Source organism: Physcomitrium patens, chromosome 20 (genome assembly GCF_059467195.1).
Source record: "Physcomitrium patens ecotype Gransden chromosome 20, ASM5946719v1, whole genome shotgun sequence".
Lineage (NCBI taxonomy): Eukaryota > Viridiplantae > Streptophyta > Bryopsida > Funariales > Funariaceae > Physcomitrium > Physcomitrium patens.
Window position 1 is genome coordinate 2,493,120 of NC_143429.1, and position 70,292 is coordinate 2,563,411.

Below are 70,292 nucleotides of genomic sequence, written 5' to 3' on the forward strand. Positions count from 1 at the left end.
GTATCAAAACCAAATCATAAATACATTACTCTTCCAATCAAGGTCACATATAAGTTGATGAAGTTTTGTAGAATAAATTGCAACTAAACTTCAGTTTTCAGTGTATTTTCAGTTTTGCCCCTCTATTTTAATCACTATCTCCAAATGCAGCAATAAATCTCTCTGTAGCAACATTTAGGTTGAACAATATTAGTTTTCTGATAATAGAAAATACCTTGAACAAGCACTTTTCAATAAAAAAAAGTTCCTAATAAATTAACTGAAGTAAATATGTTAAGATAACAAGAAGAATGTAAGTATAAGTAGAGTTGTACTAATTGCACAAAACCTTAGAAATTGGACCTTATTCCATCAAACTTTTTTGGCATGTTAGCCTTTGATTTTTTTTTATAATAGTACTTGAAACATCTATAAATTTTATATATAATATATGTTAAGTACTTTCTTCTTTCAATCAAAGAGTTTTTTGTTACAAAATGGGAATATTTTGTATAGCTTCTTTAAATTATAGAAAATATTACAAGTTTGGATTTAAAATTTAATAAATATTTGATGTAATAGAATTACGTTTTTATTTAATATAATAAAAAATAGCTTTGAATATTTTATATTACCAATAAGTATTCTATGAAGTCTTATTCGAGTCCTGATTCTATTCCTGTAAGCACTTAAGATGATTACTTAGAATAAAATAACATTTTATTTAAAGCCTTATTTTAATAAATTTAAATAATTTATTTTAACTTTTTTGAAATTTACTATAACTGGAATTTCATCTTTTAAATTGTAAAAATTTTATATTATATATTTTAAAATTATTAAATTAATGAATTTAATAATTTATTTCATAAATTAAGTTTAATTTCATAATATTTAATGTACATTTTTTTAATTCTACTATCTAAAAGTGATTTCACATTAAAAATTAGATGTTTGATGTAAGAAAAAAAAAAAAAAAAAAAAAAAAATCATACTTTACTTGTATTGGTTCTATTTGGATCTACACAATAACTTAAGGTTTCTTTTAAATATAAAATATTACTTTGATTTGCAAAAACTATCATAATTCTTAAGCATAACATTGTAATGCTCATGTTCATAAATCAATAATAGATTAGATTGAGAATGGACTCAATAATCAATCTATTGATTATTTTATTATTGAATTCATTCTCAACATAATAGATTGATTATTTTATTATTGAATCCATTCTCAACATAATAGATTGATTATTTTATTATTGAGTCCATTCTCAACATAATAGATTGATTATTTTATTATTGAGTCCATTCTCAACATACAATTGAGTGGAATATTTTTAAAATATTTTTATAATTTCATAATTTTAAATAAAATTCTAGTATTTAATAATAATATGTATTATTTAAAACTTTTTTAGAATAGATGAGAAAAGAATGTAAATCTCTACAATGTTATTTTAAAAAAAATGCGATTGCTTTCTTATTCACTTATTTCTCATCCATTTTAAAAGATTATGTAGGTAGTGATATTAAAGACATTAATCTTTAGAAAAACCTTAAATAAACAATACATTATATTTTACTATGAAGATAGAAAATAACCAAAGAAGAAATATGCGTAAGATAAAAATTAAAAATTAAAATGGCTATTTCTAAATATAAAGAAACTAGAAAGTCTTTAATCAAGACTAGAACATAATAAATATGTTGATAAGATTGAGAATGGACTCAATATTTTTACCATATATATTAGCTACCAAGAAAGCCTTATTAAAGCTTTTTAAGAACCACAAGACTTGTAGAACAAGTTTTAATAGTTAAATGATATATCTAGAAGAATCTAAAGATCTGTATAAATTTAAGAAAAATTATTTTATATTTCTTGAGAAATGTATTATAAACTAAACATATTTTTGACATAATTATATTTACTTCTAAATATTTATTTTATTTGTATATATATTATTACATATGTATTTGTAACAAGTAATGATAAAGATATATTTTTTTCTTCTTTCAGTCATAGAAAATCTCATTTTGAATTAAAATTTAAGTACCATTCAAATTATTATCAAACAAATACTGAAAAAAATTTGGAAAAGTTCTTTAAAATAAAGCAAGCTCATATTGAATACCTTTCTCGTAGCTATACAATTTTCTAACACTTTGACTTGACTTCATCATGTCTAAGAAGCCTTCTTCTTACAAAGATGTATTATAAGTTTTTTTTGTTTCCATATGGATATTTCATTTTGAGTAGCGAAAGCATCTTGGATTAGATTTATATATAATATTAAAATTAGTTTTTAGATACTAGAGCAGCACTTTTTTTTCTATTTTAGTTTTTTTCTTCTACTTCTTGTTGTTTTGGCATATACTTATCTATTTCTTTGCAAATTTATAATCTATATTGTAGTATCTTTTGTATATATATATATATATATATATTTAAATATTTAGCTAATAGGCTTTATGTTAAAAGACACTGTACTTAGTTTGATTGCAATTTAAATTATTAGGTTTATATATTTTTTTTATTTACTTCTTCAAAATAAAACACCCTAGTTGGGATTCTTTATTAGATCTTCTACAGTATAATTTTTTGCTTTCTTATGTATTTTTTCTTTGGAGAGGTTGAGGCTTAAAATTGTTTTTGTATGCTAGCCATTGAGATTAGGATGTTCATACAATTGTTGTTGTGTTGTGGGTTTTTTTTTTTTTTTTTTTTTTTTTTTTCAATTTTTTCAATTTTTTTCATCAATTTATTTTAAATTAAACATAATAAAATTCTTTTGTCTTTCTAGTTGATGTAGAATTTATTCCATATTACTTACATTTTATTATTGCATTTCGGTTTTTCTTTCACTGGTATCTTTTGTATTCTTTATTCGATGCACATTGAGCTCTATTGCTGTTATTTATTTATTTATTTTATTTTATTTTATTTATTGCAATTTTCTTCTTGAGTTATGATGCTAGCTATGAAACCTTATTGGTTCTCATGGTAGTATATCATTTTGTCCAAACATAACTAATTTAATTATAACAATACATAGTATGTTCACTTGAGTTAAAAAAGAAATCAATTGTAGGCTTGGACATTTGGTTGCATTATTCTACATTATGGTTTTTAGAACCAAATATATCAACTAATTTAATGCACTTGTCTCCATTTTTGTATAATTTTAAAATTTATGTCTTATTTTGTTTTTATTTTTATTTTTTTTAATGTAATGCAAATCTAAACTTTTTTTTATTATTTATTTTTATCATAAACCTATCTACAAAATATTTTCTTTGACATATATTTTTTTAGGTATTATTCAAGAATACATCCATTTCAAGTCTAATGAAATCTTAATTATTATAAAGTATGTGTTTTTTTTTAATTATTTTCTTTGAAAAAAAAATCGTTTAAATTTATTTGCTCTTCTCTTGGTTTTAATAGATTATTTCAAAATCTTTTAGGAATTTGTTGATCCAACATAATATCATGTTTGTTATTGGTTACATTTCTATTCTTTTTACTGGTCTTTATTAATAATAAAATGTTTGTATATACCTTGATTTGAATGCTTGGTTGGTCTAAATGAAATACTAAATTGTTACCTTTGTTGTGAAGATTTTCTTCTAATACTTTATTCATTAATCTAAGTTTTTATTTATTATTTTATTTTATTTTATTTTATTTCGTCTTATAGTGTCTTACTTTCAAAATTACGTTGTTACTTTCTTTACTTACAATTTTAATTATAGTTACTAAATAATTCATTAATCTTATTATCTCACAATTACTATCTAAGTTTCTATAAGATTATCTATTTTATGTCCTAAACCTTTTAGCTTGTGGTCAAATCATATATATATATATATATATATATATTAATATAAAATTACTTACTATAACATAATCATTTACTAAAATCAATATATAGTAAATTTAAAGATAACCACAACCTCTCCAAAATAATTATTTTTAACTTATTTGATTAGATAGAATTACTTTTAAATTATTTGATTAGTTATAATTACTTTTAACTTATTTGATTAGTTATAATTACTTTTAACTTCTATCTATTGTTAAATTGTGCCACCACTAAAAAAGTGTGGCTCTTAAACTATGTAATTTTTAACACTAGTGTGAATAATTTCTCTTACATTTATTGTCACTTATAAAGCAATTATTTAGAACACGTTTGATAGACCTAATTTGTTTTTGTTGGTATCTTGAGTGCTTTTCTGTAGCATAAAAAGCTTGTGTCTTACATTGCTTTAGAGTCAAAATTCGGATCTCAAAGCCTAAAACTGAAAATGCTATTAGTTGTTTTATGTAATGATAGAATAAAAGTTTTTTAAAATTTCTCTTTATGTAATGATTTTAAATAAAAACATCTTCTATTAATATTTTATAATATTAATTATTCATCAACTTTTTTGTAATTTATTCAACTATATGGCAAACTATGTAGATAAGGGGATTTTTGTCCAACAAAATACAAAATGGCATGATTTTGCAAGTATATAATTTTTGTCTTATTTGTATGTAAATTTCTAATTATTTCATGCACACTTATTTTTACTAAAAGCTTAAAATAACTACAAGTATAATCAATTAGAAATTTCTAATTTAGGATGTGTTAGATGTAGTCATTTAATTGTTGTAACTCTTTTATCATTTTTATCACATCTTATTTGTGGCTCGAATGTTATCAAAGCTTCATCAAGTGGTTGTATATCAATTTCCTAAACTTATACATTGTACATATCTATTTGGATAATCATGTCATAATCCTTTTTTCTTTTTCTTTCTTTTTCATGCAAGCTAATCATCTCTTACCATCTAGTCTACGTATTCTGTTTAAATAAGAATTTAGAATCTCAATCACAACATTCTGATGCAAGTTTGTCATGTTAATGTAAACCATTTTTTAGATTAACATTGTCAATGGATCAGACCTCGTTGACCTCTATACCTAAATAAACACATGAAAACCTTAAGAATTTTTTAAGACATTCCCAATACATGCAACATAATGTAGTTTTTGAAGAATGCACATTGAATATCTTTTGAATTAATACCAATTTAAGGACAGAACACTGTAGACACGGCTTTCTAAGTACACCTTTTCCTTTCTCGCCCCCAGCTTTACTTTAGCTTTCTATCGAACCTTTTCATCCAAACCAAGCATAATTAGAGAATATTCTAAAATATACTCCGCGTAGAGAATGCGGATTCAGTGAAAGAGAACGGCAGCGCTCCCCAGGGGTGGCATGAGAACCCGGTTTCCTTTCGTTCCCAGAGGTGGTTCCCCACGCTGTTGGCAGACTCAGACACAACGTCAGAGTGACAAGCGTGATGCTTCACGAGGAAAAAGCCTGCCGCTAAATTTAGCGGCCCCTCTTTACCTCCAAGTCAGCAGATCACACACCATCGTCACGCTCGCCACTTGATGGCTTGGGCCCAACTCGGACTCTCTACCCGATGCGAGCGATAATCGACAACCCCATTCCCGCAGATTCTCACATCGAATTGAATAGTTCGTGCTCTGACACAGTTTTTACGGTATCCTTGTGAGATTCTGGAGTTTTGGCTGGCAGTAAGTGGGAGCCGGCCTAGGCAGCGATGGCGTGTTGATGATCACTGGAAGTATTGAGGAACTCGTTTTCTCGGGTGGTGGTGGGGTTTGTGCATCACAAGTAAGTCGATGCGTGATTTGACATGAAATGGCTGTGAATTGAGGGCAAGGTTGTTCGAGGGAGTGAGATGGCGTAGGGTGTGGAGTTGGACAGATTGGCGCTGAATTGAGTTCATCTTGTGTTGTGTTGCGGCTGTGGTTTGTGGTTCATGTAATAATGCAGTAAGCCGAGGTTGTGTTCATGAGGATTTGTTGTAGTTAGAAGGAGGATTGCAGTGGATTTCTAAATTGATTCCTCTTGAATGATGTTGAGCTTGTGTTGGATCAGTGATTGTACCACGATTCGTGTGAAATAGTAAAATCACAGTGGGGATTAGTAGAGCATCAACCGTGACTTGTGGTTTAAGAATAGACGTTTTGGGAGATTTGTGAGATTTTGGCAACCTGTGAGGTTTGGCAGCTATGGCATTCGCTAGAGCAGCTGCTCGGAGATTGCTAGGAGGGAGAGCGAAGTTCACCGCCCGGTCGGCGACCTCGGCTTCCCGAGATCTCACCGGAAGTGCAGTCCATCACCAGGATCTACAACCGCCTGTCCATGGACATTCAAGAAACTCCAGGTCTTTCAATGAATTTCCTGATTGCTACTAACATCGAGGCTATTGCTCCAAGCTCTGTGTTGTTAAATATATTTCTGCAGCATGTTGTACTGAATCTTCTCATCTTTGATAGTCACAATCAAGAGTCACCTTAAAAAATCTGAAGAAATCTCGCTATATTATCATTGTTGTTGTTATCATCATCATTATTACGCACATCTTGAAGCGCTTATCCGTAAATACCTCGACTTGTGAGGGCGGCATTTTAACTACAGCGTGATCGCTTCTCTAGCAATGTATGTAACATGGATTGTACTTGCTTCTTACATTAATTTCTTGTTCGATTCTTTCTGTCTTTCAATCATGCCAACGACGTCGAAACAATTACTTACGTTCCTTCGTACACGCACTGCACTGGTTTTCTTCATGCTTCAATTTTGTTGTGCACACTGTTTAGTGTGGAGTTTGCTTCAACCCTGGCCCACTTGTTAACTTGTCATGTGGCTTCGCTGGCGGGTTTTCATGCTTATGGTAAAGTTGCAGACTGGAGAATGGAGTAGTCAGGCTGGATAAAATGGAGAGGAGTACACCGTCTAGGCACATGTGCACAATGCCGGAGTTGCCTTCGGAGAAATCGTCCACTGTAACGGGAATGATCACAGTCGCTGAACTGAAAGAGCTTGCTCGTACGAAAACCATCGACACCGTCGTAGTTGGGCTAACAGACTGCTATGGCCGTTTAGTCGGGAAGAGGTGTGCTGCACTCACAATTCGCTTTGCTCCTCTATATTTGGCTTCGTTACCTGGTGATGCTTATTGTAATCAGCGAGTGGAGGAGATCTGAGCGGCGTTGAGACAGTTTTAGTGAAAAATAAGATTTATCTTTTGCTTTGCTTGCAGGTACACAGCAGATTTTTTCTTGGAAAGTGCAGTGGATGACGGAACGCATGCTTGCTCTTATCTGCTCGCGACTGATATGGACATGGAGCCAGTTCCAGGGTATAAGTTTGCTAGTTGGGAGGCTGGCTATGGCGACATCCATCTAGTTCCTGACATGAAGACGCTGAGGGTGGCAAGCTGGTGCCTTACGCACTCAAATTTTTATGGTTTAGTTATTTTGTTTTTTCTTTGCATGTGGTTGATAAGCATGTAGACAAAAACCCTCTAATAGTTTCCTGTAATGTTGCTACAAATATCCTCTGGATTTATTGTAATTGTACGAACCGTTATTGAATACGCTTTCGTTCTTGAAATTCACCTGCAGGCTAGAAAAGACCGCCTTGGTGTTATGCGACGTAGTTCAGGACGACCATGAACTAGCTCCTCATGCACCACGCTCCATTCTTCGCAACCAAATAAAGGCTGCACAAGCAGTGGGCAAGTTTACTCCGATGGCTGCTTCAGAGCTCGAGTATTTCCTTTATAAGGACACATATGAAGAATCGAAGGTGCTTTCTTATGTTATGTGCGGTCTCCAGTGAAGATAGATCAATTCCTGATCTGATTTTATTTTCAGAGATTCTTTGGTTTAACATTGTCCTCTTACGAGCAGTTTATGCTTTTCTGTTATCCTTTGTGCAGAATAGGGGCTATCATAACCTTAAGCCAGCTGGTTGGGTGCGGGAGGACTATCATATTTTTCAGGGAACTCGTGGTGAATACTTCCATGGTATGCAAGCCAGACTGAATACCATCCTTGATTCAAATTGTTCAAGTTCCTGCTCGTACATCATGTAACTTGATGATTGAATTGGTCTCCGCATCTCTAACTCTTGCTGGTAAGCGTTAAATAGGCCCAGCCCGACGCCACCTGGAAGCTTCTGGAGTTCCAGTTGAAAATAGGTAACCACCACTTTTATTCCTGTGGATCTTTTAGTAGTGACATCGAATTCTTGTCTTGTATGCCAATTTTCATTCCAAAAATTTCGAGGCACCAAAAAGTGCGGATGGATTATCGTAGCTTGTAGTAAAAAATCATTCTTTAGCATGGCACGCAATTGTAGTTGATACCACCTCCAATGTCAAAAGTTTACAGCTTTTAAAATGTGTATTGTTTCGAAGCAATAGTAATTGCAGTTCGTAAGTATCAGATATTTTTGCTATTCCAACACAGATTCGTGCGACTGATGGTTCTGATGAAGTTCATGAGGATACTACTACAAAACTTCATCAGAACCATACACTGATGGGATTCTGGACTCGCTGTAACTTCATTTTGAAAGAATTCAAAAAAAGGGGGGGGGGGGGGTGTGCGGGAGGCTATGCGGAAAGTGGATTTCTTGATCAGCTCAATTCTTCCTCCTCACATAATACAATCAGTCGATGTGTCGATTCACTCCAGAAGTCTTCTTTGATTCTGTTGAAAGCGCATGAGAACGCTGCAAAACTGGATTGAGTGTTGAATGTGCGACAGCACTCTAATTACGAATACTGCTGAGTGTTCTTTCAATGGTTTTCATTGGTGTTGCGTGTTTACAGTAAAGGAGAGTTTGGACTTGGACAACATGAGCTGAATGTGAAATATGCGGAAGTCCTAGAAATGGCTGATCGGCATAGTGTATACAAGCAGGTCTATACTCTACTCCAGTTCGGAATTCAATTTGAAAGTATGTTTTCGCACAAGTAAATCCATCAATGTGTAGAGCATATTTTCTGTTTATGGAGTTAAGATTGTTACCGTGATGAAGAGCGTTATCATAAATGAACCTAGCTCCTACGTTTCAGAGAGACTTGAACGTAGTGCAATGAGACTAAAAAGTGGCTCGGCTTCCTTTTTTGTATTTGCAGTGTTTGAAGGAGCTTGCAGATTCTATGGGTGTTTCAGTCACATTTATGGCAAAGCCAGATGCCGCACAACCAGGCTCTAGCTGCCACATTCATCTTAGCCTTTGGGAGAATGGACGTAACATTTTTGCTGGAAATCAAACTCTCGGCTCTACAAAATGCAGGTTTGTGATTATATTCCATCAATACGTGTATGGAGCTGATAAATAGTCAAAGGAAAAATATATTTCTCAAAAAATCTTTCTACTCCTGATTTCTTTCTTTCTTTATTAATTTATCCCTCATCATGAAGAAAGCTGTGGTTGACCTGCAGTGATGAATTCCGATGGTTTCTGGGCGGATGGATGCATTACACCCCAGAACTTATGTGCTTCTATGCGCCTAACGTAAATTCATACAAGCGCTATGTTTCAGGAAGCTGGGCTCCTACGCAAATAGCATGGTACATTTTCCACCTATCTATACTAACTATATAATAATGTCCTGGCTGCAAGTTGTCGAACTCTTGTGACTACTGTCTCATCGAGAACCGCAATGGAGTTCAAACTCGTCTTGAATGAACGGGATATTCCATTGACCTGCTGTCGCTTGCATTGATCTAAGGATATACTTGGTCTGTGTAATTCTCTGGAACAGGAGCCGAGATAACCGAACTGCGCCCTTTCGAGTCCTTGGGTCAGGAAAGTCATTGCGTATAGAGTGTCGGTTGCCGGGTGCCGACTGCAACGTGTACCTTGCATTTGCTGCAGCGCTTGCCTCTGGAATGGATGGTATTCGCAACAAGATCGAGCCGCCACCCCAACTAGAGGGCAACGTCTATTTCGCCAAGGATCTCTTGACTATTCCTCAATCACTGGTGCTGATCCCTACTGAAAAGTCTCACTTAATTGCTAAACAAAATTATAAGACCAGGATGTTTAATCTTATATAGTTCCAACATTTTTGATGCCTTACAGCAGATGGCATTCGCTCATGCTTATTCTCTTGAATATCACTGTGGCGTATTTGTGTGCATAGGGAGCGGCGACAGCAGCTTTCAAGGACAGTAAGTTTGCAAAGGAAATGCTGGGGGAAGACGTCCATCACCACTACCACCACTTCTTTGACAATGAGCTTCTCGCTTATCAACAAGCAGTGACAGACTGGGAGAAAGCACGATATTTCGAGCAAATATAGGTGAAAATTCGTTTTCTCATAATTGTTCTTATTTGAGAGGTGCTTTTGAGTTGTTTCTTGTAAGTGATTGAGCAAGTAAAAACGCCTACTCCAGTCTGAGGGGTAAATTATGCATTATCAAGGATCAATGTAAACTTCCCGGCAAATTATGCATTGAGGTTTTGAAGGATCAGTCCAAACTGCCTGATTGGAACAGTTCGGTAATTGTCCCTCAATAGCGTTGTGTGACGCCCAAACATTACGTTTAATAAGGTTTTGGAAGCTCCTCTGCAAAGCAAAGCAATGCAGTGTGCGCTTTGGTATCCAGCCATTTGATCATATGTGGAACGTCTTGAATCTTGAATGTAATCATCAAATGACAGATGTGTGTATATATATATATATATATATATATATTTGTATTTATCTTTTGTAGGGTTATTAAATGATTTAGTAATTTGATTGGAAAATGCTTTCTGATTTGGCTATGTATTTCTATTGTGTTATTTTTGTTTGGAGGAAACAACTAATCATCACTATACTAAATTTAATTGGTAACAATCAATATGACAATAAAGTCAAGTATAAAAGAGAATTTCATTCGTTAGTCAATGCAGGTTTTCACTTTTTTTTTATTAATAATATCACAAAATAACTAAAAAAACATATTTTGAGGTGAAATGTGTTTAATTTTAGTTTACACTGAAAAAAGTTTAATGAAATGAATTAAACTATAACGAGTTTTGTACAAAAATAGAATTACAAACAAAATGGACATTGATATGGCACTTTGATAGTATAGATGAACATCAAATAAAACTAAGAAACTGTAATAATTAATGCAATTAAGAGTGTTTTTTTGTAGGTGAATGTTGCATTTCTAAATTGAGTTGTACTGCTTAAAAATACATAAAAATAATATGATTGGTTGTTCTACCTTGAAATGTTGCTGCTTGAATTAAAGTTTAATTGTTATTTTTTGTACAGTAGGGTCCATTAATAATTCGATTTTTTTTCCTGAAGTTGAATCAAAATGAAAACTACAAACTTTGAGAAGCTCTTGTAGGCCAAAAATTCATCAATTCCCAAGCTGTAAATTGCATTGGAAAGATGATAGTAACTACTTTGATAATATGACAAATTTTTAATACAGAACTACAAAATTAAAATTAAAAATGATAATGTTGTATCTACCATTTGGTGTTGTCACCGCTTGCTGAAATAACTACTTGCATTGTGTCAGGCATACTCCTAATCAAGGTTTGGAGCTACTTTAAAGATATTGTATCTCATGTTGATTGAATAAATTTTTGTCATTTTCTCCTTGTTTTTTGGTATGCAACAATATTGCAAAATATCTTTGATAATCTTCCATAGATTTTCTATGAGATTCAAATCTAGAGAGTTTGTGGGCCAAATTAGTTTTATCAAAGCCTAAACCTGTCTTCATTTCAATTCAAGTGAGCTATAGTAGACTAGAGTTCTAGCTTCTATAAGTTTCAATTGTTTAAGATAATTAAGTATAAAGTAGGACTTTCTTAATGCTCCTTCATAAACAATTGTTATATGATTGCTTGATGTTCTTTTGTCTAGAGGCATAATAATAAGAGAGCATTTATCAAAGACATTAAATGCACCTCAAACCATCATCAAATTATGGCCAAACTTAAAAGTTGGTATTATACAATTCCACATATATCTTTTGTATAATTTTTGCCATACTTTAATTTGCCTTCAATTCTTACTAATTTTGAATGATGACTTGTCTTACCAAATCTTATTGCACTAATCTTCAAAACTCTAACTTTCATGAGTACAAGCAATTGCAAGCCTATCTAACTTATGCTTGTCACTAAGATGGGTTTTAGAAATTGCATTGTACTAAAAAAAACATAACTCACACAAATACAACGAAATTATACTATGATATATATTCAATTGGCTTCCTATTTCTAACAATGGTTATCTTCTATTGTTTCTAATAGAATGTGATAACAATCTAGTACCACAATATCAACTTTTAATGCCTACCACATTGATTTTTTAAAGATTTTAGATAGTCTTGGACCTTTTGGTTTGTCAAGACATTGGAAATAGTCAAACATAGAACATTCAATATAAATCAAATGTCCAAAGACTTTATGCCACCCTTACATATTCCTAAAATATAGGCTTATTTTTCATTACAGTTTTGTATGGCATGGTATCTCTCAAGAATCCAATGTAGATTCAAAAATCAATAAGTTCAATAAAAAAACATAACAAACAAAGGCAACTCCAATGTTCCTATCCAAACCACATGCAAAACAACTTCAAGCCATCATTTCTCTTCTATGCAAGCCAATCTCTATTGCAATAACATTCCTTATTGTAGTTTTGAGCTTTAAGCATTATAAAGTGCAATGAACGTATGCCATCAAAGCATTGAAGTAGTACAAGGAACTCAAGAAGGATAGTTATATGTTTCAACTCATGACACCATATTTTACTAAATCTAATCAAATCTTCCAATTTGTTGCATTTCTTTATGATTGATAGGTGGAGATTAAACACCACTCATGTCTTTACAAATAACAAATTGATTTGGTGGAAAAAAATAAAACAAAATAAAAAACTAAAGTAGCTACAATCAATTGAATGCAATGATTTTTTATACACAAAAGATGGAGTATATCCAAAATTTGAATTATAAATAGACCTTGCTATACAAAATTTATTAATCCAATCAATACTAATGTATCCTATCAAAATTAATATCATTAAATAATTCTAAGTAGAATCATATATGACTCTAAAATAAATTTTAGTTTATAAAACCATTTAAATGACATTGCCTTGTATTATTATACTTATTTATTAATTTCTTTTCTTTCATATAAAAATATTTAGATCAACCTATAGCAAAATATATAAGCAAGTAGAGAATCTAATTAATTGTTCCTATTCTTGATATATAAATAAATAAAAAAAAGCCAAAGACACAAGTTCTAGGTCAAAAAACTAATTTAGAACAAAAATATTCTTCAAGCTTAAATTATCCAATGTAGCTAGGTCCATTGACTATATAGAATTCAAGGTTTGTAAGTATAGAATAAATGCTATCTAATACTACATCTTTACAACTTCACCAAGTTTTTTGGAATGAAGATCAAAAGATGACATTTAATATGGTGAAGCAACTATGACAGTTATATATATATATATATATATATATATGTTTTTAAACTAAGAAGCTATTTTATTAATTTGGTATTTTTTATACCATGTAAAATATATATATATGTATATATATATATATATATATATATATATATTTTTAAAGCTATACCATAATGCAAAGTTGGATTCATTGATATAGTCTCTTCAGCTGTACTTAAAAGACCATTCAATATAATTTGGGTTTCTTGTAAATTATAAGAATGCCAATGTTTAAACAACTTTATATTAGTTTTAAAAGGTCTAGATCAGGTATTGCATTTAATAATATTGTAACATAGAGAATAAAATAAAATAATAATCTATATTGCTCCAAAAATATTATTAATTTTTTATAACATGATACATGATAATAAAAGCAAAGGTGGGTTAGTTTAAGATTTACTTGGATCAGTTAAAGATTTATGTACACCAATCTAATATTTCCCTATTTTAGATGAGATCAACAATAAAAGCCTGATGAAATTGAACAATGATGAACAGAGGAAAACTCATCCAAGTACTTTCATGATGGGGATGAATAGTAAATATGGATGTACATATCTATGTGAACAGAGTTCATCCTATCCCCGATGCGGCACTTGTATGTGTGCGGAAATGGAGCTACACCAACATCCGTAATTAGTGTGTACCACACTATTTGCGAAGTATGGAAACCAAACAATCATTGCGTCGCGTCACTCCTTCGAATCTTTTTCCATTTAAACCCAATTGTTGAATCTTTTGTTCTTCTGAAATCCAATTGTTGGATCTATGGTTGTCTTTTGCGTATCAATATCTACACCAACATCCGAATAGTGTGGATACACACTAATTACGGTTATCGGTGGTGTAGCTCCACAGACACGTTGCGGATTCACTGGAGTCTGTTTTTTTTTTTCTCATGGTTTGTGCAGGTTTATTGACGATCGGACGACTAATTGGAAGTTGAGACTGACCCTCACGGACCACAGCAAGTGGTGGATGCACGCAATTGAAAGGTGGAAAGCATTTCTCACCTTCTAACTCCAGCTGAAAACTGAGTGTGGGATCGATAGAGTTCAGTGGAAGCTTCTTACTGGGTCTCGACAGACAATCCCTGGCAGCAGTTTGTGCTCTTCTGCTGTGACATCAACCGCACCAAATCCCCTCACCAACCTCTTGTGCAGCCATGGGAATGCCTGCCACAGTCTAGTACATTGCAATGCTCCCATGACGTTACGATCTGATCACAACTTTCTCGAGGGTAATAGGGGTTGCCATCTCTTTCTGAGTGCATTTACAGTTGTGATGTGGACAACTTTCTCGTACTCTCGCAGATGGCAGTAGAATTAAAGTAATCGCCGTCTTTCACTAGGTGAGCATCTCTTTCGACGGAGTATTGGGCAATGTGTAGGTTTGAACTGTGGTAGAAGTTTATTTTAGCAGTCAATGCATGCGCTGTGTACTGGTTCAAACAAAATTGTTCATCAGTTCTACAGTGTTGGACTAATGTGCGTCTCCAGGTTTTCCCCTCCATATCTGTGAAGCTCTGTATCATTCATGATTTTTCAGAAAACTATAACACTTCCTGCAAATGTGTTGTAGATGAATAGGATAGGTTGCCAATCACATTTGAGAGACGTGTGACTAAAATCAAAATAGGGGATAACAAATTATAACGAGCATTCTGAAATGGAGCTGTAATTAAAATAAAAATAAAAGTTATTATGTTGACGAGGTGCTTGGGTCTCAAGCATATAATTTTCACCCAGCTAGGAACTACATCCTTCAATAAAAATTTACAAATTGGTTCGCTACAAGGGTAACCTAGTGCGATATATGATAGGGTTAACCACTGAAGCAACAACACGCATCATATACCCTGGAGCTATTATAAATATAACGATAGATCCCAATTAGACAATAAATTCCTCTAATAAAAAAAGAGATGCTGGCCACAATGACCGCCTCCGAATCCTGATTCCGTTATACAAATACTACAAATGTTCTAGTCTACAAAGGTGCTGAAAATCCAGCCCGCATAGTTTGTTCCTTCCGTTTGGCAAGTTTTTTCTCATTCGCAATGGCACGTGCCCTTGCCTCCTGTTGCCGCCTTTTCTCTGCAAAATGCACAAACACCTCCCAAATAAGGTTCTGTTCTCCGAGAAATTTGTTTTAATCCAAAATATTTAAACAATCCAACACAGCCTGATTCTAGATATGCAGACTCATATGGTCAATACCTAATGCGACTCTGCAGAACCTAAGTTTTCTTCATTGTTGTTCATTTTAAGGGCAAGGAGATCTGAGATGTCTCAAAACTCAGGACATCACACTCGTTGCTATATAATACAAAACCATCATGAAACATTTCACCAGATTACTCCCACAACTCACTACACAACTTTTTGCAATCACGTTGTAGTTTTACTGGCTATCATTCTGCTGCTTTCAGTAACACTCACCCAAAGGAACGAGCATAAAAATGACACTTTGAAGAGGCAATACATCATTATTTCCATAGCACAATTTTGCCTTGATTGGAGTAAATAGATGGCCTGCTCTCCAAAACATTGACCAGCTAAATATGACTAACCTCATTAATGTGTTTCTTAATAAAAACACGTAAACATATCTGATTGGCTAGACATGCCAGAATCACGTACTCAAGTCATCGACACGGATAAGTAACCCTTTCGTTAAGTTTTAAAATATTGCCCTAAATTGTTTTTGCACGAACTGATCTTTTCTCCTCCGATTCTTCTTAAAAGTTTCAGTAACGCTCTATATGAGACGACGAGAAACCGACACAAATGTGTGCAACAAAAGTTTGATGCAGATGCACTCGATGGTCCTACAGCATTGGGAAATAGGATTGGAGTAGCTTACCGGTGGCTACCGATTACTGAACAATATTCGATTCATGCGCTGCATCATACTCCTCCTTGGCCAGTAAGGGATGCGAAAGTCGGTATAATCCAAATCGAAGGTCGGCTCTTAAGTGCGCCAGCTTTTCCCCAACTTGCGCACTGGCCATAGTCATCTTCTTCCCAGACCCAACTCCCATATTTGTAGGTGAGGAAGTAGACATCTTATGAGTGTCGACTGCGAAGATTTTCTGCCTAGATATTTAACGATGTCCTACAGTTTGCTAAACCACGAGTAAGAGCTTTAGAATAAAGTTTAAATCCAAGCGAGCAGAACGTCGGATCTCTTTGAAGGCTTTCTTTCCACCTCCAACGCGAACCTTGGGTCTAGCTCTCTTGTCCAAGGCCGACCTCGACAGTTAGAAAGACGCCACTCCTAATACCAACGCCTGGCTTCCCCTTACTTAAATCCGCTAATGTAGAATAGCGCACCTACTGCCACGCCAAACATTAACGACACAATTGCGCTAAACAATTCACAACTTCGATGTACATTCACAGAAGCGAAACCCCTTTAGACAAGGTAGGTCACACAATCTCGCACCAAGCATCGCTCACCTAAATAAGACCATTCGCTGTGTTTCGCATAAAACGAGCCTCAAAAGCATCTGCTTCGTACGCTAATAAGCACACATCACCAAAAACGTGATATTGCTATAAAAGCGCTTCGATTAAATAAGACTATTCACAATCCATAAGCTTGATGAACCATCTGAAAAACCGCGTCACCTCGCTGGACTGTACTAAACTTACGCATTCTTACACATAATCGAGGAGCATCACCACTCCTACCACACCTTTGTTAAGTCATCAAAAATTACGAATACTATCTCGACTTTCAACAGAACACGACTACACGCTCCTTGCTCATCCGCATCCCCTCAAATTAAACAACGGAGTTTAAGAAACGGACACAGGAGTCAATCACAGGCGGAGTAAATCACACAGCAGCTAGCGATGCACTTCCAGGAAACAGGATATACTTAAACCACCTCATGATCTGACGCCGCTCGGGCTTCACGCCTTGAAATCGAAAGCTACACTACCTTGTTTGCAGATCTCGTTACCCTCCAGTCCGTAGCGGAACCACAGTGAACAAACCAGTCAAAATATCACCGGATCTAGGTTGGTCTTCCTCGCGGCGAGAGAGGCAAGCGAGATGCTCTACAAAGAACAGCCAAATTTAAAGCAGGAAATAGAATGACGGCGGCGAACTGGGTTGGGCACCAGCTATCAAAGGCCTCTTGAGAGTTGCTCTAATCGAGTAGTGATAGTCCACACTGACAACTCCACATCAGTGGAAGCATCGCCGAATGCGCGACAGAAGTGAGGTGCGGGAGTGACAACCAAGATTGCTGGTCTTAGGGGATGATCCAATTGCCGACGCACAACTGTCGCCAATGTAAAACAAAAGGATTATTTGTGAGCCTGGCATAGACAATTACAAGAAAGGTCGGTAAGACGATGTTAGAAAACCTGAGATTGAAAAAAGCAATTATTGACCTAGCAGCTTTGTGAAGAGAGCTTTAGTTGGCATTGCTGTGTTGCCGAGTGGTTTATGCTGGAGCACATGTGACGTGGATCCATGCGTCATTGGAGTGACAGAATCTGCAAAAAAGCACCTTGGCTAATGCCGCATGCTGCACCCTTGCCTTGTCGTCGGCAGTAATCTCTACAGATGAATTTTTTCCGAACACTTTGACAAATCCTCACAGAAGAGTTTCGTCTTGCAAGATAATGACTCCACTTTGCTCTACACGGCAATGTTATTAGAGCATTGTGGGTACGTTAGAGGAAAACCGGTTTACCGTGCGAGGAACCCATTTCATATGATGACGCGGTCAACTAGACAAAGAGAAAAGATTTCACCGTATTTCCTCGAGCACGTAACAATTAAAACCTGGTGCTGACTCGTCAAGTCATTGTGGGTCGAAGAGGAATCACCAGTACTCCAAGTTCTGGAAGCAATTGAGATAGTCATTGGAGTCAGATAACGCAGCTACAGATGGGGTTTTACAGCCAATTTCGGTTGTAGGCACACCACACCGTCCATTTATTGACCAGTCAATAGGAAAGAATTTGACCAAAACGCGATTTGTTTTTTGTCGTTTCATGTGTTGAATGCATCCCTTCCTAACGAATGGTACCATTTGAGATCGGGGCAAACTTGCAATTTTTCAACTAGCTGTTGGGTCCACCACCAGCATCGGACACAACTTGTTTCTCCACATAATTCAAGTCGGTTGAAATCGTGTGGACCGCAGCACCCACAGTGAGCTTTTTACGAATTGCATCTCCCCGAGGTTCCAATTAGTCTTTACATCTATCGATTCGACTAGACGACGACACAGCAAAACAAACTACTCAACTTTTGATGCCACTTGTGCGAACTCGGCTCCGCGTTAGTTATTCTCAACAACTCTACCTCCATGGATTGGCTGACTAGTCCACTTTTTTGTTTCAGAAGCGCAGAACTGTGGTTTCAGCCACGATTACGATTACGAGATCTGCAGGCATAAAAACATGTCATTTGTATGGATCAGTGGCATATTTTGAAGCACGGATATGGCACAGCATGGTGGGCTCGCAAGGCAAATCCTCGAAATTGAGAGCACTGGTTCATTGGATTTGAGCAAGGATTTGAGCAAGGGTTTCGTGGGACTCACATGTCAGACAAGACTTAAGTATGGGTAGGATCTGTATAAGTGGCTCATATGCCATTGCACTATTCTGTCTCCCCTTCAAGGCAGGATTGATACAGTACAATGCGGCGAACAGGTGATGAATTGCAGCGCTGACATATCGATTGTCCCAGAAATCGAGGAACACGAAGATGATCTCAAAAGGGAAAAACTAGTGATCATCTGATACATCTTTCACCACTGAATTATCTCGTCAGGAACTAGGTCTAGACTATCACCCTTGCGGTGAGCAGGAAATGAAGATTGTATAGCAATGAAGATTGTCGAAGTGTTTGCAGAAATCATCATCAAATTGTAGAAGTGTCACACAAACTCACTATTGGCGCACAAGAGTCAATCCAACAACTTGAGCCATGAGTTTACACTCAGGCTCACCTGATTAAAGGCAGAGTTTTCACTCAGGCACAATAGTCAAACAGTGTCGCTCTGATACCTCTTGGAGGATAGAACGTTCCCGCTACCAGCTCCGTCGGAGTCACTTAAAACGCTGCCGTGGCTCCACCCGTCACCATTAGAGGACACCTAGTCTTGCAAATGAAGTCTTTTAGCCTTTGTTCCGAAAGTGACAAACTCGAAGGCGCCGGCAACCACATGCCGCGGCAATTTAAGGCATATGGCAACGGAGCAGAAAGGTGTGGCTTGAAGTTGTTAAGCCAAATGGGAGCAAGATACTGTCGGGGCTATGTCCAATGATAAGAAGTTGGCCACTTGCATCTTCATAAATACCGTGAAGGATCACATTCTCAACATCATCAGCCAGTTCTCTAAGAATCCAGACGAACTGTGGATCAATTTCAATATGCAGTTCAAATTGGCTGCAATTAATTTGCAAATGACGTAGAAAGATCAAGTGATTCACCTCCATAGGGCCCCAAGCTGATCATCATCTTTTTGAGGTGGATGGTTTGGTCATGCAGTTGGCAAACATCGGGCTGACCATCAATGACAATGAATTGCTTTGGATTACTATGTGCCATCTTCCTATGAGCTGGTCTTTTTAGAAAAGCTCTTTTGGAGCAATCATTCACAACAAGCCCAATATGACTTTCTTGGAATTCATTAGATACATTTAGGTTGAAGAAGATATTTGTGCACTCAACTTCTTGGAGGAATCTCTTGTTGCATTTCAACAGCCACGATACGCACAACTTGTGAGTGCTAATTCGAAATCAATTGCAGCTCCTGCGATTAATGAGTCTTCTGGTTCCAACTCACGTAGAAAAGGCCGTGGTGGTGGTCGTGGACATGGAAAGAATTAGAAGAAGCTAGGCTAATGCAATTACTATGGTAAAGTGGACATTGGGAGAATGAATGTTTGTATGAGCAAGTTAAAGGAAAAATCAATAACATGCACTTCTCTCAACTGCAGCACATCAATGAAGAGGTCATGTGCATCAAAGGTCCCAATCAAACTTACCGTTTGGAGAGCAATGCTAATGCTGAAGACGACCATGTTGTTATTGAAGGAGGTGGATAAGAAGGCACAGTTGCAATAGCTCTTTCTGTAAATTTACTACAAATGGTTGCTTGATTTCGAGGACAATACCCTTATATCAGGAAGTAGCTTGAACACTAATCAGCTTCAGGCCATTGTAGGTTCGTTTAATATAGTTATAGAAGGAGGCCACATATTGATTGTTGTTGGCAAAGGATGTACTAAAATAGCTGGCAATAAAGTTGGCAATAAAGTTGCAAATGTTCTCTATTTCTCCGCACTTGTAAAAATATGCTTTCTATAGGACAACTTATCAATGTATGTATCCAACTTATAATGTCAAGCAAGTTAGACTGCATGGTCTTTGTGATCCCAACAACAAGCCAAAATGCATTCAAGGGCTATCCAACAATATAAGTTTCTTGCATGACTTCAACAAAGATTTTATTATTTGTAATTTGATAAATTTTCCATATGAAGCCTTAAAGTCATAATTGATACTTTTGAATTTGCCACCACTCGCAACTTTATTATATAAAAAAATGCACTCAAACACATGGCACTACCAATTAGACCCTGTCAATTTTTGGAGACTTCACTCAATGGCTCTTTACAATTCTTTTATTAGTCTTTCAAGTTTGGATTGGTCAAATTCTTTTTGTCATGATTGTATCAAAAGAAAACAACATTGCAATGTTATCCAAAAGCTCTCCAAGTTTCTAATTACAAGATCACTTCAAATGTTGTGTATATATATATATATATGTGTATATTTTATAATAGCTAAGGCATATAAAGGCACCTAGCTTTTGTTAGAATCTTCCAATAAAATGGAATAGCCAAATGCAACAACTAGACATTATCATATTTTGTGAAATTTTCTTGAGAATGCACTAGGCACCTAACTATTGAAGGTAAAATAGAACTTGCAACAAAAAGAGCTTAACAACTCTAATAGAAACCTAAACAAACTCCAATTAAATTATAAAAATACTAATCAAATTTTAATTAAATCTCAAAAGAAGTCTCAAAGAAATTATAAAAAAAACATAAAAAAATCATAAATTAATTTATATATATATATATATATATATATATATATATACATATATACATTAAAAATGAAAATCCTAATCAAATCCTAATATAACATTCAAAAAATCTTTAAAAAATCTTAACCAAATTTTGATGAAATCCTAAACCAATCTTAAATAAATCCTAATCAAATTCAAAAAAATTCTAGTAAAATCCCAAATCTTAAACTTAGACCAAATCCTAATCATAGATCAAATTTTAATGAAATTTTAAATTAATTTTAACCAAATACTAATCAAATACTAAATCTTAGTTAAATTCTAATCAAACTTTAATCAAACTTTAAACAAATTCAAAATCCTAACTAAACTCTAAACAAATCCTAAAAAATCGTAAGAAAATCCTAAAAAAAACTTAATTAACTACTATAATTGTTTTGAAATCTCAATAAATATTAATTAAATTATTGATATTGACTAAAATTTCACTCAGACTTCAATCTACAAGTAATTTACAAGCACACAAAATTTGAGAAGAATCAAACTCACTAATTGAAATAAAAGCTCCCAAAACCTCTTGGATGTCAACCACCTTCCTTCTCCAACTTGAATGTTGATCTTTCAACAAAGATTTCTCCTTACTAAACTATTCAATTGCTTCAAAAATTCGTTAGTGTGTCGATATTTAAGTCTAAATTGCTCTCACTAATTTTTTTATTCAATCAAACTAGTGGATATTGCAAGAGTGCAAAAATCCTCTCTAATCCTAAATTTCAATTATCCAAGACTATAAGCCACAAAAACTCTCACAACCTTCAATCTTACCCATCAAGTGACATCAAATTTCTCACATATATTTACAACAAGCACAATGACAAATTAAAAAAAAAAAAAAAAAAAAAAAAAAAAAAAAAAAAACCACTTGTAAATATGATATAATATTCATAAAATCATCAAATTTGTAAACTTCTTTTTATTTCTTAAAATCCAAATCTATTACATACACCTCTTACTTTGAAAAGCTCTCAAAACCTAGATATATCTTTAAATCACATGAAATCAACTCTTAAAAGTTCTTTCATAAGTTTTCTCTCAAACTCTGCTCTTTTGTTAATCAAAGAATCCCAAAGTCACTATAGGTGCATGGTTTTGTGCCTTGGGGTTTGATTTTGAGCTTGGTTCACAACCATTCTTCTTTGGATATCAATTCTTGGTATTTTGAGGTGATTTTTTTTTCTATAACCAAAATTAATTATATATCTCATTTATTTTGATTTGGCTTATTTATGCCTCTATAAAGTGAGTATAAGTCTCTTCTACATGAAGGCAATATTATCACTTATTAATTTTTACTACCTCCTTATCTATTATCTTTATTTTTAAGATAATTTATTAAAATGTTATTATTTAAGCTCCTCTATAATAAAATATTTCTTCTTTTTTTCCACCTAATAGCCATGTTACTATACAACAACGTTAATTCTATTCAATTAGAAGTTTAGAATTTTAATCAAAGCTTTTACAAATTCTGTGAAAGAGCTATCTAATGTGGCACACTTCATGGTAATTGGCAAAAAAAGCACATGTGCACATCTCAAAGCAGAGACAAAACAAGCTAGGAGAAAAATTATTCAAAGCAATCCTTGTTGGATATGATCTATAGTGAAAGGCGTACAAACTTATATATGTTATTTATCATGGAGCAAGAAAATTGTAATTACTCTAGATGTGATTTTTTACAAAAGACAGTAGAGGAGATAGAAATATCATTGGTACTCTATATCTTGGACAAAATTACTCTATATCTTGGACAAAATTAACTAAAAACAAGTACTAGAAAATATCTATGGAAGAGGAATTAGCTTCACATGCAAAAAAAATACCACTTGGGACTTCATAAAATCACTACATGGAGTAAAACCAATCTCATGTTATTGGATCTTATTGGTGAAACAAGATGGTATAAAATTTGAATTGAAAGTCAAGTTAGTTACAAAGGAATATGAATAGAAGCAAGAAATTGATTTTGATGGTATATATGCACCAATAGCCACATGGTCTACAATCTGACTCTTCATGCCTGTAATTGTAATTCAAGGTTAGGAGATATTTTACATAGATGTAGTTACCGCATTCTTCAACAGAAAGCTGAAGGAACTACTCTACATGTGCAAACCACATGGATTTGAGATACCAAGAAAAGAGCATTTAATATGTACTTAATAAATCTATCCATGGGTTGAAACAAAGTCCTAAAATTTGGAACAAAGAATTTAACAAGGAGCTACAGGCTCATGGCTGGACACGTAGTTTAACTGACAATAACTTGTACTTGTACACTAACGGAACCAGTACAATCATGCTACTTATATCTTTTGACGATCTACATGTAACTAGCAACAATAATTCCAACTTTGCCCTACTTAAGTCATAATTGCTTTCTTGATATTCCATGAAGGATCTAGGTCCTATTTGAGAAGTAGGCGGTTATATATGACGAGCAGACTATCTCTACATCGAAAGGCTGAGAGGATGGTGTTAAAATTTGTGGGGCTGGGCACAATCCGCATTGCTGGGTCAGTGCATGTTTTGTACAAAACTTTTAAGGTCAATTACGAAGATGACTCTGAAATGTAACCTTTATTACAGACGCAAACATTGACTGCACTATGTCCTTGCTTTAAGTAGTTGGTATATTTTCCATCAACATTATCAGACGAAGAATGAAAGGTAGTAAGATTCTGTAAACCGACCGTACTTAGAGTAACCATGATGGATTCTATGGAATTCATTGGGTAAATTGAATTGGGTAGGCGTAGGTCCTCCGAGATTAGGGTTTCCATGTACTTTCGAAGTGCATTATATCTTAGGCTTTGTCCTCTTGAACATTCTTATGGCAGAGGCGAATCTGTTGAGGAAGTAGCTGCCATCATTGGAAACAAGAAAGTATGTTGTTATTATCTTGCTCTCTTGAGATAACATGTGTGCCTGAGTCTGCCCGAAGAAAATTACATCTTTCTCTATCCAGCAGACTTTGGCAGAATGGTTAATCTTCGGAGCCTCATGATGATCTGTGAAACATGAGAGGCTTGAAAAACCTCTCCTCACACCCAACTTAAGCCCCGCTCTCAACTAGAACTCTGAGAAAAAATAATTTACAGCGGGGTCTGGAGTCGGCACCCACTCTCGGATGCTAACTAATTCACCCACCGAGATCCCTGTACGCATCCTCCAGTATGCACATGAAACATGTGGTCCGACGAGCATTGCTTCAAGGATAGAGCAGCGACGCTGAGTCAGGGAGAATGCGAGCGATAGAAGAAACGCATTAGACACTAGACTGAAAAGCATGAAAAATGTCCCAGTAGACAGGTCAACACACGCTCATGGATGGAGCAGGCATTGGTTTGAGGCTGGGGTCTAATGTAATCTTAGCTTCAGCCGACACCCACTCCGTTAAGTGAGACAAAGTGGCAACGCCTCGCAGCCAAAGCATTCACTGTAACAACAAAGGAGCTCGAAGTACCAACTCTAACAGACACACAGAAATGCGTGGATAGCCCTAATGCAGGCAACGGTAGTCACAGATCTGCACTTGAACATGCACAACACGAGAATAACGAACGGCGCAGGGCACCGGGACTCGAAGTACAACAAGACTGCCTTCAGCTGAGGGAGTTGCTTATCTTGTATTACTCGAAATTGCAAATTAGGGTTCCAGGTTGGAAAATTGATCTTCCTCACCAACTCAAGGCTTAATATGTCCTTTGCAATTAACTTAATTAATTGCTTTATTCATTTTCCATTAGACTCACATCTAGTAGCAACAAAACATATTCTTTGCTATCTTGCATGTAGCATGGATATTGGCATCTTTTTTTTGCCAAGGATTCACTTGTACAACTTGCATATTATAGAGATGCAGAATGGAGTGCATGTTGGGAAACAAGAAGATCCACTGGAGCATATATTGTGACTCTTGGTGGAAGACAAATTTCTTGGCCAAGTAAAAGACAATCCACAGTTTTATAGTTAGAGTTTGGTATTCTTTCTGAAGAAGCAGCTATAGTATTTCATCTCAAATAAGTCTTTCAAAAGTTGATGCGTCAAGATCATGGGGATGGAAATTTGCATTGTAATGAAACTAAGATAATCTCAAACTTCGAGATAGCTCACATTCCAAAATTTGAAGATTTGTAGTTATATTGCATTGAAGCTTGCAAAAATCCCATCTTTCATGCTTGTTTAAAACACTTTGAGGGTCAACACCACTTTGTACATGAAAGGATTTTAGCAAAAGATGTAACAATACATTATGAGCCAACAAAAACTCCAATAGCAAATATTCTAATAAAAGCACTACTTAGACTATCTTTAACCAATTGTAATCTTAAGTAATCTATATAGTCATTAAGCTAAATATAAAAAAACTCTTACTTATCTTTTCAAGAGCTTCTTAGTTAAGAATAGATTACGTTGAGCCTAAATATAAATTCATGGCATACATTGTGTATTGTATTGCATTGTGGAATGTACAAGATTTAACACTTATAAATATATAAAAATACAAACTTCTTTCTAAATAGGGACATACACACATATGTATATACACACTTCATTTATACACACACACCAGCTTGTGTTTTTATTCTAATTTTATTTATTATAATAATTTTTTAAATATTGCTTATTGAGTGAATACATTGTAATAGGCTTGATTTGATTATTTTCCTTAGCATCTTCTATTAAATGACCAAACCTTTTGATCTACTTTTGCCATGTATCTATACTCATTTAGTATAATTGACTATTTATGTGGAATGTTATTTTTATATCACTTTATGTTATCTACTGAAAATAACCACACCCGACTGCAAAGATGTTATTCCTCTGAGGAGCCTATACCTACCGGAGATGATATTTGCCAAAGTACCTCAACGGCACGGTATCAAAGGAGTTGTAAGTGAAGAGATAAGGCACTATTATAAGACCATTAAAGTTTATAAGAGATGCAATAAGATAAAGGAGTACTCAAAGATCAAAGAAAACATATAGCAAGTAGTCAAAAAGTAGTACAATACGTAGTAGGTCTTCTGTAGTAGCACCTCAAGTCAAGCTAGTGTTGGACTGGAGGCTATATAATTCTAACTGAGCAGTAAATTATTTTTTATCTTTAACTAATTATCTTGTGTATCAAGTCCAATCTTGCAAGGTCGTGTCCCCTCCTTGCCAATAACCTTGAAAGTCCAAGTAACACTTTACTATGAATATTATTTATCTTCTCCTTGTACTTGTCTAAATAAAAATAACCAATTGTTTTTTTGATTATACAAATTTTTTAATTGATATAAGGCTTTTTTATTTAAACATGGATAATTTTTTCTTTATTTTTTGTTTTTTATTAATATCTAATTTTATCACATTTTTATTTACATTTTATTTGAGCATATTGCATTTATTATAAATTTTGACACAATTATGGTTTGATATTGGATCCATTTAATGTACCATCACTAGTTATATAAATAACATTTAATGTTTGAGTACAAGAATAGAGTTTGAAATAGGAAAATAACATAAATAATTTTAAATAAAATTGGTAAACATATTCCTTCTAAAAAAAATCATAAAATATATATATATATAGTAAAATATCATGTTAGCTAGGTATTTGTAAAAATTTAAGATGTAGCCATGGAAACTTACAAATGAAATAAAGAATTTTGTTAATTTATATTTAAAAAATCTACTAAAATTTTATATTTTATATTTTTTAATTTAAAATAAATAAATATTTAGTTGATAGATTAAATACTAATAATGCAATAACATCAACTTCATTTGTTGTCCTAAGAGGTGAGGCTAACAAAGTTCCTATGTTTGTTCATAGATTAAAAATTGTCCATGAAGCTTTTCTTAGTTGGTAAGATGAATATCCAAAGCCTAATAAATAGGTTGTGTAAACAAGTATAATATCTTCTATAGTTTAAAAAAACTAAGTCAAAATAGAATGTTTATTTGGTGTGTTTGGATATCATTGTTGTAGTCTTATAATAATGTAGTTACATACTCCAAAAGGAATAAATGTCATAGATTAAACTATTTTTTATTTTTTATTTATCTTTCATCTATTAAGCATATTTTGATTTAAAAAATAAAATAAAATAAAATAAAATAAAATAAAAAAGAAAGATAATTAAAATCCTCTATATACTTATATGTTTACTTTTATAAGTTTTGTTTTCTTCATTGCACTTCATTAATACTTTATTAAATATTATTATATAATATAATTTATAATTATTGGACTCCAAAACTTAAATTTCATATACCTTAACCTCTTAAAATATTCAGATTATATATTTTTCATATCAATTAAATTTTAAAGATTCAAACTAATAATCAAATCAGATTTAATATATATATAATAAAATAAACAACAACAACAACAACAACAACAACTTTTTGAAATTATTATTTAAAACATATATCCTACTTTACAAGATTTATTTTAAAATTTAAAATCTATTATATCAAATGGTTAAAGTATCTATATGAAATTCTATGGATTATACAATCATATTATAAAATATGATTTTTGTACAATCTTAATAAATATATATATATATATATATATATCTATTCTAATGGTGTCTAATAATGCCTTAGCATCATAAAAAAAAACTATATTGCACTTTATGTCCCTTTAATGATATTAGTTTGTGCTCCAATTTATGGAGTATAAAAAAAATAAGAATGATTTATTGTTTGGTAGACATAGTCTAATCATGCAAATTGTTTTGTAACATAAGCTCATCAACAATCAGTGATGTTTGTTGGACAAATTACAATAGATTCAATGATAATTTATTCTATTATTTGATTGGAAACATAAGCTAATAACAACTTATTTGATCTCCACCTAATTCTACCAAACATCCATTAACTTCTCATCTTTGCTTTTCTATCACAATTATTTTTTAAAAATATTTTTCATCTAGTTCTATTATCTATCTCTATTGTCTATTTTCTCTTATTTTTACTTATAATTTCTAAAGTTTATTAATTTAATAAATTAACTTGGTTGATCAAACTTAATCAACCAAATTATAATTTGAAGGAATTGCAAGGTGATAGTGTGTACAAACTTAAATGTTTAGTTAACAACAACAAGACATTAAGATTTAGCTTATTATAAAATTAACTATAAATTTTAAACTATATACATATTCTTGTAGACTTGATTTTTCTTAATCTCTTTTTGTTACTTTGCTATAAAAATATTTTTATTTTTTATCTATTATTTTTTACTTATTCATAAGATTTCTTACAATAAACACATTTTATAATTTAAGAATAGAATCCTAGCTTTGTTACCATATCCACATAATTTTCTACATTAGAAGTTCCAACTATAAATACTCTCTAATTTAATGTTACATGTATTATAAGAAAAACTAAACTAAATCTATAAGAGGGAGTAGGAAAAATAAAATAAAATAAAGTAAGAAGAAGAAAATGAAGAAAAAGCAAAAGAAATTATAATTATAATTATAATAATAAGAAAGAGAATGACAATTAAAGATGGTGGTGGTACTAGCTTGTAAGATTGTGTACTTAGTGGTAGCTTAGAAGGTTTAAGAACACTTCAACCATACTGGTTTTAATTGTTCAACCTAAATTTGTTACTTGGATGGGTGCAAAGTTCAAGGTGTATGCAAATTACAAAGTGGGTACAAGGTAGATACAAATTACAAGGATTAATGTTATGTTTTATAAATATAAGTAAATGTTGTTGACTTTTTTCTTGCAACTGCAGAATCCTCTTAGGAAAGGATGTTGAAATTCACAATATTGAATATGTCACAAATAAACAACCAATAATGTATTATCACTTCTAATCTATCTACTTGTAGAATAAAAACGAATATAAATATAATGCACCCCATAGATGTGTTGGATATTCATCATGTCCTTTTGTGAATAATAAGAAAAGCATGTGTTTAGTTAAACATGGTGATTTGGTCCACAATCATCCTAAATTATTCAATAATGGTTGGTTAGACCTAAGAATTTGCAAACTTGTTCCAAAGAGTTGGCTATCCAAATTCAATTGTAAAATCTTAACAGAATTTGCTTGACAGAATTCGCATTGGGTATACCTCATCATTGAGTCAATAATAATAATACTTAGTGATTTACACAGTTCCATAGAATAGAGTTTGCTAATCCACACCAACAACCGAGGCGCACGGCGCCGACTCGTCGGCACACGCAGATCGATTCCGCAGATGCTTGCCGACCTAGCAGCATTGCACGAGTCGATTGAGCAACGGAGTGGGACGCTATAGCCACCGCAAGTAGACCCACGACGGTGGGTTCGATCAGAAAAGCTGAAGATTGGACCAGTTGCTGCGGACAATGGTGGGTTTTTTGTTCGAGGTGTGCGTGGATTCGCTTCACGGGGCCTTGGAAGCGCAGAGAGGAGGCGCAGGCCGAATCGAGCTCTGCAGCAATCTGGATGTGGGTGGGTTAACGCCGAGCTACGGATTGATGAAGCTCGTGAGGAAGCGAATTCAGGTTCCCGTCCATGTACTCATTCGGCCGCGAGCTGGGGACTTCGTGTACTCGGAACTGGAGGTGGAGATCATGGTTGCCGACATCGGGGCGGTGGGGGAATTAGGGTTACAAGGAGTAGCGATCGGGGTGCTGACCGAGACGCACGAGATCGACATGAAAGTGATGCGTGTCCTGCTGGACGAGTGCCGTCGCTACAATCTCTCGGTCACCTTCCACCGCGCCTTCGATTGCGTGCGCGCACCCTTGGAAGCGATCAAGATGGTGCAGTATCTGGGGGACGTGTCGCGCGTTTTGACGTCGGGGCAGCAGCCGACGGCGGTGGAGGGGCTGCTTCTTCTGGGCGCGTTGATGCAGGAGGCAGGGTCGAACGTTCTAATTCTGCCCGGTGCTGGGATCACGGAGGAGAATGCGGCGCACATCGCCAGTGAGCTGGGCGCAATTGAGTTGCATGGTAGCGTGCGCAAGGAGCTGGCCGTTTGTGCATCGACCAACCTCCTTCCGGGTGACAAAAATCGTGTGATTTGGACAGTGGACGTAAAGAAGCTTCACACCATTTACCACCGGTGTAGAACTTCTCTGAAAGTGGATGACCTATGTACTCGCGATCCTCCCGAGGAGGACAATTGTTAATATAGTGTTAATATAATGCAATTGTTAATACAGTTTTTGCTCAAACTGGGTTTTCCCAACTACCCAGGTCCGAATCCGCTTTGAATTAGGTTGATTTCTGGCTGGAGACGTTTTTTAACCAACTCGTGCTTTGGTTCACTCATTCGTTTTGCATGATGAACCACTGCCTTGCAATTGGCTGTGAGTCTATGATCTTCTGACGGACAGGTCAGCATTCAACGAGAACACTTAATTGGAGTGCATTCTTTTCATGCACTCATCGTTGTCCAAATCCGGTTGATTTTTACAGAACAGATGATTTCTTAGATGATACTGCGCGGGATCATGTAGAGGCAACACACAGACGTAGAAATCATCAACTCTTGGACAAGACCCAGGAGCATTCCTTGCCGCGACAAATTTGTTCTTAGTGCCCAATAACGAACTATTCGATGTTAACTGTGGAGTGTCTCTTTTTAGGGACGAAGGTGTGCAACTTGTATACAAATTGGCATCCGGAATGGGAGCCACCTAGCTGCAAGTTCAACAGTAGAAAACAAAAATCGATTACCAGTGTAGTCTGTCCGCTATTCTTCTAAACCACCAAGTATCAACAAATGTCTTCTTTCTCTTCACGTCAAAAGGTAATTCTAGAGATGGCAACGCTGTTCTCTACTCTCTCCTGTACACTTACTTTCCGGTAGTGTGCAGTTTTCATTGCACTCTGCTTGCCTTGAATCTCGTAACAGATGACCTTGGAAGTCATGGCAGGTGGCGCTCAGAGGCCGTCTGTTTTGCGAGGAGAGAGCACTCTTAGGCCGTGGATTAGCATCTCGTCTCGAAGACAAGCTCGTGTTGGTCTCCCCCTGCGAGCACCACTCCTGGGCGCCACCGCTCCTTCGCCGTGGAAGACGCAGATTGTCTGCCCTGCTGTGGGCTTGCCACAGGTTTTCAAACGTATCCGCCAGCTGCGATTTGTCGTCATCTGCCAACGCCACCGACAACTTCAGTTCCTCTGATTCAGCAAAAGAATTAACGAGGTCAATTCAACGTAGACTTGAACAAATACTCAGTAGTCGCGATAAATGTAGGCCTTCCAAATCTTTTCGTAACAGTAGAATTCAAGAGTTACGTACAACCATTTCCTTTGTGGACTGAGAAGGGTCTGGGATTCGTCAGCTTTCTACAATTCTCAGTTTCGTTACAAAGGTTATTATTCCAGTTGGAGCTCTGTCCCTGCAGCAAAAAATCAATCAATGCTACCTTCAGCTGTCTTCGCAATCTCCTCGTTGACTTGAAATTTATGACACAAACTCAATTCATCGAATGATTTAAGTTTTCGGCAGATGTAAAGGTTTGTCTAATTGACTCTTTCAATTGAATTTAAGGAACCTGCAGGTCTTACGGGATCCCTGACATCAAACAAAGATGGATCATCTCCACCAGCGCCAGTCCACACCGGCCTTGCGGATACCGGCCTCGACATTTTCACAGAATTTGCAAGCTTGGACTTCTCTGCAGGTTTACAGAGACGAAGTGGCACATGAGTTCCTGCATGTTCACCCCAATTACTCGCTCAGAGAAAATGATGGTGATTATTTAACTCACGAGAACGTGCAGACGGTATTCATACTTATTATCGTATTTTCTAAGCTAGCAATGGAGACGACGGTAAAAAGAACAATACCCACTTGCATTGCCATGCATAGATCCAGCTATTGCGCCCGGAACCAGCCTGTTAGTGAGAGAAATAGGAATTAGTCCAGTCCCAGCAGGCTTCGCAGGATTTACTGCTGTACAGCCTTTCTGGTGGTGCAAATAGGGTTTGGGAAGGAACCGCCGCTGGCAGTGATGACACTGCTGCAAAGTTTGCTCAAATGCTTCTAATGCCCTGCATTTGCATTTTCGAGCCTCATGTCAAAGATGTATCAGAGTTCATTATTTCATATATAAGAGCAAAAGGTTTCAACCCAATGTTCATTCGGTTGACGGAATATTAACTTCGTAGACTCCTGATGTGGTGTTCCTCAAGGAAGAGAAACATCGTCCCCAAGTCCAACCACCTCGCCTGAATTGTTGTTAAGACCCCAAATGCCGTCACGCAACTCTGACCTTGTTCGGCAAAATTGTTGAGAAATCCTGTCTAGTTACCTTGAAGCTCTTAGGAAAGTTGTAATATGTAGTGGTTGGAGTACGATAGAGAAAATACTCGCTGTTGAAGACATCGAAAGCTTGGGCATCACCATTGCTGATGGCTTTCTCGAGATTAGGTTGAGGTGGCAAAGGGCGCCGATGATTCTTGGGCTTGTTCTCCTCTTCCAGTAGCCACTTCTTTTGGCATTGTGGAATGTGGATTGGCAAACTGCGATGCGTCATACACGTTAGGGTTTGCTTTCTAAACGTTTTTGTAGAATTCTTTAGCTTTACATCAAATGCGTGAGAATGATGACCTCTTGGTGCCATATTCGCGGCCACAAAGGTAGCACATGAACATGCGTGGCCTATTACCAGGCCTGGAAGTCGCCCCTGACTCCATATCTTCCGATTTCTGCTCTCGCACTCGTCTCAACTACGAAGAAACTCAGAAAAATGTCCTACGCCTCAATCGGGGCCTCTCAGTCCAATCACTTGCACATGCTCAGAGAAAAATGAAAAACATCTCAGCTACTGCGTTCATTCCACAGCAGTTGACATTCCAAGACGCATCTGCATGAATCTCGACCAACGAAACAAGTCACGACGACTTTTAAAACTCCATCACATAGACAATTGCGAAATCGACGTTTAATCCAAGAATAACGCACTAATCTGGCTCCAAAGGGAAGCATGTCCATATACCCAATCAAACCATTAAATGTAATTCGCCTCTGAATGAACGCTTGTGGTGAGATTGTGACCGGGGCCTGAGGAATAAAAACAACCTGAACAAAATTCCATTACAGACATACATCTACCACTTCAATAGAACCACATTCTGTTCCTGCGTCAGTGCTACTCAACCATCTAGTACAAATAAGTGTTAAGAAGAGGGTTGCAAGAAGGCCATCATATACTTCAAGAATTACGTCATATTCCAAACTCCACGCGCCTTCCACGACTCAGTTAAACAAAACTGCACAGGAAATCAGGGTCTTTACTACTGAGGTACGAAACGACACTTTCATCCCTTCTTCTCGGGACGTCCACTAACTACGAACTGTCAACACTAAAAACAAATGAGGTTTACCTATTCAAATTCATATCCAAACTTCCTTCAACCATGCATCGGTCTTCACAAGGCTACGGAGTGCGTTACCCCCATAACTAGGAGTATTAATGTGGACAAGTAGGGCCGCTTCAGTGCCTGATTAACATCAATCTATTCGAGTCACAGGACACAAGAGAAATGGCAACGACAGAAACTTTCCAAGAGGGAAATAAAGCACGCATTATTTTGACACATACAAGATACGATGATTCTCAGATAATAAAATAATGGACCGTCATTCACTTTCTCAAAAAGCTCATCCCAGAATAGACAATGAAGGAACCACACAAGTGCACGTCCCACACGAAGTACTGCACTGTAGGACTCTATTTTCGATCTAGGATGAAGCGGGCGCCTTCTTGGGAGCGGCCTGGGTTCCTGTACCGTTTGGCGGAGGTTAGAACACGTGGCATATTTGGCATTCAAATGAGAACCCGCCCTGAGGCAGAACTCAATAGCAAATGAGAACATATAAAGCCACTGAAGTTGCAAAGATGTGAAGAACATGAAGTAACCAAAGAAGTTGCAAAGATGTGAAGAAAGCATCCCCAGCAAAAACTATCATTCATGTCGAGAATTATTTTTCAATATCTGATGATGAGAAACAAGACATCGGGTAAAACGCAGCAAGTACGAGAGCATTACTGATTCAGGGGTAGTAAAGAAAATGAGTGCGTTGAAGAGTACGTACCCTCTCTGAAATTGTTAGAGAACCTGCGGGGAAGATGGCGAAGGTGACGCATGCGTCCCGTTCCAGTTGTCTTTCTCCTAATAGCCTTCACGCTCCAGTTATCTGAAGCATCTTTGGAGTCAGATGTGTGTAATATACGAGAAAATACCATTGTATGACCAGTGCTAAGGAAGATGTCGGCTCAACATGAGACCCTCCATCCTCTGACCGTTATGTTATAAGAATCGGTTGCATCTTGAGAGTAAAAAATCGAGAATCCATCTAAATCCCTATAACTTTCATCGATATTTCAAACACACTAAATTGCGGAGAAGAATATGGGTTCTAAGTTATATTGATGTCGCATTACAGAACTTTTCCAGCGGACCAGAGGGCTAGCAGTTAAATACTATTGGGCCACAGATTCGCTGCACCGATTTCTCGTACATCTTGAGACGACGTATTCCGAGATGATTTCTGGTAACAAAAATGTGAGTAACTTGAAACAAAAAAATACGACAAATAGAGTGGTTCACATACAGCTTCGGACTCTTGCAGCGGGGTAGGCACATGCTGAGCACCGGCTCTTCTGAATGTGAAAGCTCCGACGCCCACATCGCCGACAAAGTGTGTGCGATTTGTTTCGGCGCTTACCGAAACTACCCGTTCCCTTCGTCTGCACGTTCACACAAACGACCGAACTCAATTTTCTCTTCCCAACGCATCTTCATAGAAACCAGTCTCAGCGCACCACCTTTTCTTTTACACAATCAGCTCACACCTCAAAGAAATTTTATACTCCAGTCTATAGGATTCCTCACCGTACACGATCCTACACACACTGCCCCACGCCTGTGAACCAAAGTGCAAAACTCAATCACACCTCGATATCCACAACCAAGATCTGGTGGCGTGACTTCCATGCGAGAATCTAAACGAGAATCTGATCCTAGAATCAATGCTCTCTGATCGCGAAAATAAACATCCCTCAACAACATACCAATGCGTGAACTATGTAACATGTCTACCCTAAGGAGGATGACGACGACAACAACAACTCACCCATTAGGGTTTCATGGGAAAATCGCAATTCACAACGGGACCAGGTGCGAGAAGCAACAAACGAAAGAACACAAATGCCGCAATACAACAAGAATGCCAGAAAGCAAGGAAACGCACCATGTTGGAAGGCGGCTGTGAGAACAATGCGAGAGCTACTTTGGGAAAGGACGTCAGAATGTGAAGGTCTAGGGTTTATGCCCTCCGACGTTGACAACAAACTGGTTCCCGATGAGGTACCCGATGTGGTTCCCGATGCGGTTCTCAATGAACCCACCTCTAGAGTATGAAAGCTCGCCGAAATCCAAGGACATTTATCATCCTGAACTATGAATGCCGATATTCATTAATCCAGAAACCCTGATTTCTTTTTAAATGATATCTTAACTCGACGATTTGTAATACGTGTACAAGAAAGATAATCATGATATCATTATTTTTAAAAGTTTTGAACGTACCTGTTTTAACACATAAGATTTGTAACATTAGCAACATGTTTCAAATATAAATGTAATCTCAAGGTGAAATAGATTTAAACAACCTTTAATAACAACAAAGAATAGCATTCAAATTTCGAATATATTTCTCAATAACTACATGTATGTATTTATATACATGTATCTATGACATATGCATATACATATGTGTACATACATATACATGTCATAGATACATTTTTGGTATTGCTGTTTTTAAAGACATTCAATTACATAATAATAATCATCATCGTCATCATTATAATAACCACTGAAGGAATGAGTGTGTTTGAATTGATTAAACGTGAAATTAATCATTTCAAATAATAAGTTATAGATTTGACAAGGAAAATGATTAATATGAATATGAAGTTGATGTTACTGTTTAAGCATTATCAAAATCCTTTAGTCAGGGCAGGACTAATATTTCAAATTCTCAGAACTGCATCATTGGGTAATAATTATTATTTTTTTCTTTCTCACTGTGAAAAATAACTTGTCAAATACATTCCCTATAAAAAAGTCGTTAGTGCAGGCACATCCCCTAACTGAAATGCTAGTCGCTTGTTTGTTCCTTAAACATTGCATGCGAGTTTCAATAAGCGTTAGATCCAGATTTCCCACTTGATCGACGAATGAAACAATTACTCGTTAGAATACGAGAGACATCCAAGTTGGACGGGCGGGGATTTTGGGACGTCGACCTGGACTGACCCGGCCCGGCCCTTCGAATGTTGACAATCTGGAACCCTAATTCGCAATTTCGAGAAATATAAGAGAAGCAACTCCCGTAGTCGAAGACAGTATCGTTGCACTTCGAGTCCCGATGCGCGGCGCCGTTTATTATTCTCGTGTTGTGCATGTTCTAGTGCAGATCTGTGACTTCCATTCCCTGCATTAGGGCTATCCACGCATTTCTTTGTGTCTGTTAGAATTGGTACTTCGAGCTCCTTTGTTGTTACAGTGAGTGCTTTGGCTGCGAGGCGTTGCCACTTTGTCTCATTTAACGGAGTGGGTGTCGGCTGAAGCTAAGATTACATTAGACCCCAGCCTCAAACCAATGCCTGCTCCATCCATGAGCGTGTGTTGACCTGTCTACTGGGACATTTTTCATGCTTTTCAGTCTAGTGTCTAATGCGTTTCTTCTATCGCTCGCATTCTCCCTGACTCAGCGTCGCTGCTCTATCCTTGAAGCAATGCTCGTCGGACCACATGTTTCATGTGCATACTGGAGGATGCGTACAGGGATCTCGGTGGGTGAATTAGTTAGCATCCGAGAGTGGGTGCCGACTCCAGACCCCGCTGTAAATTATTTTTTCTCAGAGTTCTAGTTGAGAGTGGGGCTTAAGTTGGGTGTGAGGAGAGGTTTTTCAAGCCTCTCATGTTTCACAGATCATCATGAGGCTCCGAAGATTAACCATTCTGCCAAAGTCTGCTGGATAGAGAAAGATGTAATTTTCTTCGGGCAGACTCAGGCACACATGTTATCTCAAGAGAGCAAGATAATAACAACATACTTTCTTGTTTCCAATGATGGCAGCTACTTCCTCAACAGATTCGCCTCTGCCATAAGAATGTTCAAGAGGACAAAGCCTAAGATATAATGCACTTCGAAAGTACATGGAAACCCTAATCTCGGAGGACCTACGCCTACCCAATTCAATTTACCCAATGAATTCCATAGAATCCATCATGGTTACTCTAAGTACGGTCGGTTTACAGAATCTTACTACCTTTCATTCTTCGTCTGATAATGTTGATGGAAAATATACCAACTACTTAAAGCAAGGACATAGTGCAGTCAATGTTTGCGTCTGTAATAAAGGTTACATTTCAGAGTCATCTTCGTAATTGACCTTAAAAGTTTTGTACAAAACATGCACTGACCCAGCAATGCGGATTGTGCCCAGCCCCACAAATTTTAACACCATCCTCTCAGCCTTTCGATGTAGAGATAGTCAGCTCGTCACATATAACCGCCTACTTCTCAATTATTCCAGACTTGTACACGAACCCCCTATCCTTGATCCGTGTATACATTCACGATGCTATCATTTCGACAGAATTGTCTGTCGGGGTGTCCGCGCCAATTTGTACGTGAAGATCATCGGTATTTCTTCATAACGTTATTCATTCATTTTCATGCTCTACAGTGGTAACGTGATGCTAACATGTGTTCCGAAGCTCTTTGTATACTGTATATTCAATATCTCAACTTATTTTAGTACAGTACGTCTGTGTAAAATAATCAGGCAGATGTAGGTACAGACAGTTGGATTCTTCGCCATTGGTTAGAGCTTCGAGGGCGTGAATCGACGGGCGTTGAAAGTATCCGAGGCATCCACAACCAGGGCTGGCCGCCACCCAGCTTCAAAAGATGCTGTGCCCATAGTTCCCACGTTTCGCATCTATCTCTTGGCGTACGGCAGGAAAGAACGTTATGGAAACTATCTAATATCCTGATCACACGAACTCCGTATACTGCTCACATACCTATGACCTACAGTGTTGATTGACCTCATTTTGCCATGACGATTTGACTAGTTCTGGGTTGAGCTCCGGGATGCGACTTCGTGAATAGTTCGTTGAGTCGCTGGGGGTGGTAATAGCTTTTGCTGCTTTACCCATAGGATCTTCGGGTGGGCCACGACGATCAACGCGGGTCTCTCCATTCGGAGAGCTGCCTTTTCCATTTCCACACCTCTTGCTCTCACTTCACATGTGCAGTTCTCCCCCGTTTTTCAACTGCTTAGAATTTTTAGTGTTCCGGCAAACGATTTCCCATCCTCTGGTTCTTTCACGAGGCAGCTCTCAGACAGAGGGAGCTTGAGTGCAGCTTTGCGTCCTTGAGTTTCATGCGAAGGTGAGCGTGCAGCATATCTGTCGGTACGTGCTTGTTTGAACCATGTCCTACGCCACGCCCTCAAGCCCATAGACTCTATTGTCTGTATGAAAGTTGTCCATAGCAGAAGCATTTCTAGCTTACTCATTGAGCTCTAAGCTTCGCAGAGCATTCTTGCTTCCAGGTGGGTATTCCGAGGTCTAGAATTGGAGATTTGTGGACAGACGTCTTGAGCCCTTCAGGATGGGGTGGAATCGTCCGGAACACCGACACGAGGAAATACACCACAGGCATCACCGCACCAGAAGACTTTGCGTCGGACTGTGCACGATCCTGGTGGTCCTCATCGTCCTCCTCGGCGTCGCGACGCTCATCACCTATTTAGTCCTGCGTCCACGCACCACGCACTACGACATCGTCTCCGCCAGAGTTCCTGCCCTGGCCGTTAGCGGCACCACATCCAGTCCCACTTCCACGTCAACTGTCACTGCAGAATTCACCTACGGGGTGCAAGCACGCAACCCCAACGGCAAGGTCGTCATGGAGTATCAGAAATTCAACGTTCTCACCACGTACCTCGGCACAGACATCGGCCACAGCAGCGTCCCCGGGTTCATCCTCGGCGAAAAGGGCTCATACGTATTCCAAGTGACCACCTCTTCTGCCTACACAAATGGTCAGGTTAATAACATCGTCGGCAACACATTGAAGGCCGACATCGCGAGCGGCTCCGTCAACGTGCAAGTTAAGATTGACATTAGGGCGCGAGCGCATATCGGTGGTTACACTTCCTTTTGGATGTGGCTCCACACTCTTTGCCAGGTGACTGTCATTCCTCCGTCAGGAAGCAACCCCGGAGTATTTGTGCGGTCGAAATGCTCGGATTAGTGTTTCTCATAGATCTTAATTTCTTGCCGTGCAATACCAATTTGGAGATCAGCTTTAGAGAATCAAACTGCCGAATCATGTACAGCATCCCTCTCTATTGCTCTTCGTTCACCTCGCGTCAGTAGACACCATAGCTGTGAAAATTCTGTACAGTTGCTGAAACGTCCATCAACACATTTTATGAAGGTTTGCAGTGTTGTAACGATCGGATTCCAGAGCCAGATGACGTCGTCGTCGTTTTGGGAAGGATTCTGCTACTGGGCTGGCTGTCGATCGAGTTAAATGCTAGTTGATTAAGCCAAAATAGAAGTTGTTATTGGTGGAACTTAGGATCAAACCGTGGGTTGTCCATCGTGGCCTGCGCAATGTGATTGTGTCTGCAATCTTGTAAAAACGCTCGACACCCAACAGTGTGAAAAATCTTATTTGTACACCTACCACATTCTCGTATCGGTTCCTGCGATGAGCAAAAGCGTGGACCCTTTCAAAAGCATCACTAGAAAAAGTGACGACGAAACGGAAAGTGCAAAATAAATTCTAATCTGCTGCTGGAGTTGTGAACCCTAACAAACGGAATCAATCAGTCAATCATAATAATAATAAAAATATACTTGTGAGTTGGCGTGGATGCCGCAAAGGGCGCCGCAGTGATGTGGTTCAACGACATTATTTCTTCTCGGGAGGAGGAAATTCATTCGCGGTCCCACTCTCTCCGAATCCCCGGAAGCATTGGTTCGTCTCGAGGATGTGTATATTTCCATGTTCCTTATGTTTCGTTAGCTTCTCCTTCTTCAAATTGTCATGTCCAAACTGTGAATCCTGAGCTGTGCCGCTCAAACCCTAATCGATGGCAAATGACTAGAGCATGTGGTAGATTTTTTACTTTGTTGTGGAACTTCTTTGGTGGTGAACTCACTCGGGTCCTTGCTTTGCTTCTACGAAAAGAAATTGTTTTGTTAAGTTTGGAATTGAATAGTTTACATTGTATTTGGAATATTATCAAGATAATATATTGATCAATTTAGAAAAAAATTATAGTATTGAACACAATCAATTAATGTTTATTATTTGCAATGAAAAATTGACGTCAGTCCATTAGTATGTATAAAGTAAAGAAATTCAATGATGTTTTGTTTGCAAATATCACTTTGCAAAGTGATATTGGTAGTAGACAGATGTTTGAAGACTAGAAATTATTATTAAATGATTCTCTAAAATATATAACAGACTCTTATTATTATTATTATTATCTTACTTATATATATATATATATATATATGTGTGTGTGTGTGTGTGTGTTTGTTATATAAAACAGTTGATGGGGTCAAATACACTGAATTAACTGAGGAGATGGCCTTTCTATACTCACAATACTGAGCAATGTATTACACAGTTGCCACTCCCTGAACAACACTCATAATCATGGTCATATGGTAGTGCAAATCATATGGTTGTGCAAGCACCATAATCAACACCAACAGCATAATCATCAACTCATTGCATGATTGTGCTTTGAGCTTGCATTATTATCATGCATTTCAATGTTATCTTTTGATACAATCAACGTTAATCATCCTTGTGAACAGTTTTTGTTCACTTTTTTGATAAAAACAATGAGGCATGCAGCTTATCAGAAGGCCATTTTGTCTCCCCAGTTTATTCCCTGTATTTGTCCCTCCCTGTGCTGTTTTAGATATCAAATATTTTTTTCAAAGTTATTTATAGAACATTTTAATCCCACCCATATGTCCACATACTAAAAACATCCACAAAGTGATGTGGACAGAAAGGATATGCTTACATGGCATGTACAGTGATGGCGGTTCACCAGCTACAACAATATAGATTTGATCCGTTGGGCGACTCTCCTGAGTTCCCGCCAAGGGAACGCGCCTTCGAAGAGGGCGGGTCTTCCTCCTCCGCTCTCCAATTCTTACTTCGTCATTCTTCGCATTTTTCTCGATCCCAATTCCCGTGATTAGGGTTTCCTGGAGCTTAATCTTCGAGCTACACCGTGTGGTAATCATGTCCAGGAGGTGCCAGGTTTAGTTTCTGAGAGCTGAAGAGACTTAACTTCCTTTGAGTTGAGTTAGTTGCAGGTCAACTTCGATCAGTGTGGAGTTCACGTTGCTTTTGAGAGTTTTATTATATTAGAACGGGCAGATGAAAAGTGAGTTGGTATTGAGTCGTGAATTGGACCACGAAAAGTACTGGACATTTCGAAGTGATATTGTAATTGGTCGTTTTGATTTTGGTTACGCCAGAATTCTGACCTACACTTGGGGTTTCTGACCGCGTATTCGTGGGATGGAAATGTGATTATCCATGTGCACTCGCACAATGGAGTCGATGATGGTGCGTTTCCTGCAAGGGATTTGATCACTCGATAACTGGTTTAAGGCATACGGAGTGCTGTAGAAGTGGCTCAAATTTTGCAGCGAGATGGAATAATTATTTCAGTTGATTCAGAGTGTCGTTTGGCAAGTGGACACGCAGAGTTTTCTCTACGAATTAAAAGGCAGGAGTATATTAGGACTGCGGAAGTTCTTGCCACCTTGTTGGGGAGGTCCATTACAGCCTTGTGCGTTTGATCGGTGTAACTATGGTGGATGTCTTCGCACTCAACGATGACGATGTTGGAACGGGGTCATGCTCGCAAAGACAACGCGACCTCTCAGAAGCACAAAAGGCTCGCATGCTTCAGCAGAAGGAGTTGGCGCTGGCTCGGTTGCAAGCTAGGAAGCTCCAACAAGCGCAGGTACCCTCTCGTAGTGGCATCCACACGTCTTTGCCAGAACAGGCCAGTCCTAATCTGCTGCACGGAAATCCTGATCCATGTCGACTTCCCAGTCAGGAATGCAACAACTATTCCACAAGCCTTGGACCGCAGTTTCAAAATGGAGTGAAATTTCAGGTCGAAGGTCGAGGTAGTCATTATAGCCCTATGTTGTATTTGAAACATTGCCAGGATGGTAACACTGAAGGACCTTTCAAAATGAATAACCATCGTAGAGATGCGGATTTTTCTCCAGGTCCACAGCAGATTCCACGCCCATTAAACTCGACAGAGAGCTTGAGGCATATCCCAAAGGAGATGGAAGGAGACTGGATATCTGTTCGGAAGAGACCAGCTCCTGGTTGCAGCTTCGGCAGGCGGATTTCTCCCTATTTCAATCAGTCCAATCCTTCAACTGAGCCTGAGGTCTATCCAATATTCAAAAGCCACAAGACTTCTCCGAATGTGTCACGTTCCAGCCAACAGTCACTTGGTGTGTACATCCTTGATTGTCCCAAGGATTACGGAATCTTTTGTTTTAAAACAGACTTTTGTCTGTTACGACTTGTCGTGATTATCGTTCCTACTTCTTCTTGGATAGAAGACTGTGAAACTTCTATTTCCTTAATCTTGTGTTCTCCCAAGATGTACACATTTGCTCCCCCCCCCCTCCCTCTTTTCAATTTAATTTAATTTTTAAAAAACTGGATTTTAATTTTAGTATGTCATTTATTGTGCAGGCAACAGTCAGTCGAACGTCAAGAGGTTTCACTGGCAGCAACAAGAACCGTCAGTGAGGTTACTGAAGCCAGGTAATCTGAAGAGTCCTTTTCCTAGCCTTCAATAAGTTCCAAATAGTTTTGTATGAACCACTGTCAGAAAACGAAGCAACGTGCAAAGTACTACTAAAATATAGAAACCCACCTTAAAAGTCAAATCACAGTTTAGGTGTCAAATGCATCTAAGCACGACTTGATCTCTGGACTATGTTTTGAATGGCTTCTAGAAAAATCACAGAATGCTTTGAATACGGCATCACAAAAGGGTAAGGTGGTTCCCTCGAAACAGCAGATGGAAGTTTTAAAGGCCATTACCCAGCAGAAGTCCGTCTTTATTACTGGATCTGCTGGGACGGGGAAATCTTTCATTATAGAGGATGCACTACGCGTGTTACGTCAAATGTATGGAGAGGATGCTGTCTTTGTGACTGCATCCACTGGATTAGCAGCTTGTGCTCTAGGAGGAATAACACTTCATTCGTTTGCCGGGGTTGGCATTGGATCCGACACTGAGACTAAAGAGCAACTCTTAACCAAGGTTAGCACTTTTGATTCCCGCGGCATACCTTCTCTCGGATAAATCCATAACTCACTTATTCACAAGTATTCGTGGTCTTCATCATTGCACTGTGATTTTATTTGTTCTGAAGCTCTTTGATACGAAGTTTTGGAATTTGTGCTCAAAGGTCCGGAAGAGAAGAGACGTCAAGGCTCGGTGGACAAAAGCACAGGCTCTTGTTATTGATGAAATCAGTATGATCGATGGGGAGTTCTTTGACAACCTTGAATATATTGCTAGTAAAATTAAGGGAGGGTCTGAACCGTGGGGAGGGCTTCAGTTGATTGTCACCGGTGACTTCTATCAATTGGAACCTGTCAAGCCTAGCAATCCTCTGAAATACTTCGCGTTTCAGGCCGAGTGTTGGAATAGAAGTTTTGACATACAGGTGGAGTTAACCCACGTTTTTCGACAGTTGGACATGGAGTTCGTGAATATGCTGAATGAGATACGTCGGGGAGTATGTTCCCCTTCAACTCTTCATCGCTTAAGGCAGTGCCAAGGTCCTCCAGACCGTGCTGATAATGGAATTGAAATGACGAGGTTGTATCCTCATCAAATGGATGTCCGCCGTGAAAATGATCAGAATCTGAGATGCTTAGGAGGAGATATGATTATATACAGGGCTAAAGATGATGCTTCGACAAGCTTCGCACAAAGGCAATTGGACAACGTGCGAGCAGCTGCTGTACAACCTCTGTGTGTGGGGGCTCAGGTACCCATCATTTTTCGATCATACACATGCTCATTTTGGCCAAGTTGAGCGGGTGATCCAAGGATGACTGTTAACGTATAAGTCAATAGCAACTGCAAAGGATACTATATTTCAATGAATTCCTTCCCTTTCAAGCAGCTGCATGTGTCATTTCGCTCCGCTCATGCAGGTAATGCTCTTGAAGAACCTTGAGACCGCGGCTGGGCTTGTAAATGGGTCGAGAGGTGTAGTGGTTCGATTTTCTGCACCAGACGATCCTGCATCGGAGGAGTACGTACACTTGGCCAAATTCATCAACCCCACTAACCAGTGGCCAATTGTCCGCTTCGCTTGTGATGGCCTTGAGAGATTAGTGGGCCCTGTAAGCTGGAGTGTCTCAGATGGCAACAAAGAGGTTGCCAAGAGAATCCAGGTAAGCAGTTTTAACTTCCAGGAGTATTCTCGAATGTTACTGATTTGAAACAACGTTATTCACCTGTACCTGATGGTCACCTTCACATCTTCATTGGTTAGTGTTCCTAACTAGTTAAGCTCGGAATTTGAATTCAGATTCGCACGAAATTATCTTACCTATGGTTCCAATATGACTGCTTTCAGATTCCCTTAATGCTGGCTTGGGCGCTCAGTGTACACAAGTGCCAAGGGATGACGTTAGACTATGTGGAGACCGATCTCTGCAAGGCTTTTGGTCATGGTATGGTATATGTGGCTCTTTCACGGGTTAAGTCTCTGCAGGGCCTTCGCCTCATTGGTTTCGATCCATCCAGGATTTTGACCCGCCCTGTGGTATCCAAATTTTACGAAGGTCTGAACAAGTAATTAGTAGTGGACCTCGACGACGACGATGATTTTACATAATGGAATTTTGTACATTACCTTAGTCTGCCTGCAGGTAGTAGAGTTTTTTTTTCGCGAAGGTTCTGCTTTCACTCAACGACAGTGAAGTTAACCCCGTGTGGCTCATGCCCAAGGAGTAATGAACAGATCAAAACTTGTTGATAGTGTATGTGTTGACTTTGTCCCTTGCGGGATAGACCACCCTTTGAGTCTCGCACAGTAATGTTTACTGATCCATAATTTTTTCTTTACTTAAAGTACATTAGGATTTCAATTATCTTCACAATTTTTTTGTTATGTTGGAGTTTAAGGGGTTCTCAATGAAGGAACGTTAAATGAACTCAAATGTCTTCAGTAGGTGAACATTCGGCTTTTTGCCACATAATAAATATATGCGGGACTAGGGCTCATGACACATCGTCAGGAGTTAGCTGATCTATTCGGAAAATAGACAGAATGCAAAGATAAAGAAAGAGGTCGCTGCAATGTGTGCTTGGGCATGAATGAATTTGCAGTCTAAAAAGTCCTTAAATACTAAGAAAATGTTCGGAAGTCATTCAACGGGTACAAAAGTGACCACTTGGGAGTCCAGCCAAAGATGCTAAACAATTGTCGCTAGTGCAGAAAATTCTACAACGTCTCGAAGTTGATACTAGCGGAATCATATGAAGATGCTGTACCCATCTTCAATTTGCTTCATATTCGTCTAGGTCATGGATGAAGTGAATAACTAATAACACGCTTCACAGAAGACATCAGCCACTGCTTCCTCCCAAATACTGCTAGGAAAGAGCCTGTTAAAATAAGCCCCTGATGGTATGAAAAGAATTAAGTTCTATCAAAATTAAAATTAAAATATCTGCATCTTACAATTCATCTCTCAAGCCCTCTGTTTCGGAGGGTTCTTTAGAATTCGAGATGGTATCCGCAACTTCTTGTCGCAAAGCCTCTAAATCTCTAGCAAAATCCGCTTGGTCCACGTCTTGATGCAACTCATGCAACTGGCTTTTCAATTTTTTCAAGGTATTCTCTACTCCGCAAACATTAACTAATGTTTTTCGAATTCTATTACTAACATTGCTCAGGCTCCTGATTGCCATCAACGCCTGCGCATCAAAAGCGGTTGCGTCATGAGTATTGAGTATTGCTAGGTGTCTCCATCTCGATCAACTGATCCAAAAGGTGTCATAAATATTGAAGAAATACTAGCGGGCAAATGCATTATGGTCCCCCAGATGTTTGCAAAGCATGAATTCCTCTCAATTCGAAGAATTACACAACTTGAAAGCAAGGGTTGAGAGCTGAGCTGACCTTCTCTTGAGTATCCATATCTGTAGCTTCCATCAGATTCACAACAGAATTCAGGAGTCTTTCACTAAATAGATTCACAGAATCAGGGACAGGCGGCGATTCTTCCATTGTGGCATCAAGCTGCTCATCACGCAGTGAATGACTCTGCTCAGCCAAATCAGCCACCAAAAACAATGACTTCCTGCGCAACCGAATGTCTACGGCCGATCCTCCCAATAGTCTCTGCAGTCACGAAAGGTACACGTCATATAGACCCAAATGCCTACGACCAAACAAGTGTTAAAAGATCTATCAGGTAAGCAAACAACCAACCAAACGTTATCAAAAGCCCTATCACTAGAAAATTAAAGAGTAACTTAAATTTTCACCTCCAACAACCCAGCACCGCCATTCATGTAAAACTCCTGCTGCCCAAGAGGAAAATTGCGTATCATAGCTGATACAGCATACAATGCTTTCACAGACTCTTCCGGAGAGCTCGATTCCACCATCTCCATCAACCTTGGCAGCCCTCTGTACTCCAGAACCTGGAACATTGAAAACAACATGTTAAGTTGACTATACATATACACGTCAACTTTGTCTCGCATCTCTACTCCCAATGATCTTTTTGAGACGAAGCCACAAGATGCGCAAACCAAGAGCACATAAGTTCACCTGCTTTTGTACGACCAAATTGTTTTGGCAAGCCTTTCCAAGTATCCAAGCTGCGGTTGTCCGAAGCTCCTCCGCTGCTTGGTCCAACTCCGCTATGACAAGTATTAAACCACCAAGCTTGTCCAAATCTGAAACATCTTCAGCCAAGGAATCCATTCATTGACTCTTTTCATTTACGTAAAACCTTACATTTCCATAGAGCCAACTGCTAGTACCATAAACGCGATTACTCCAACGTGAGGTTTTTCTACCACAACGTCGGTCAAACTCACCCCGGGCATTGTCGATAGGCTCAACTAGGATGAGCAACTCTTGAAGTGCTCGCTGCCGATCTTCGATAGACAGTGTCGAATTGAGAAGGTCTGCGATTGCAATTTTCATTAGCTCCGCATCAGAAGGTACGCGCAATCTGTCCATCATTTCCTGAACGTACAAACGCACTGCTTAAATACTAAAACCCTCTAAAAAATGACAAGAGCACTCAGTAAAGAATTCTACCATCTTTCCAAACCTGGGTCAATGCCATGGTATGAGAAAAAACAGCGGCCAAGACCAAACCCCAAAAAAGCATGACTGCAATCAAGATGACAAGATATAGTTGAGCAAATGTAATTCCTAAAAAATGTGCGGTGAACGGCGTAAGGATAATGTAGAGACCTTGATATCATCACGCCGTCTTTCCAATTCCTCTGAAGACAATTTTCTTGCATCTTTAGCCGCCACCTTCAGCTTCTCTGGATCAGAATGACCTATAACCGAATAACCAATAACATCAGCTCCCAAATCAGTACATGCTTATAAATAGCAACAGTGGGCCATTTTGCTACGGAGACATGCAAATTCTACTCAGGAAGAAATATCAAATAATAAAAAATATACAATACACAAACTAGAAGAAAATCATAGTCCATCGAGGACTTCATCAAGAACTTGCAGCTACCAATCAAACAAAGAAAGGCGAGCTATCGACATCGCTTCTCTAAACAAAAAAAGTTGTTAGGACTGCAACTGCAAACTTCATGAACAACGTCAATGCAAAGATTTCATAAAGGTAGAATTGACTGGAAGGGGTTTTAATGCATACCAATGGCCCATTGAAGCATGGACTCCATGGAATTAAATCCCTCGCCAGCGTCTGGCTGCTCGACAAGAGTAACTTTCTCGTCTGGTTGTTCAAGCTCATCCATGTCCATGGTAGTTGCCCACGTTATCCCCTCCGATGTCAAGTTGACAGATTCCAGCTCAGCCCCAACGGAGAGCTCAGCCATAGCCACAATCAACGACAGAAGGCACACAACTCCCAGTTTCCATCTTGACCAACTCATATCCCCTCGCGCATTCCTCTCAAGTCTTTCCATATTCAAGCGTCTACCGATCGTCTAACTCACTACTAGTACCTCAAAAACCCTTAAACCTCACAATTCGGCAATCTAGTGGAGGCGATTACCTTGTATCCAAACCTAAAAGAGCCCCCAAAACACCAAAAGGAACCTAAAAAGCCTCACCACAATCTGCTGCACAATGCAGCACCTCCACCAAACAAATAGGGTTCTCAAGAGCAAAAACAACTAAACCACCCGACAACCCAAACTCACATATCCGACATCAATTTACCAATTGGAAAGCAAGAAAATCCTTTGAGAATGAAAAAAATCTAGTGACCATCACGACGTGCCTCTCCAACTACATCTTCTTCAATCCTCCCTCACCCGATCCAGTTTCATAAAACGCCTGCAAATTCAGCAAAACTACAGCACTATCACACAAAACTACCCCAAGGTTTAAAAAAAAAAAAAGAAAAAAAAAGAAAAAAAGGAAAAAAAAAACGTCGGAAGAAACAGTATTCGCAGCGCATCTGGTATTCTACGAGAATGCAACACTGGGTTTGAGTATCGTCGCGAAATCGCTGAAGAAATGAACACAAATTGAACCTTCCGGAAGCTCTGAAGACCAGGGGTGCATGTGCAGAAACAGGAGGCTCTGAGGACCGGGGGTTTTGGCGGCCCATCCGTTGATTCGAGGGGTGCCACGTAGGTAGACGCGGTAATGAGTCAATTAGTCCGACGTGGAAGACTGTGATTGGAGGTTAACGGTGCTAGTTTCGTCAGAGGTGTGGGTAAGCTTTTTTATAAGTGTGAACAGAGCTATTTTTCGTGATGGATGATTCTACACTGCTTCGGAGGATTTTTGGCAAATTTTGCATTTCTATTAAAAGTAATGTCGAACTTTTTGTTTAATCTAATAAACATTCTCGATAGAACACTTTATTCTTGTTCCATGAATATGATGCCTCTAATGAAATAGTGCAACAAATCTGCATGTGCACATGTATATATATACATATATATACACACTAAATGAAGTGGGCATTCAAATAATCTCAAGAATAAAGTTAAGTTTTGTGAAACCACAGGAAATGTTTTTATTTTAAAAAATATTTTTCATCAATACATTAGTTTCAACAATTGATCCATTAAGTATGTTTGTATGTATGAATATATGTATTACTTTTCAATTTTAAATAAATATATTAAAATTACAAGATTGAACTTAATTATGTGCTTCTGGAACAAAATAGTTTATAAGTTATCCATTATATAATGCATACAAATATAAATAGAAGTGATTTTACATGTTTTAGATTTTATTTAAAATATAAATGATTGGTAAATATAAATACCCATTTTAACATCTAATTTGACAACTAATATTTTAAAGTTATTTTGATTAAAAAATAGCATTTATAACAAAAAGGATTTTAATAGTACTTTAAATATTATTATAAATTATTATTATTATTGTATTATTAAATTTATCATTATTTTATTATTATTTTAAAATATAGTACTTCTAAATTATTGTAATTTTATATTATGTTATATATATATATACTAGTATTATATATATAATTAAGGCTCTTGTTTTGCTTTGTGAATAACATAGTCAAGCAATGGGATTCTAAATGTGTCTAAAAAGATGGAACTTATTTGTTACAAAAATTGTTCTTATTTAAAACAACATCATAACAATAAAACTGAAACAAAAGAATATCAAGTGTCTTACCTAGGATGAATATTATACAATGCATTTAAAACCTATAGAATATGGCTCTTAATAGAAGATTTGGACATTAAAACTCTTCGTACTTTAAAACACTTAAATGAAGCAAAATGTGACTAATAATTATAGTGATTGTCTTTTGATGAACTAATAGGTCGATGAACATATACAAAGATGGATGTATCTTTAATTAGATGCACACATCCAAACATTTTTTTTTTTTTTTTTTTTTTTTTTTTTTTTTTTAAATATATAAGGTATTTAGTTACATACTGTTAAATGTTTAATTTCTTTACATATCAATATTTAAATATATTTAAGTATATTTAACATTTTAGTGTAATTTTTTTTAAAAATTTTATTACAAAAAAGTAATAAAAATAAATAATTCTAGCTGGTATTTAACTTGATAAACTATAAAAATTTGTGAAATTATTTGTGTATAAGTGAAAAAAAAAAAAAGTAAAGAATAGTGAGTATTTAAGATGCTCCATGAAACTAATAGAAGGCAAACCACAAAATAAGTAAAAAAAATAAGAGTAGATTAGAATGTAAGATGATAAGTGCTAAAAATGAAGGAATAGATGTTAATGAAGTTTTATAGAGGTAGATGTGAAGTAGGAAGAAGATTATTTTAGGAGAGAACACCCTTGTGAGACATAAAGCAAATAAAAATAAAAATATTAGACATGCCAAGTAAAAATATAAAAGTTATATCTATTTAAGAAGGCTAAAAGAAACAAAGAAATAAAGAATAAAGAATAAAAAAACTTAATGGCATTAAATACTATTAACTTAAAAATAAAATAAAATTTGATTAACTTGCTTTAGTAAGGATTGAGTCTTCTTGTATAATAATAATACTAATGATAAATAAATAAATAAATAAACTTGAACAAATTCTAACAATTTGGATGTAATAAAGGAATTGTAAGATATGATTCATAGTCAAAAAACATAATTGAATAGTTGATACTTCTATTTTTTATTTAATCTAATAAAGTAATTTAGAGGAATTAAATTATCTTTATTTAAGTTAATATTATTTTATAATGTCATCTTTACCTGTTTAATTATAGAGGTTTAAAACTTATTAGAGTAATACAAACTTAATATAAATGAGTAAACTCATAAAAAACATTAAACTATAATAAAAAAATATTAATTATAATATAATTATTTGATTTTATCATTTTATTTTGAATCAACATGAAAAGATACTGATTAAGATGACACAAAGATGATAAGAATATATTCAATATTTATATCATTCCAAATAGAAAAAATTAATATTTCTAATCCTAAAGAAGTTTAATAATAATAGATCCAAATATTAAAAATTTATTAATTTTGAAAAAAAATTATTCTTGAAGTATATATTTTTAGATTATTAATCTAAATATTTTGAATTAACTTTGTTAAAATCTTACTTACTGGCTTTTATCTACCATATTTAAAATATTAAGAATATATATTAAATAAATTTGATACATTTCTAATAGGATTTTTAATAGGATATTGAAAACAAAATGTAGTTTGTTAATTAATAAATAAAATCTAAATTTCATTACAAGAGCTTGGTCTATATCTGACTATACATTATAGTTTTGAAAAATAGAAATTGATGCTAAGTTGCATAATATCATCTTAAAATATTTGAGTTAAACAATAGAATTTTTTATTGAATTTTAAAATTATTTTTTTGTAGTTTTGATCATAAAATATTATTTTATGGTATCTATAATTACTATACTATTTTTTAAAAAAATTACTAATAATATATAATTTGATATAGAAGATTATTGATATTGAAATTGGTGTAGTATAATTCCAAAATATTACAAAAAAATCAGAACTTAATACCAATTTGAATGATTATGCTAATATTATAGAAAAACATAGAATATTTTTTTTAAAATAAAATGTTAAAAAATGTTAAAAAATAATTTTTAAAATAATGTATTTTTACATAAAAAATTGTATTGGGATTCTTATACAATATTAACTTGTGAAGATCTTATACTATGCTTTTATCCATATTTTTTTCTTTTAAATATATTTTTTCTAAGAACTTTAATTTTTAAAAAGTTTATTTATTTTTTCATTAATTTCATAACTCTTAGTTTGTTGATTTATTTATTTTTTATTATTTTAAAATACTTCAAGTACAAAAATTAAAGTAGATATATTTAAAAGTTATTAATGGTTTAATTTTGTATCATAAATATTTTAAAAATAAAATCCTCCTCTAAAAGTGTTTAATTTAAAATAAATGTTCATATTACTTAAGTAAATAGAAGTATGTAGAAGTAAGTAAAATACATTAAGTAAATAATATCTTTGTTAAAAAACTTAGAAGAAGTTTTTTAGAAAAAGATTGAATATTTAGACTTCTATAAATATACTATGTAGTCAGTCAATTTTATTCTATAAATTTTTAAATTTTAGTAAGTAATATTCACAACAATCTAAAACTTAGTACTTAAACTATAAGTATTGTGGTCATTAGCAAACTTTGACAAGGTCCTGTTAGTACTTAGAATATATAGAGGCAAGAGTGAGGATATCTTCACTTTTATTTATTCATTTTTTATATTTTAGTATTGATTTAAGACTCTTTAGTTTCCTTATATTTGAAAATAGTCATTCAAGTTCATTTCTATCTTATAAATATCTTCTCATTTATTAATTTTCTTTCATTCATTTGATACATGAGTATAAAAACTTTTGAAGTTATTTTTAGGTTCATATCCTTGACATAAGCATGGTCATGATAGCTTGATAGTATTTAACATGATAAAATAACAAAGTAGTTATATAATCATATTTTTATCATGGAAAGAAGATCAAAACCTTACAATAGATTGGACATCTAATAGTTGTTTTTTGTTATTATATTAAGAAAAAATTATAACAAAAATTAAGTTTTAAATATAAAAAAGAAAAATCTTTGTTTATTGGATATCACATAAGATTCAAAAAGAGAAGATTTTTTTAAAAAATAAGAATATTCATATAAAATTTTAAAAAATAATATTTTTATTTTTATTTTTGTACGGCACGTAATCCTTATTTAACTAGAATTATGGATTAATATAAGAAAAATAATACAATATTAATAAAAAATAAAATAAATGCTTTAATCAAGTGTTAATTTTATGATTAAATATTTAATCACCACAAAGAAATTTAATCATTATTTAAGACAATTTACACCTATCATATAAAAATAATTCCATTATTATAAAAATTAAAACGTCCAATTTGCTAAGAAATTTTATTTGATATTTAAAAATTTCTTTTAAATATGATTTTATTTTTTGAAAAGAGAAAAGAATTTATCTTTATTAATATAAATAGGTTATTATATTTATATAAAATTTTACCACCAATAATCATTAATCTTTTATTTTAATATAAATTTTTTTTGATATCTTCTACACTTATAAATACTTCATTTAATATATTATATTGAATAAAAAATATTTAATTTTTTAAAATTTTAATTATGTATTATTTAATTAATATTAAGTTTTAATGAAAAAATATAAGTACATAAATAACATATTTTTTTATAAAGAATAAAAATTCAAAGGTGTAATACATATGCTAAGATAAAAATGTATGTATTTTACTCAATTCAAGTGGGATTTTACGAAGATATCATTTTAATAAAATATTTATAATTTTATTTTAAATAAAAATATTAAAACTTAGAATATTCCAAAATTGTATCCAGTTTTTATTATTATTATTATTTTTATAATTTTAAGAATTTTATAAAATATATGTTAAAGTTTTTTTATTCATCATATATTTGTAAAAATAATTAAAAAATATACAATTTATTAAAGATGCAAAAGATTTAGTTTAAGTTAAAAAAACATATATAGAAATTCCTATATGATATTGATTTTTTATTATTTAATTTAATTTAATTTAAAATAAATCATATTTCAACAAATATCAGATGAAAATTGAAAATTCTATTCTATTAATTTTTTTTGCAAACACACATTTAATATCACACATTAATTATAAGATTAACAAAAAAGAATTTTTTGGTATTATAGATTAGTATTTTAACTAAAAAGAGCTGCTAATTCATTTATATATATATATATATATATATATATATATATATATATATATATATATATATATATAGATTTTGTGATTACATATCTTAAATTATTATTAAACCTATTATAATATGTTTTGTTGCAATATGTATTTAACAATAGATACATATCTAGGAAATAATAAAATCTATTCAATGTCTTTTTAGATGTTCTACTCTTCTATCAAAAGATGATAATGCCTTATATAAGTCACAATAAACTATCATTTAGAAATTAAAAGAATTACATCTTTAAATCACACAATCAACAATTCTTATTTTCTTTATTTTTATTAATAAAATTTATTCAAATATATTAATCAACCTTCTTAATTTTTTATATTGCCAATGATATGTATATTTAGATTTTACCTAAATCCTAAACATGTAAAAAACTTATTTTGCAAGTTAGACACGTGTCTTATAAGTTAGATGCATATTAGAGGTCCTATCAAATGTTGCCTTCTAGCTCTTAGTTATATGGTATATATAGAGGTAAGAGTGAAGTTTTTTTTCACCTTTATCAATGTCTCTTTTATTCTTAGTCTTATCTCAAGACTTTCTAGTCTTCTTGTTTTTGGCTATAGCAATTCTAGTTTTAATATTATATTATTTTAAAATAAATATCTACTATTTTGAGCAATTTAAGTATGTATTTTTGTTTTAGATGGTTGTGATTCATGTTCTTAATAATTTTACAGGAATGCTACTTCATTTTTCTTATTTTGTTTTAGAAATGACATATTTATTCTACTTTGTTTATTTTATTTTAAAAGTTGTAGATAACCTACCTTTAAACTTATATTTTTTATTTTCTAACATTGATTTTTTTGCAAGAGAATAAACTATCTTATTTTATAATTTTTTTTCTTAAATATTAAAGATTACAGATTATTTTCATCTAATTCAATTGATAGATTTATTAAAATTATATGTTTATAGATAGAAGAAAAAAAATTATAGATACAATATTTGATGGAAGTTAAAATAGATTTGTAACTATTATAAATCTTCATAAATTTATCAATATTCTTAAGATAGAAATCTCATATATTATCAATACCAACTATAGAAGTACTATTTCTATATTTATTAAAGTATTCAACAATTAATTTAATATTTCTACCAAGATGTTGTGCAATTGAAGAAACAAGTAGATCAATTTTATAAATGAATCCAAGAAGTCTTGCAATTATAAGTTTAAAAAATAATCATTATATTGAAGAGTTTTAATAGAATAAGATCAAAATTTTGAAGGATTCTAAAACAAGTCAAGTCCTACATAAGATTATATCTTTTACAATACCTTGATAGATTTACTCAAGTTGGATTTATAGGCATATTATTACTTAAAAGTGTTCTCTATTGGTTTGCATCTATAATGAAAAATGGTTCTCAACTCTTCTATGATCTAAATTCATTCTTAGAAGTATTTATCGCCACGTATAAAGAAAATAATTAAGAATGGATAAGAAAGATCAAATTCTTATTGTTATAATAAGAATCACATTCAGCTACCATATATTTTGCTAAATTCTAAAATCTTACTTACAACATGGATTGAAATGAAAAAGTTTCTATCAATTAATTTTGATATAGATTAGAAGATAATATAAAAGATTTATTATTAATAATACCAAAAAATAACTCATTAAAATAATTTATTGCTTATGTAATTGCATATAATAATTAACTATTGAAAGACATGAGGAACAAAGATTTGATTGGAGAGGAACAAGTTAAGACATAACAATAATTTTATAATTATTAAAATCTTATGTATAAAAGCTAAAAGCCATGCAAATTGATATAGAATATTTGAAATCTCTCATTGAATAAGAAAAGATTCAACATTTTTAAGAAGGATTATGATTAATTATGGAGAATCCAAGCACACTACCTAATATTGTCCAAAGAAACAATAGAACTACAAAATAAAGAGCATAATTGCCAAAAAGATCAATGTGTTGAAAAATGAGTTTGTCTAGCTACAACATGGACCATACCATTGGAATCTTATACATTACTTATTAAATATTTTAATTTCTTTCAAAATCATTAATATTACTTTATTATGGATGTTTTTTTAGAAGCAAAAAAACACAAAATCTTTGCTTTATTAGATTCAAGAGCCTCAGCTTGTTTATAAATATATATTTTATCGAATTACAAAAAATATCTTAAATCAAGAAAACTAAGTCCATGTATATAAAAGTCACAAATGATTATTTGTTATATTTTTAAGATATTATTTATAAAACTATTCTTTTAGATTTAATAAGTAATAGATATAGTAACTTAATAATATTTATTTTTATTAAATCTTTATCCAATCTAGTTATTTTAGATTTATTGTGATTATAGAAGTATAATCTTAAAATAAATTAGATTTTATGTAATATTTTTTTATAGCATAATTTAGAGTTATATTATTCAAGGAAAAAATCATAAATTTAAATATCTATTGGTAGATACAAGAGCTTTTATGCATATTGTAAAAGAAATATTATTTTTTTCTATTTATGCCATATCTATTTTTGATGCTAAAAAGATTGTAAGTGTTATTCAAAGCCAATATCAAAATTATCAAGATGTTTTTGAAAAGAAAATTGCAGATATTCTTCTAGAGTATTGTCTTTATGATTATTCAATTGATCTTCAAGAAGGAGCTCAATTGATATGTCGAATCAATCTATAGCTTATGACAAAATAAGTTGATTATATTTAAAGGATATATTGACAAGAACTTGGTTAAAAACTTCATACTTCATTTGAAATTTTCAACAAAAGCTTTTATATTATTTGTGAAGAAAAAATATGGAGCCTTACAAATGTGTGTAGATTATCAATGGTTCAATAAGATTACCAAGAAAAATAAGTATCTTCTATCTTTGATATTTGGACTTCTTGATTAATTAAATTAGACAAAGATCTATATAAAAATAAATATATAAGGATCATACAACTTATTATATATGAGAAAAAGAAATAAATAGAAGACCGCATTTTGAACCAATTATGGATATTTTAAATGTAATATCATATCTTTTGGAATCATAAATAATCTAATTATTTTTAAAATTTAATAATTTAAAAAAATCTAAATGATATTATTATTTGTTATCTAAAAGTATTTTAATCTATTTTAAGAATACAAAAAAATATGAAATTTTTATTTATTATGTATTATAAAAATTTAGAGATACATGACTTTACTTCAAGATAGAAATGTGTATGTTTTATACAATTTAAGTTAATTTTTTATAGTATACCATTTCAAATAATGGCTTTGTAATAGATCTTAAAAAAATAGATTATTATAGATTGAAAGATTCTAAGAATAATAAAAGATGTATAGTATTTTTTGAAATATATAGATTTGTTGATAAATCTCCATCAAGAATTAGTTTTTTTATTACAATTGTACTTACGTATTTTATTTATAAAAATAAATAAAATTTAAATAAAGAAAAAAAAATAAGATATGAAGCTTTGAAAATAATTTTTATTTTCAGCTAATTTTTTATTGCATTGAATTTTTCAAGGTAATATTTTAAAGAAAAGATGGATTGGATTTTGCTTTAGATACAATATTGTCTTAAATGGGTGAAGATGACAAACTTTACCTTGTAGCTTTATATTCAAGGAAATTTCAACAATAATGATTAATTACAAGATCAATGATAGAAAAAACTTCTTGTAATTATAGATTTATTTTAAGAATGATGCTATTATCTTAAAAGAATTTTTAATCCAATCACTATATATATAAATTACAAGGATTTTAATTATTTTGTAGCAATTTGTTTTTTCAATTATTGCTAAGCCCATTGAAGCATGTCTTTGTCAAGATTTAAATTCAAGATTACTTATCAATCAAAAAAATAATAAGATTTTTCAAACATCTTTTATAAATGTTCTTGTCTTGCACCAAAAGATTAAGATCTCACTTCTGATCAATAATAAATTATTCTTTTAAAACTAAAAAAATTCATCTTTGAGCTTTAAAATCAAAATTGTTTGTTTTTTTAAAATTTCTTTTATAAGTGCAATTAAGTTATATGCTCAAATATTCTTGTTCATGATATTAAAAATAATCCTTTTAAATTTTATGATTTTTTCTAAGTTTGAATTCAAGAACAATTTTTTTTTAAAAGACACCTATATGATTAAATAAATTACAATCATGTGTTCTTCAAGCTTATCATGATTTTTCAAATATAGGATATTTTAGATACAATAAGACTTAGGACCTAATATTAAAAGATTTTTGGTCGCTTCAAATATTCAAAGCAATAAAAGCCTTTATATAATCATATGATGTTTGTTCAAAATCAAAGAATATTATTATGAACCTTATAAACTTTTTAATATGATAATCAAAGAATATTATATAAAATGAAGGAATTCAATTTGTATCAAGGTTTCAAAGAATTATTGTTGAAGATATTCAAGATAGACATAAATTAGCTTTGACTTTTTTTTTCTTAAATAAATAAATAAAAAATAAAAAAATAAAATTTTAGAGTAGTATTTGAGATATACTATTAATTACCATCAAGATAATTAGATAATTTTTTTGCTTTTGATAAAATTTGCATGAAATTACATAATATATTTTTTTATTCAACAAACACCTATCTATGCTAATTATTATTATTATCTACCACTTGATACTTTTACTCATACAAAAGTTGATAATCTTGTGGCAAAAAATTTGGCAAAGCATCAATTAGAGCTACATATAATAATAAAGGTATAATTAAAAGAAACTCAAGAACAACAAAAGATCAATATAGATGCATATTATAAAAAATAATCTCAATTCCATGTAAACAATAAGATTTAGTTACATTGTTATAATATTAAAATTATTTATTTTTTTGAAAAAATTGAATTACTATAATCTTTAATCATTTTTTGTTTGCAAACAAATCAATTTGGTTGTTTATTGGTTATGCCTATTGAAGTCTATAAAGATCTATCTTGCATTTTATATATCTTTGATTGAGCAATATAACATAGCGAGTATCTTACGAAGAAGATAAATGCCACATTCTCTTATAAAAATAAATAATAATCAAATATTTGAGGTAGAAGAAGTCTTAGACTCAAGGTAGTGCCAAAATATGTTAGAATATCTTATACATTGGTATAGATATGATATTAGTGAATGCATATAGAAATTAGATAAGAATCTAGTAAATATAGTCAATTTTTTTGTAAATGTAATCAAGTATCTTATAAATGTAACAAAAAAGGTTAATGATTTTTATTAACAATATCCATCAAAACCAAAATAAAGAAATTTAAGTATTTTTTTTTAAATAAATAAAATTTAGCAAAAATTACATTCTTACTTTATTTGTAGTTTTTATATTTTTAAAGTAATAAAAATATGGAGAATTAATAAATAAGAGATTCAATTCAAGAAATATCATTTTTTGAGTTACCAGATGATGTATTGAGATTATTATACCTTTCAAGATAATGTAATAGAAATGAAGACCTTTAAGAACAACATATTCTTAAATAGATAGTGATATAGAACGTATTTGATATCATGCCTTTAGAAGAGGCTCTTGATTTTTGGTAATATTATTGAAGATATGAATTACTTTTAATAGTATTTCAAATATTTTATTTAAAAAAATTTATAAAGTCTTTATTAATAATCAAAGATTAATGTAGAGTTTTTGCTCTAATATGATGACATTATTGATGGTTGAAAGAATCTTTCAACTACCTTGAAAAGAAACAAAGATTAGATTATGAAGAAAACATAATTTATTACATCTTTAACTTTTTAATATGTAACCACTTCTCTTAATGGAATTCACTTCTAAAAGAAAGAATAACATCTTTCACATATATAATTATTTAGATAAGAAGTAATAGATAGAAAATAAATGTAGATAGATTTGATAATATCTTATATAAATGCTTATTAAAAACTTCATAGGTATAGATTAGATTTTATATGTATTTGTAGTTAATTAATAGATTAGAAACTAAGACAACAAGTTGACCAAATAGCACTCATATAAGAAATTTGTCTTGTAAATTAGACATGTGTTGGAGGTTCTATAAAATGTATTAAAGTAAGTAAGTATTACTTTAAGTAAGTTGCTAATGGTCATAGGACAGCAAAAAGGTGAAAGAAAGTAACTAGGGTGGTGGCTAGAATTTAAGTGGCGGCTAGGTTAAGAAAGAACTTAAGATTTAGATGGATGAAGTAAAAATAGATGTAATATTAAGAAGATAGAAGTTGTCTTGTTGGTTAGCAACTATTACCTATAAATAAAGAGTGTTGGAAGTAGGAGGTATCTTACTCCACACTTCTCTTTTATCTAACTTTGTTGATTTCTACTTACTTGTGTCTTGCTTATTGTGTTTATTCAATAGGTTCTGGGCCCACACACACTTGATTGTGCTTCTCAAGTAAGTTGAAGTTATTTGTTGGTTGTTGCTTTTGTGTGGAATAGATCTGATGGTGTTTACTGATATTAGGATTTGTGTGATCTAATCTTGTATTTTGACTTGTGGATATTTTGATTTGGACCTTATAGATTCCTAAAATTTATTTGAAGGTTTTTAATTCCTAGGATTGAGTGATTAAGACCTTATACAAAGACCTTGATAATGTCTTTGGTATTATAGAAGTTTTAGTGAAAAAGTGAGTTTTATGAGTTAGAAAATTTAATGGCGAGGTTGATTGGAGTCCACATACTTGTTAAAAGCTTTGAAATTTGAGTTAGGAGTATTTGGAGTGAAGAAAAATTCATTTGTTTACAAGAGGGTATTCTAAGATTTTGCTAGTGCAAAATTCTTTTGGTGTTTTTAAGCACATAGAGACTTTTTTTTTTGATAGTTTTTGATAGACTTGTTCTAAGACATGGCTTCTAGTAAGGGTGAAGATTTGAAAGTGATTGAGAAGTTTAAAGGTGACAATTTCTACCATTGAAAGGTAAAAATGGAACTTTTGTTGGCATCTTTGGATCTTTGAGACATTGTAGATCAAAGTGAAGAGCCTCTAAGTTTGCATGCTCATGCTAAAGAGAAGAAGGACTTTATAAGACGTGAAAATAAGGCTTTTGGTATGATTGCTATTAGTTTAGATGAAGCCAATTTTTCTCATATCATCTCTTGCAAAGGACCAGCAAAAGCATGGAAGACCCTTTGCAACATATATGAGAGTAAGAACTTGTCCAATATTATCTTCATAAGGAGGAAATTATTCACTTGTAAGATGGAAGAAAGTGATGATCTCATGGCTCATATCAATAAGATAAAGGTCCTTATTAATCAACTTGTAATTGTTGACAAGCCTTTAGAAAAGAGTGATATTATCAAGACCTTGTTTATGAGCCTTTCCGAGTCTTACAACTACCTCATTGTGGCATTGGAGTCCATCTAATTAAAAAAGCTCACAATAGATTATGTGATGGCAAGACTTGCTCATGAAGTAACCAAGAGGAAAGAAAAAGAGCCTCAAAGTGAGGATTCAGCTCTCTTTTCAAGACAAGATAAGGAGAGTTATTCTAATCAATGTGGCAATGCAAGAATTTACTTCATTTGTAGAAAACCATGTCATTTTGCTAGAAATTACTACAAGGCTAAGAAAAGAAATAAAAAAGTATAAACAATACTCGTGATAAATATAGAGGTGATGATTATGCATTCATGGCAAGTGAAGGTACTTCCATTGTTGCCATGTCTAAGTAGATTGTTGATTTGGATATCACCAAGCACATGACTCCATACAAGTCTTTATTTGAGACTTATGAAGAAATTTTAGCAACAAATATATTCATGGGAGACAACGATATAGTAGAAGCTATTCGAACAGGTTCTATTATACTAGAGATTGTTGTGAAAGGCCAAACTAAGAGGATTAAATTGAAGGACGTCTACAATGTGCCAAAGATGAAGAAAAACCTCGTCTTGTTAAGTAAACTTGTTTCATATGGTTGTAAAGTGTAATTTGATAAGAATGGATATTTTGTGAAGACATTACAAGGGGATAATGTTGCAAAGGGCTTTAGAGATGGCAAACTCTACTTCATCAAGTATAAAAAGGTGAATGGAGTTGAAGCAGTGGCATTTACTGAATTTCTTCAAGATCAAGACAAGTTTGGCATTTAGCATCGATGCATTGGTCATTTGAATGTCAAGAGCATGAAGGAGCTCTAATCCATAGTAAGTGGCTTAAATCTTGATCATATAAGCTAAAATATTATGACACTTGCTTGTGAAGGTTGTATTCAAGGCAAACAATAAAGGACTATATTTCCAAGTAGACTTATAATATGTGCAATGAAGTCGTTGGAGATAGTCCATTTTGATGTTTATCAACCTATAAAGATACTATCAATAGGAGGTGTAAGATACTTTGTCACATTCATTGATGATTTTTTAAGGAAGGTGTGGATTTTCATCCTCAAAGCAAAGAATGAATGTTTCACAAGATTTAAGGAGTTTAAGGCTCTTGTAGAAAAGCAATGTGAGTACAAAATCAAGATATTGTGTATAGACAATGGAGGTGAGTATATGTCAAAGCAATTTAATGATTTCTTAAAGATGCATAGTATTGCAAGGCAAACCTCCACTCTTTATACTCTTCAACAAAATGAAGTTGCTGAAAGAGAAAATTGCACCATTATAGAGATGGCAAAGAGTATGGTTCATGCACAAAATTTTGGATTTGAGTATTAGATGGAAGCCATGGTAACAACAATGTATACAAGGAATAGGTGCCGTACAAGTGCATTTACATCAAAAACTCCCAAAGAAGCTTGGAGTGGGAAGAAACCTTCTGTTTCATACATGAGGACTTTTGCATGCATAGTATATGCAAAGACACAAGATTTTATGAAATCAAAATTTGATGCAAAAGGTACAAAATGTATGTTTATTAGATATTGAGAAGGTACAAAGGTTGATAGGCTCATATGTTTGGAAGCCAAAAAGATCATCAAAAGTTGTGATGTTGAATTTTTGGAACACAAGAGTGCTTGTGAACACTTGGAGATATGTCTAAGTGGGAGTAATAGTATATTTATGGACACATCTCCAAATTCAGCAAAGAAGGAAGAAGATGAAGACAATGATGGTTGTAAAGGTGGAAATGAAGATGAAGTGGAAAACAAGGTAGAAAACAAGGCTTTTAAAAATGCTAAGACTAGCAATAAAGAGCATGAAGATGTTGATGATGATGGTGATGAGGATTATCAATCTTTGTGTGAAAAAAGACTATCTATAAAAGAAAAGAAGGTTGGAGGAAATCATAGAATACAACAAGTTGAGTCTTCTTCAAATGAAAGGAGATATTCTTTGAGAGATAGAAAATAACGTGGCAAATGGTAGAAGAATCACATCTTTTCTCAAGTAGATGAAGAACATGCCAATATTACATTTTTTGCTGATCTTTTGAGTTTATGTGATGCAATAAAGTCCATAGATGCTTTGAAGTAGAAGAAAGCCATGGAAGAAGAGTATCAATCACTCATGGATAATGAAACATGGGAATTGAGTTAACTTCCACCAAATCAAGCTTGAATTGGTTGTAAGTGGGTATTTAGAACAAAGAAGGATGTAATGGATAATGTTATGAGGTATAAGATAAGATTGATTGCCAAAGACTACTCACAAGTTATTGGTATTGATTTTAATGAGACATTTGCTCCCATGGCCAAATTCACTACCATTAGAACTATTGTGGCAATTGGGACAATAAAAGAATTGGAGATGCAAATGATAGAAGATCAACAATGGGATTTGTATTTTTTGTTAGAGTGGGAGTAATTTCATGGAATTGCAAGAGACAACCAAAAATTACAAGGTCAACAATGGAGGCAAAGTACATGGCAGCAAGTTATGGTATAGTGGAGGCAATATGGCTAAGATAAGTTTTAAAAGACATTAGACTTGTACAATTGGAAGCAATTCCAATGAAGTGTGACAATCAAGGATGCCTTGTTTTTGTAAGGAATCCAAAGCATCACTCAAAAACCAAGTACATTGACATTCAACATCACTTCATAAGAGAGAAGATCGAAATGGAAGTGACTAACATGAAGTATTGTGTAATAGAAGACATGCTTGTAGATTTGCTCACAAAAGCACTAGTGAAGGATAGGCATTAGAAGTTAATAAAGGTACTAGGATTAATAGCCTTTGATTAATATCAAAGTGAGGGTGTTATAATAAGTAAGCATTATCTTAAGTAAGTTGCTAACGGTCAAAGGGCAACAAAAGGGTGAAAGAAAGTAACTAAGGTGGTGGCTAAGGTTTAGGTAGCAACTAGGTTAAGAAAGAACCAAGGATTTAGTTGGATGAAGTAGAAATGGATATAATATCAAAAGGATGGAAGTCATCTCATTGGTTAGCAACCACCATCTATAAGTAAAGGATGTTGGAAGTGGAAGGTATCTCATTCCATACTTCTCTTGTGTCTAACCTTGTTGATTTCTACTTACTTGTGTCTTTCTTATTGTGTTTATTCAATGAAATGTTCCCATATAGTTTTTAGTTAAAAAATATATTATCACAAATATACCTATAGTTATCTAAATAATACAAATAGATAGGAGTAGGTAAACATAGATTAATTTGATAGTATCTTATAGAGAAGCTTTTGTCAAAGGCATGAATTTAAAAAAATTAAAAGATCAATATGCCATTGTCTCACTTGAAAAGACTAGAGAATCACTGAAAGATGGTACAATATTAAACTAGAATGGCTATTGTCAAAGTCCAAAAGAATGTAGATTATTGAAACTTAAATAGAAACAAAAAAGGCATTGACAAGAATGAAGAAGGCTTCACTCTTGTATCTATAAATACTATCTAAAAGCTACGTGGTAATGTTGAATAGGACCTTTAATATATATTGACTTTGCAAGATATATATCTTAACTTGTAAGGTAATTTTTTTATATGTATGTCACATAATCAACTTGTTCCATAAGCTACTAATATGTTGTTGTATTATATGAAGTCTTGCTTGAGAATGCACTAAGCACTTGGTTGTAGAAAGTAGAATGAAAATTACAATAATAAAATCTTAATTCTAATAGAATATTAAATAACTCTAATTAAACCTTTAATAATATTAATCAAATTTTGATCAAATTCATAAGAAACTTTAAAGAAATTACAAAATAAATAATAAGAAATCTTAAAATAATTCAAAAGAAATCTACAATAAACCTTAAAACAATCCTTAAGAAAACCTAAAAAAAATTAGAATAATTACAAATATATCTTAAATAAATCTCAATGAAGTCCTAATTTAATCCTAATTAAAATTCTAATGGATTCCAATCAAATCCTAAGCCAAATCCTAAATCTTAAATCAAATCCTGAATAAATCTTAAATCAAATCCTGAATAAATCTTAAATCCTAAATCAAATCCTAAAAAAATCCTAAATTTTAAACCAAATCCTAAACAATTCTTAAATCCTAAATTCTAAATTCTAAACCAAATCCTAAATAATTCTTAAATCCTAAATCCTAAATCAAATCCTAAATAAATCCTAAATCCTAAATCAAACCTTAAACTAAATTCTAAACAAACCTTAAATCCTAAACAAAACTCTAGTCAAATCTTTAATCTTAAACCAAACCCTTAACAAAACTCTATTCAAATCCTTAATCTTAAACCAAATCCTAAATAAATCCTAAATCCTAAACCAAATCCTCAAGAAAATTAGAATCCTAATATCTATTGATTAAATTTTTGATCTTGCTTGAAAATTTACACACCTCTCAAATTTTTAGTTAAAAAACATTATAATAAATTTTAAGATAATTTCACTTAAAAAATAGAAGAAGAATCCTAAAATCTACTTAGGTATTAGTTGGCGTCCTATTTCAAATTGAAAGTTGAACCTCTAGAGCTAATATCTCCTTTTTAAATTATTTAATTATTTTCAAATTTCACATATATGTAGCAAATCAAGTCTACTAACTTCATATATAAATTTCATTCTAATCCAACTAGTAGATTGCTAAAGATCTTAAAAATCCTAATTGTCCCATAAAGTCCAATTTTTGAGACCTCAACCTATTTGAAATTTAATAACCTTCAATCCAATCATTTAATCAAGTTAAAACTTATAGTATATACTTCATACAACTATTCTCATAAGTCCTCAAAATTTGAATTATAGATCTAGATAACTAGTCCTCTTTGGATATCAAATTTTTTCTTTTTTGAGATATATTTTATTAAAATTAACTCCTTATTTTTTCCTACATATATTTATTTTCTTCATTTTTTTTAATCTATCTTGGTTTCCTTTATTTATGGCCTTTAAAAGTAGGTAGAAGCTTTCTTTGTAAAAAAGTAGCATTTTCATCTTTAATTTTACTTTCTTTTAGAAAATTGTCTATTTTCTAAGATAATTTGTTATAATGTTTGAAGTAAGATCTTCTATAATATAATAATTTTTTCATCATTTTTACCTATTAATTGTTTTACATCGTGACAACGTTGTCATATTGTAATACGACCATATGGTGAAAGATAATAATATAGATCTTATTATAGAAGAGCCCAATTAAAAAAAAAGTAAAAAAATATGGATAAAAGATAGAAAGGTAATAAAACTTTTAGTATTTGTATTGCTCTTTTAAAAAAAATAGCTTCTACTTACTTTGTAGGGCCAAAAATAAAGAAAAATAAGGTAGATTGGAAAAATAAATGATATAGATATCTTTAGGAGAAAGTTAGTAAATTCTAGCAAAAATTATCTAAGAAAAATAGATATTGATACCCGAGGAGGACTCGTTATCAACCTAAGTCAAAATCAAACCCTGAGGCAGAAAACTGAGTACCTATGGCAACTCAAGGGTTCTTTTGCAAATCAAAGAATAAGGTTTGATAGCAAATTAAATAAGATTTCTATAAGCATTGATTTTGGGCGATTTAGAATCTTTATGACTTTGTAAGAGCTTTACAAAGTCAAGATTATTTTTGGATTATAATTTTTGTGATTTTTAGTTTTTAAGAAGTGTGCAAAATTTGAGTTAAGATCAACGGTTCATTCATTAGTTATTGAGGTTTAATTCTATTATAGAAATTACTAGGATTTGGTTAGGATTTGATTTAGGGTTAGGATTTGATTAGGTTTTGATTTAGGATTAAGATTTGGTTAGGATTTGATTTAGGGTTAAGGTTTGGTTAAGGTTTGATTTAAGATTAGAGTTTGGTTAGGATTTGGTTTAGGATTTAGGATTAAGATTAGGATTTGGTTAGGATTTAGGATTTGATTAGGGTTTGATTTAGGATTAGAATTTGATTTAGGATTTAGGATTTGGTTAGGATTTGATTTAAGATTAAGATTTGGTTTAAGATTTAGGGTTTAATTAGGATTTGATCACGATTTGATTTAGGATTTCGGATTTTATTTGAGTTTGTTTAAGATTTAAGATTTAGTTAGTTTTTGGCCTAAAGTTTGAATGAAGTAAGATTTCAACTAGGATTAAATTAAGATTGAATTGAGATGTATTTGAGATATGTTTGTAATCATTCTAATATTTCTTTAAGATTTCTTATTGTTTTTTTGAAATTCTTCTCGGATTTCTCTAAATTTGATTAAAGCTTGTTTGGCATTGTTAGTATTCTATTAGAATTAGGATTTTGTTGTTGCAATTTCTATTTTACCTTCCATAGCCAAGTGCCCGGAGCATTCTCAAGCAAAACTTCACATATTACAATGACGTGTAATATGTACTTAACTTGTTGATTAAATTTATAACCTATCAATGAATTAGAAATATATGTAGAATCAAAATCATGTGTATAAAGCTTTTAAATCCACTAATTAAAAAAGCATTGATTAAAGCTTATAATGAAAGAGTAAAAGAACGGCCTTGAATTCTACCTTATGTTTAATGGGCTAATTAAACAACACATGCTTCAGTGATAGAATATCTACCAGTGGAACTTGTGGGGCCAAATTTCACCACTTGATGAAACCTATGCCACACAAGTCCAAGAAGTGGAATTGGAAAGCTTCCAATTGTATAATTGTTAGATTAATTTAAATCTTTATATTAAAAATTCAATTAGTTTTAGGCCTTCCAAGCAATGGTTACCAACATTATATTAATATATTAAATGAAAATTACTATGTAAATATAGTAAAAATAATTAACTAAGTTATTACTATTAATTGACCATAAGAATAAAAACTTAAGTTTGAATTAAAAATTAAGTTAAAAGTTAAGTTAAAAAAATTAAAGTTAAAAATTAAGATTAAAAGGTTAAATTAAAAGTTAAAATTAAAAGTTTAAGTTAAAAAAAAGTTAAGTTAAAAGTTAAGATTAAAGATAAAGTGAAAAGTTAAAATTAAAAGTTTAGTTTAAAAGTTAAAGTTAAAAGTTAAAGTGAGAATATTAAAGGTTAAAAGTTAAAATTTATTAGCCAAAAAGTGAAATGTGGAGATTACAAGTCACTTTGAAGATGATAGTAAAAATAAAGTAAGAGAGGTAAAAGTGAAGGTACCTTGACAACACGTAGGGATTGAAGGCAGTGACCCCCTTCTACTCCAAAATTTGCCAAAATTTGAAATTGTCTTTAATTTGAATGATTCTTAGCTTGCTGCAAGGCTAACTTGAAGATGATTTTGATCCAATAATCTTCGTTGCAATCTAATGATCCAGTCGTGAGAATTCCTCCTTTGAAGTTGAGTGATCCAATCTGCCACGGTGGCCAACCCTCTTCACTTAAAAATTCACTAAAACTTCAGATTGTCTTGAAATTCAACAAATCTTATGCCTTTCAAAGATTAGCTTATAAAGCTTGATGCTCCCAAAATTTCAAATAAAGCCAATCATCAATCACTGAGAAATGCCTTTCCAAACTCGATTGATTCAAACTGCAAAGGCAGTCGACTCCCTCAAACTCAAAAATTCACCAAAATTTCTTTATTACTCCAAATCAAGCGAAACTTATCTTGTCGGAAAGCTAACAACAAAAGCTACAATTATTCAGAATCTTACATTGAAACAAAAGAAACTTGAGTGACTGATTGAAGAAAATCGGAAGCCCTTGAAACCCTTGGGATATTTGAAAGGCCGAGGAGATATCTACCTCAATTAAACATATTTTAAAACTTAATGACAATCCTTCATAATGCAAAATCCATATCTTGTTTTCTTCAGTCCACTTGGTGCCACTATTGCATTAAAAAGACTCCCATTAAGTAGAAGAACCACCATGCTGCTTAAATTTGTCGAATTTGGAGGAAAATCCAAAATTATCATTGCTAACTTCCCTAAATCTTTTAGAGAATTATAATTCCAACTCCTAAATCATGTGAATGATTATAGATGCACTCATAGGCTTTTATTCAACCCTTATAGTAATGACTAACAACCTCTTAATTATTAAACTAACTAAATTGCTATTCTAATTTTTTAACTCTTATCACCTTAGTCCTAATTAACCTAATTCAAGGAATTAGGCTATGATTTATACCATCAAGGGTTGTAATCCTAAAAATTCTATAAAGCTAAATTCCACTTATATAAATCCTAATCTAACATGTTTAATTATCATAAAATAGGAAAATAACAAAAATTTAAATTTTAGAGTATAATTGAGAGCTCACAGAACTCGTGATAGGTCAAAACTTATTATGAAAATTGAAGAATATGTATTAACTCGGA

General features: G+C 33.8%; 7 protein-coding genes and 2 long non-coding RNA genes across 33 annotated transcripts; 4 read left to right on the forward strand and 5 right to left on the reverse strand.

Moving 5' to 3' along the window:
• Nucleotides 1-5,410: 5,410 nt before the first annotated feature.
• Nucleotides 5,411-10,492, forward strand: LOC112273619 (uncharacterized). Of its 2 annotated transcripts, none has more exons than XM_024502583.3 (12): nucleotides 5,411-5,679; nucleotides 6,079-6,235; nucleotides 6,758-6,967; nucleotides 7,115-7,294; nucleotides 7,479-7,662; nucleotides 7,796-7,883; nucleotides 8,008-8,056; nucleotides 8,693-8,783; nucleotides 9,002-9,162; nucleotides 9,312-9,440; nucleotides 9,635-9,854; nucleotides 10,016-10,492. In XM_024502583.3, exons 2-12 carry the CDS (start codon nucleotides 6,081-6,083, stop codon nucleotides 10,172-10,174), a joined length of 1,626 nt encoding a protein of 541 aa, XP_024358351.1. In that variant the 5' UTR covers nucleotides 5,411-5,679; nucleotides 6,079-6,080; the 3' UTR covers nucleotides 10,175-10,492. The 2 variants fall into 2 exon arrangements, with proteins under 2 accessions (XP_024358351.1, XP_024358349.1); XM_024502581.3 differs by having other exon boundaries at nucleotides 5,431-5,679; nucleotides 6,752-6,967.
• Nucleotides 10,493-15,015: 4,523 nt separating this feature from the next.
• Nucleotides 15,016-19,085, reverse strand: LOC112272994 (uncharacterized). 2 transcript variants are annotated; one of them, XR_002966850.3, is made up of 4 exons: nucleotides 18,924-19,085; nucleotides 17,880-18,764; nucleotides 16,220-17,685; nucleotides 15,016-15,450 (listed from the first exon to the last, which is right to left on the reverse strand). It is a non-coding gene; the product is annotated as an uncharacterized LOC112272994 (long non-coding RNA). The 2 variants fall into 2 exon arrangements; XR_016498953.1 differs by lacking the exons at nucleotides 17,880-18,764; nucleotides 18,924-19,085 and having other exon boundaries at nucleotides 16,220-17,865.
• Nucleotides 19,086-29,849: 10,764 nt separating this feature from the next.
• Nucleotides 29,850-30,638, forward strand: LOC112273458 (uncharacterized). Its single transcript, XM_024502280.3, has one exon. The coding sequence runs from the start codon at nucleotides 29,850-29,852 to the stop codon at nucleotides 30,636-30,638; it is 789 nt and encodes a 262-aa protein (XP_024358048.1).
• A 399-nt stretch (nucleotides 30,639-31,037) lies between these two features.
• LOC112273457 (uncharacterized) lies at nucleotides 31,038-33,984 on the reverse strand. 15 transcript variants are annotated; one of them, XM_073529457.1, is made up of 8 exons: nucleotides 33,844-33,984; nucleotides 33,671-33,729; nucleotides 33,068-33,244; nucleotides 32,827-32,979; nucleotides 32,309-32,508; nucleotides 32,023-32,168; nucleotides 31,757-31,853; nucleotides 31,038-31,632 (listed from the first exon to the last, which is right to left on the reverse strand). In XM_073529457.1, the coding sequence occupies exons 3-8, from the start codon at nucleotides 33,151-33,153 to the stop codon at nucleotides 31,268-31,270; spliced, it is 1,047 nt and encodes a 348-aa protein (XP_073385558.1). In that variant the 5' UTR covers nucleotides 33,154-33,244; nucleotides 33,671-33,729; nucleotides 33,844-33,984; the 3' UTR covers nucleotides 31,038-31,267. The 15 variants fall into 15 exon arrangements, with proteins under 15 accessions (XP_073385558.1, XP_073385559.1, XP_073385557.1 ...); XM_073529458.1 differs by having other exon boundaries at nucleotides 33,068-33,323; XM_073529456.1 differs by having other exon boundaries at nucleotides 33,456-33,729.
• A 97-nt stretch (nucleotides 33,985-34,081) lies between these two features.
• Nucleotides 34,082-35,750, reverse strand: LOC112273459 (large ribosomal subunit protein eL37z). The gene is made up of 4 exons (XM_024502281.3): nucleotides 35,714-35,750; nucleotides 35,075-35,210; nucleotides 34,556-34,657; nucleotides 34,082-34,242 (listed from the first exon to the last, which is right to left on the reverse strand). The coding sequence occupies exons 1-4, from the start codon at nucleotides 35,714-35,716 to the stop codon at nucleotides 34,202-34,204; spliced, it is 282 nt and encodes a 93-aa protein (XP_024358049.1). The 5' UTR covers nucleotides 35,717-35,750; the 3' UTR covers nucleotides 34,082-34,201.
• A 1,700-nt stretch (nucleotides 35,751-37,450) lies between these two features.
• Nucleotides 37,451-41,558, reverse strand: LOC149987252 (uncharacterized). Of its 3 annotated transcripts, XR_016498935.1 has the most exons (3): nucleotides 41,169-41,514; nucleotides 40,411-40,734; nucleotides 37,451-40,256 (listed from the first exon to the last, which is right to left on the reverse strand). It is a non-coding gene; the product is annotated as an uncharacterized LOC149987252 (long non-coding RNA). The 3 variants fall into 3 exon arrangements; XR_016498934.1 differs by having other exon boundaries at nucleotides 37,451-40,734; nucleotides 41,132-41,558; XR_016498933.1 differs by having other exon boundaries at nucleotides 37,451-40,734; nucleotides 41,169-41,542.
• LOC112272961 (uncharacterized protein At1g08160) lies at nucleotides 38,802-40,236 on the forward strand. 4 transcript variants are annotated; one of them, XM_024501192.3, is made up of 2 exons: nucleotides 38,802-38,955; nucleotides 39,079-40,236. In XM_024501192.3, the coding sequence occupies exon 2, from the start codon at nucleotides 39,155-39,157 to the stop codon at nucleotides 39,797-39,799; it is 645 nt and encodes a 214-aa protein (XP_024356960.1). In that variant the 5' UTR covers nucleotides 38,802-38,955; nucleotides 39,079-39,154; the 3' UTR covers nucleotides 39,800-40,236. The 4 variants fall into 4 exon arrangements, with proteins under 4 accessions (XP_024356960.1, XP_024356958.1, XP_024356961.1 ...); XM_024501190.3 differs by having other exon boundaries at nucleotides 39,096-40,236; XM_024501193.3 differs by having other exon boundaries at nucleotides 38,802-38,932.
• A 65-nt stretch (nucleotides 41,559-41,623) lies between the features above and the next one.
• LOC112273436 (ATP-dependent DNA helicase PIF1) lies at nucleotides 41,624-45,742 on the forward strand. 3 transcript variants are annotated; one of them, XM_024502220.3, is made up of 7 exons: nucleotides 41,624-42,726; nucleotides 42,832-43,068; nucleotides 43,316-43,387; nucleotides 43,582-43,892; nucleotides 44,041-44,628; nucleotides 44,798-45,040; nucleotides 45,226-45,742. In XM_024502220.3, the coding sequence occupies exons 1-7, from the start codon at nucleotides 42,402-42,404 to the stop codon at nucleotides 45,445-45,447; spliced, it is 1,998 nt and encodes a 665-aa protein (XP_024357988.1). In that variant the 5' UTR covers nucleotides 41,624-42,401; the 3' UTR covers nucleotides 45,448-45,742. The 3 variants fall into 3 exon arrangements, with proteins under 3 accessions (XP_024357988.1, XP_024357991.1, XP_024357990.1); XM_024502223.3 differs by having other exon boundaries at nucleotides 42,418-42,557; XM_024502222.3 differs by having other exon boundaries at nucleotides 42,495-42,726; nucleotides 42,812-43,068.
• Nucleotides 45,743-46,279: 537 nt separating this feature from the next.
• LOC112273437 (hsp70 nucleotide exchange factor FES1) lies at nucleotides 46,280-49,402 on the reverse strand. Of its 2 annotated transcripts, none has more exons than XM_024502224.3 (7): nucleotides 48,518-49,402; nucleotides 48,091-48,182; nucleotides 47,706-47,856; nucleotides 47,434-47,570; nucleotides 47,145-47,303; nucleotides 46,777-46,998; nucleotides 46,280-46,571 (listed from the first exon to the last, which is right to left on the reverse strand). In XM_024502224.3, the coding sequence occupies exons 1-7, from the start codon at nucleotides 48,789-48,791 to the stop codon at nucleotides 46,332-46,334; spliced, it is 1,275 nt and encodes a 424-aa protein (XP_024357992.1). In that variant the 5' UTR covers nucleotides 48,792-49,402; the 3' UTR covers nucleotides 46,280-46,331. The 2 variants fall into 2 exon arrangements, with proteins under 2 accessions (XP_024357992.1, XP_024357993.1); XM_024502225.3 differs by having other exon boundaries at nucleotides 47,434-47,561; nucleotides 48,518-49,401.
• Nucleotides 49,403-70,292: the final 20,890 nt, after the last annotated feature.

Bases quoted from the DNA above. Each gene is read 5' to 3' on its own strand.
- LOC112273458 (XM_024502280.3), top strand. From the start codon at position 29,850: ATGGTGGGTTTTTTGTTCGAGGTGTGCGTGGATTCGCTTCACGGGGCC.
- LOC112273619 (XM_024502581.3), top strand. From the start codon at position 6,081: ATGGCATTCGCTAGAGCAGCTGCTCGGAGATTGCTAGGAGGGAGAGCG. The intron at 8,057-8,692 runs GTAACCACCACT...GCGTGTTTACAG, and splicing joins GGAGTTCCAGTTGAAAATAG to TAAAGGAGAGTTTGGACTTG. The intron at 9,855-10,015 runs GTGCTGATCCCT...TTGTGTGCATAG, and splicing joins TGACTATTCCTCAATCACTG to GGAGCGGCGACAGCAGCTTT.
- LOC112273457 (XM_073529459.1), bottom strand. From the start codon at position 33,153: ATGGAGTCAGGGGCGACTTCCAGGCCTGGTAATAGGCCACGCATGTTC. The intron at 32,509-32,826 runs GTATTTTCTCTA...ATGCAAATGCAG, and splicing joins TTCGATGTCTTCAACAGCGA to GGCATTAGAAGCATTTGAGC. The intron at 31,633-31,756 runs GTTGTACGTAAC...TTGCTGAATCAG, and splicing joins CTCAGTCCACAAAGGAAATG to AGGAACTGAAGTTGTCGGTG.
- LOC112273436 (XM_024502220.3), top strand. From the start codon at position 42,402: ATGGTGGATGTCTTCGCACTCAACGATGACGATGTTGGAACGGGGTCA. The intron at 43,069-43,315 runs GTGTGTACATCC...TTTATTGTGCAG, and splicing joins TTCCAGCCAACAGTCACTTG to GCAACAGTCAGTCGAACGTC. The intron at 45,041-45,225 runs GTAAGCAGTTTT...GACTGCTTTCAG, and splicing joins AGGTTGCCAAGAGAATCCAG to ATTCCCTTAATGCTGGCTTG.
- LOC112272961 (XM_024501192.3), top strand. From the start codon at position 39,155: ATGGGGTGGAATCGTCCGGAACACCGACACGAGGAAATACACCACAGG.
- LOC112273459 (XM_024502281.3), bottom strand. The intron at 34,658-35,074 runs GTATGTGAACCA...AAGATGCTTCAG, and splicing joins CGCTGCAAGAGTCCGAAGCT to ATAACTGGAGCGTGAAGGCT. The intron at 34,243-34,555 runs GTACGTACTCTT...CAAACGGTACAG, and splicing joins CTCTAACAATTTCAGAGAGG to GAACCCAGGCCGCTCCCAAG.
- LOC112273437 (XM_024502224.3), bottom strand. From the start codon at position 48,791: ATGGAAAGACTTGAGAGGAATGCGCGAGGGGATATGAGTTGGTCAAGA. The intron at 47,857-48,090 runs GTCTCTACATTA...TTGTACGTTCAG, and splicing joins GACGGCGTGATGATATCAAG to GAAATGATGGACAGATTGCG. The intron at 47,571-47,705 runs GTGAGTTTGACC...CCTTGGCTGAAG, and splicing joins GCCTATCGACAATGCCCGGG to ATGTTTCAGATTTGGACAAG.